Source organism: Arachis stenosperma, chromosome 1 (assembly GCF_014773155.1).
Source record: "Arachis stenosperma cultivar V10309 chromosome 1, arast.V10309.gnm1.PFL2, whole genome shotgun sequence".
Classification (NCBI taxonomy): domain Eukaryota; kingdom Viridiplantae; phylum Streptophyta; class Magnoliopsida; order Fabales; family Fabaceae; genus Arachis; species Arachis stenosperma.
In genome coordinates this window covers 38423114-38495202 of record NC_080377.1, presented here as the reverse complement: position 1 = coordinate 38495202, position 72089 = coordinate 38423114, and positions in this window count along the sequence as shown.

The window sequence follows — 72089 nt, the reverse complement described above, 5'->3', positions numbered from 1 at the left end:
ATGGACCAAACTGGCGTCCAAACACCCACCAAAGACCCTTTTCTGGCGTAAAATGCCAGAACTGGCACCAAATCTGGAGTTAAAAGCCCAAACTGGTACCAAAACTGGCGTTTAAACTCCAAGAAGAGCCTATGCACGTGAAAGCTTCAATGCTCAGCCCAAACATACACCAAGTGGGCCCAGAAGTGGATTTTTGCACTATCTACTCATTTTCTGTAAACCTAGTTTACTAGTTTAGTATGAATAGCACTTTTTACTATTGTATTCACATCTTTGGACCATTCTTTGATCCTTAGATCAGGTCTTTGAACCCTATTTCGATTGTATTATTCCATTTGGGAGGCTGGCTATTCGACCATGCCTATACCTTGTTCTTCTGTATTTTTCAACGGTGGAGTTTCTACACCTCACAGATTAAGGTGAGGAGCTCTGCTGTTCCTCGAGTATTAATGTAAGTACTATTATTTTTCCTTCAATTCACGCCTACTTCTCCTCCAAGATATACTTTTGTACTTAATTTAGTTAAGTCAGAATAAAGGGGTGACCCGTGACAATCACCCAATCTTCGTTACTTGCTTAGCCAAGATCCGCATGCCTGACAACCACAAAGCGGTCTACATGATGTTCAACGTAGTCATTGGATGACAGTTGGAGTATACTTTCTTTGGTCTCTGACCCACAGATCTGAATCAGCTCTCCTGATAATAGAGCATTCGAATCTGTGACGTTAGAACCTTCGTGGTATAAGCTAGAATCAATTGCCAGCATTCTTGAGATCCGGAAAGTCTAAACCTTGTCTGTTGTATTTCGAGTAGGATCTGGGATAAGATGACTGTGACGAGCTTTAAACTCGTGACTGTTAGGCACAGTGACAGTGTGCAAAAGAATAAATGTATTCTATTCCGACATGATCGAGAACCGACAGCTGATTAGCCATGCAGTAAATTATAGAGGACATGTTTTCACTGAGAGGACGGATGGTAGCCATTGACAACGGTGATCCACCAACATACAGCTTGCCATGGAAGGGAGTACACATGATTGGATGAGGACAATAGAAAAGCAGAGGTTCAGAGGCAACAAAGCATCTCCAAACGCTTATCTGAAATTCCCACCAAGGAACTACATAAGTAACTGTATTTTATTTTCCGTTTTATTTATCTTTTAATTATCAACACCTCATAACCATTTGAATTCACTTGACTGAGATTTACAAGATGAACATAGCTTGCTTCAAGCCGACAATCTCCGTGGGATCGACCCTTACTCACGTAAGGTATTACTTAGATGACCCAGTGCACTTGCTGGTCAACTGCGTGGAGTTGTGAGAAAAGTGCAAAATCACAATTCCGCATACCAGCCATTGAACTCGGAGGGGCCTGAGCTCACGACGAACTCCGTCCCCAGCCAGAAGGCAAAACTGAGGAGGTACAATTCGGAGACACCCCAGACAAAACAACAAGTATAGGAGCAAACCTGAAAGGAAACCTAAAAGAGTTGCTAGTAACGCTGTTAAGGGAGAATTCTGACCTTTTTGCCTGGAAAGCCACTGATATGCCTGGCATAGATCTCGGCTTAATGTACCACAAACATGCAGTGTACCCCGAATCTTAACTAATACAACAAAAATGCAGAAAACTCGGTCCGGAGAGATCACACGTCGTGGAGGAACAGGTGCTGGCCTTGCTAGAGGCAGGGTTCATAAGGGATGTTAAGTACCCATTGTGGCTGGCCAATGTCGTATTGGTAAAAAATCCAAATGAAAAGTGGCGGATGTGTGTAAACTACACCAACCTCAATAAAGCCTGTCCAAAAGACCCATATCCCCTACCGAATATTGACACCCTGGTCGACACATAATCGGGATATAAGTACCTCTCCTTCATGGACGCTTACTCAGAGTACAACCAGATCCCAATGCATCAACCCGACCAAGAGAAAACCTCATTCCTAACCCCGAAAGCAAACTACTGCTACATAGTAATGCCATTCGGACTCAAGAACGCGAGGGCCACATATCAAAGGTTAATGAATAAAGTATTTGCTGACCACATCGGGAAGTTGATGGAAGTCTATGTAGATGACATGCTAGTAAAAACCCAAAGAGAAGAAACACTACTGCCCAACCTCGCCGAAGTATTCGGTACCATAAGAAAACACGAGATAAGGCTAAACCCCATAAAATGTACCTTTGCAGTAGAAGTTCGCAAATTCCTAGGGTTCATGCTTACCCAGAGAGGCATTAAGGCAAACCCAGACAAATGCCAAGCCATACTCAACATGAAAAGCTCGACTTGCGTGAAAGAGGTAAAGCAGCTGAATGGAAGACTAGCAGCCCTGTCCAGGTTTCTAGCCGGATCAGCACTAAGATCTCTCCCTTTTTATGCAACATTAAAGAAGGGAAAGAAGTTCGAATGGATCCCAGTGAGAACAAACCTTCCAAGACTTCAAAACATTCCTGCGATAACCACCCATCCTGACCCGGCCTCAACAAGGAGAAGAACTGATACCAAGGTTGCGAGAACCGGACTGGTCAATAAACCGGTGAGGTCACTAGTTCAATGGTTCACTGGTTCGACCGGGGTTCAACCGGTTTAATTAAATATTAAATAAAATTATTAAAAAACCTAAAAATAATTTTAAATATATAAAATCAAGGCTTAGCCTTGAAGTATACTACAGTATCACTAGTGATTGACACAATAGTAAATACTAAATACTGCTAGCTTTTCTTTTTGGCATTACAAGGGTGTGGCTACTTTTCTCTGCCAAAGATGTTTACAGAAAGCATTCAAGTCTTATACAGATACAAAGATACTCAGCAATAAAAGTTTCATGGATAATGTTCTTCTCAAGATCATTGAACAATTTAGCCACTACTTTATTATCACCTTACCAATTAATTTCGGAGTATTATTGTTCCAAAGCTTCAAATGTTTTCGGAGCAGGTAAAGATCATGATGCTTCATCTTGAATGGTTGAGTCCTGTTGTGGAAGGAGTGTTCTCTTTGACAAAGATAGATGACATTGCAATTGCTCAAGGTTCTAAGGCTCGGCCAATTTTTAAAGTAACTGCTCATTGGAGGAAAATTTTATTCAAGCAAACTTCGTATACTTTGTGATTGTTCCATCTATAACAATCAGAAAATCAAAAACAAGAAGCAATAAGAACAAAGTGGCAAGAAATAGAAGCAAACAATGGATGAATCATGAATTACCCCTATACTCGTCACTGAATCAAACAGAAGCAACAAAACCCTATTTCTAAACAGATTCATGAAGCAGCAAAATTGAAGCAGCAAAAAGTAAAAATATTCTCAAATCCACAACTATTGGCTATTGATTACAAACACACATAGTAACAAGAAACAACTCTATAAATATTAATAAGCACACATAAACACACAGAGAAAAGAAGGATGACAAATTCCCCAGCTGCCTTCAACGCCCCAGCCTCAATTTGCTTGCAATGATCATCATTCAATCCCAAGTCACCAATAAATGCAACATAATAGAAAGCCAAAAACAGATTGAAGATTCATCAAACAGAAACCAAAATCATATAATCCAGATAAATATGAAGCAGCAACTCAAAATCATGTAATCCAGATAAACATCAAGCAGCAACCAAAATCATGTAATCCAGCATGAACAAATAGGAATAGAAACATGAACAGAAAAATCAAATTATCAACATGTTCTGAACTTCTGATGAACACAGCTAACAAAACATGAACAGATGAACACAGACTTAACAAATCATGAACAGAAAAATCAAAAAATTATAAAATCAAGCACAGAGTAGGCGACGATTAAATAGGAGCCGAGGTGGAAGGCAGAGTATTACCGGCGACGACGGTGGAGGTGGAGAGCTCGGCGACGACGGTGGAGGAGAGGAGCTCCGCGACGGCGATGGAGGAGAGGAGCTCCGCGACGGCGAAGAGGGGCTGTGGGACGGCGAAGAGGGGCTGTGGGATACGGTGGCGATGGCGGTGGGATGCGGTGGCGATGGTGGTGGCTATTAGGGTTCCTGAGAGGGTGAGAGGGTGAGAGTTGAGACTGAGATACTGAGATAGTGAGATGAGGATTAGGACCGAATTAGCCATTAGGGTTCGTGGCTTCTGCGTAGCCATTTTTTTTTCTTCAAAACGACGCCGTTTTGAAGTTTAATATGCAAACCAATAAACCGTAAAAAAACTGGCCGGTTCTCCCGGTTCACCGGTTAACCGCCGGTTCTACCGGTTTTTTCACCGGTTTTCTGCCAGACGGTTTCTGACCTTACCCGGACCGGTTAGGTGACCGGTTCCCAATTTTTCCAGTTGAACTGGCCGGTCCGATTTGGTTTTCAGAACCATTTCTGATACTGTACCTCACTGTAGGAAGTCAGGCGATAGCATCAGCACTAGTCAGAGAAGATGACAATGGACAACAACCCATCTACTTCATCATCAAGGCTTTGCAAGGGGCTGAACTGAACTAACAAAGGATAGAAAAGTTCGCCTATGCCCTCATACTCACTTCCTGACGACTGTGACCATATTTCCAAGCCCACACCATTAGGGTATGGACTAATCAACCCATGAAAGTCATCTTGCAAAAAATAGACTTAGCTGGAAGAATTCTACAATGGGCAATCGAGCCGTCCGAATTCGACCTCAAGTACGAAGCTCGCACTGCCATCAAATCCCAGTACTTAGCCGACTTCGTTGCAGAGTACACAGACACCCCAGGGAGCCCCATAGAATGGAACCTCTACGTTGACAGCTCATCAAATAAAGCCAGAAGTGGAGCAGGCGTTATCCTAGAAAGCGGCCGAGGGACCCAACTCAAACTCTCCTTAAAATTCGAGTTCCCCGCCTCAAATAATCAAGCAGAGTATGAAGCCCTACTGGCTAGCTTGAAGTTGGCTAGGGAGGTCAGAGCACAAAAGCTTACTATCTTTAGTGATTCACAAGTAATCACCTCGCACATAGAAGGAAGCTACCAGGAAAAGGATCCCACTATGAAAAAATACCTAGACAAGACCAAAGAACAACTCGGAAACTTCAAAGAATATGAGATCCGATATATACCTCGGGAATAAAATGCCCGAGCCGACACACTTTCAAAGCTAGCCAGCACCAAACCAGGGGGCAACAACAGAAGCCTCATCCGAGAAACCCTATAGCACCCATCGACCTCAAGGGAAGAGAATGTCTTAAGCATAGCAGACAGGACCAAGGGTGGATGACCCCTATAATCAACTACCTCAAGTCCGAAACGCTCCCCACATAAAAAAGGGACACAAAGAGGCCCGTACGGGAAGCACAATACTATACTCTCGTACACGACGTTCTATACAGGAGAGGAGCTTCAACATCCCTCCAAAAATACGTCCCGACTTCCGCCACAAAAGAAGTCTTGGAAGAAGTCCACAGCAAAATGTGCGGTAACCACCTCGGAGCAAGGGCATTGTCCAAAAAGATACTCCGAGCCGGTTTCTACTGGCCAATTCTAAAGAAGGAAGCGGCTGAGTTTGTCAAAACATGCCCTCCATGCCAGAAGCACGCTAACTTCCACGTCACCCTACCTGAAGAACTCATTTGCGTCACCTCACCTTGGCCGTTCGCAAAGCGGGGGCTCGACCTCCTCGGACCATTCTCCCAAGGATCAGGGCAAGTCAATTTTCTCATTGTAGGAATAGATTACTTCATAAAGTGGATCAAGGCAGCCACTTGCCGACGCCACTGCCCAGAGAAGTCGAGAGTTCCTGTACAGAAACACCGTCACAAGGTTGGGGGTTCCATACTTCATCACCACGGACAATGGGACTCAGTTCATCGACATGGGCTTCAAGAACCTGGTGACTGATCTAAAAATCAAGTACCAGTTCACTTCGGTGGAATACCCACAAGCCAACGGATAGGCAGAGGCCACCAATAAAGTTATATTGGCCGGGTTAAAGCGTCGATTACAGGACGCAAAAGGAGCCTGGGTTGAAGAGCTCTCCCAAGTCCTATGGGCATATCGAACGACCCGACACTCCACCACGGGGGAATCACCCTTCCGACTCACTTACGGAATGGAGGCAATGATTCCCGTAGAAGTAGATGAAAGATCCTCTAAGGTGATCTTCTACAACGAGGACGCCAACTCCCGAGCACCAAATGAAGAACTCGACCTGCTTCCAGAAGTCCGAGAAAGAACTCGGATCAGAGAGGAAGCCCTAAAGCGTCGAATGGCCTCAAGGTACAACCAGAAGGTAATCCAACAAAGTTTCGCTACCAACGACGTCATCCTAATCCAAAATGACATCGGATCAGGTCGGTCAGGAGAAGGAAAGCTAGCAACCAACTAGAAAGGAGCATACCAGATTACATAAGTACTAGGAAAAGGTTACTACAAGGTGGCCGACCTCTAAGGACGTGAGATCCCAAGGTCGTGGCACGCCTGTAACCTAAGAAGGTACTATAGCTAGAGAAAGGTCTTGAGCCAAGAGACTCCCTAAAAAGTTTACTACCAAGGCGCATTGATTTAAGCTCGAAAAAAATGCAAAAATCATCACCCGATCAAGAAAGGTCGGCAAGGTGAAGCGACGAGGTCCAAATTAATGTCAGAAGTTATAAAAGCAACTCGTACAAAGCGACCTAACGTGGTCGGATAAAAAATGAGGTTGCAAAAAATAACTTGAAAAGGCCCGACAGAGAAGTCGGACTAGCAAAAGGATCAGTAAAAAAGGGAACAAAGCCCTCCTAACCAGGCGAAGGTCAAAAAAGTTTAAAAAATCTAACATCAAAAATTGCTAAGCTAAAAGGTAGAAGTCCAAAAGCGACACTACTTAAAAAGCAAAAGGCAATCGCAAACAAGAGCTCAAAAGTCGTCCAAAGAACAACTAAAAGGTACAAAGATTCAGAATAGAACATACCTAAAAAGTGTATTGGAACTCGACTAAAGGGCCCAAAAGCGCCCACCGTAAGGTCGAATCCGCCCAAAGCAAAAGCAACGCGGAAAAATTGTCACCACAACTAGAAGTGCATACCAAAAGGCAAAAGGTAGAAGTTTGTGAATGAATACTACCTCAAGGTCGTTAAGAAGGACTTGGCCAGAAAAAGACCAACACCTAACTCGGACAAGTGTCTAGGCTGAAAATCCATAAGGGAGTGCCACCCCAGGAAGAAAACTAGAAATGGGGTGAAACAGCAAACCAAAGGATGGGAGCACTTCTCAGAAGCCAGCCAACACACTACCAGCACAATCAAAACAAAAGTTTCAAAAGATTAAAGCATTAAAAACTCAAAGGTTACCTAACGGAAACCCAAGAGTGAAAGTGTTTTGATTAAAAACTAAAAGTTCCTGGGGAGCAACTATAAGTGTCAGACAGTTATCCAAAAAGCTACAAATATAAAGAGTTCAAAGGTCCACAAGTCAGACCACACCAACATACAATTAAAGAAGCAATAAAAGAGAAGTCACAAGGGATCCAGCTTCTCCCCCATCGCCACATCCTGAGAAGCTGGAGAATGACTGAAATCGGAACAGCTCTGACGACACCATCCATACCATTTAAGATCTTTACGTCGGGGTTTGCCTCAGGTCGGGATGTCTCAGCAGATGGCGTTGTAGAAGCCTTAGTCATCGAGTCAAAAATAGGAACCTCATCATTATCAGGGGCAGACACGATCTTGCCATCCTCCACAATGTTGTCCATGCTAAATTGGGTGAAGTCAGCATCAGGAGCTAGAACTCGGACCTGAGCTTTCAAATTCTCATACAGAGCGGTCATGCCATTCACTATGTGACCTTGCAGCTCGGCATAATGATCATAAGAAGACTGGAGTTTCTCCTTAACCTCCAGAAGCTCACCATAAGTCCGGGTGTAGCTCTCCTTAGCCTTCTTCGCCATATCTCTAGCCAAGTTGGCAGCCGCCTCCGTAGTAGTAGCTCGGGCCTTTTTCTTCTCCACAGAGAGCTCCAGACCAACATTCTTTACCTCCAGCTCTAGCCTCAACCCCTCTACCGTATCATAATCAGCCTTAGCTCTCTCAAAAAAGGCACTGGTAGCGTTAATAGGGGACTTCTTGAACTCCCTCGATAGCGCGACACTGAGATTAACCATTCGAACACTGTTGCTAGAAATAAAGTCCAGATGCTTAAGGATGGACACATCGTCAGTCAGAACAAACCCATACGGAGCGATATGCTCCGTAGCAAAGGCTACCCCATCAAAATTCTTATCATCAAGGTTGTAAGCATGAGCAATTTTTTGCCTCTTGGGTGAGGGCCCAGTTGAAGAAGGGGAAGAGATAACACTGGAAGTCACCAGAGGCGGATCAGTAGAGACCATCTGAACTTGATTGGTCGGGATGATCTTCCACGGACCTTGAGGATAGAGTCCGGCTTCTTCTGCGGGACCTGGGAAGAACCTCCCCCGACGTCTTCCTTTGGATGTTTTGGGCAGCCACCATTTTCTTAGTCTAGCGGAGGACCTTCATTGAATCAGAGCTGGCAACCATCTCTGAAAAAAGGGATCACAAAAACAGTTATATAATGGACAATGACAAACAAACGACAGTAAAAAATTCTCTGTAGGAAGTCGGGCGCTACCTAGCTCGGAACGGAAAATAGCAGGATCCCTTAAAAACTTCTTTGTATCCAAATAAGGAGGCTCCCCCTAGTGCTCCTCCAAAACACCCACAAAGGCCCTCTCTACCTCATCTAAACTCTCCCACGAATGCTTAAGAACTACATGCTCCTCTTGCCACCAAAGGGGAAAGGTGGGTTCCTTATTCTCATCAAGAAAAAAGGGATGAACATCATCCACAGCCTGAACCTTAAAGTAGAAATTCTTAAACTCATGAAAGGGGTCATCAAAAGTAGAAAACACCTTTTTACCCAGGGTAGCACGAAAGAAGATCCAAGAAGCCTTCTTCTTGGCCGCCCCCGGCTTGGTCAGTACGAATAGATAAAGAAAAAGACTGAGGGAAGGTCGAACACCCAACTCCTGGCACAGTAGCTGAAAAATTTTCATAAAAGCCTAATAGTTGGGATGAAGTTGAGAAGGGGCAAGGTTGCAGTTCCAAAGGAGGTCAGTCTCAAACTCAGTAAAGGGAAGAGTAATACCTAACTTGGTAAAAAAGCAATCATATGCATAAAAGAAAGGACGCTCCACCCGACTTAAGGGAGGGAAACTGACCCTCTCCTTAGGGTCGAGCAACACCAGCTCGTAGTTCTTCTCATCCTCTGTATTCCCACAGACCCTATGATACCTCCTAAACTTCTTACAGTACTCTCAATCTGCTACAGTAACACATCCTAACACTATAGAATCTAACCAGTCAGCCATACCAGGAGGAACATTGTGGATATTTCAACAATATTTCTTCGAGAAGACATAGAAACTACACCTACAGCAAGAAAATGAAAGGGGCGTCACTACCAAGCAACTCGGCCAAAAATAAGGAGAAGCAAAACAGCCAGCAAACAAGCAACATAACAAGCAAAGGGCACCCCAATGTTCACAAAAGCAAATATCTCCACTGAAACCTAGAGGCACCCTTTGGAGGCAATGCAGACACAGAGAAGAAGAAACGCAAGGAATCAAAGAAAATCAAAGCCCTAACCCTTTCAACAAACAAGAAAAGCACAAAAGATCAAAACTAAAAAGCCCCAACCTTTTTAAAACAACAAAAAAGAAAGAAATATCAAAACTTTAAATGAAAAACAGAAGCATGCTGCAGAAACAAAACACCAAGCAAAAGGATCGCAACCATGAAAAAGAATGCGCAGTGCACAAAACAAAGTACCAACCTGCAATGAGAAGAAGCAGTGGCGACGAATGCACAGCAAAATCACAGACGGTTCGCACCAACAAGCGCCTCAAAGCCTCAGGGAAAGAAAAAAAAGGCTTGGGTAAATTAAAGTGAAAAGAAGGATTTTTCTTTCAGAAAGCAAGAGAAAACAGATGGAAGCAAGAAACTGAAGAATGCAAAACCCATTTTGGTTTCAAACAAGATACAAAGAGGGAAACAAAACGGCAAAGGAATAAAGGCCCAATTAAAAGGCTTTTAAAGAGCTTACATAAATCCGAGAAACTAACGCACTCGAGAATGACACAGCATTTAAAGAGCAAAAGAAAAAATGCTTCACGTTTCGAAACAACATTACGGATGCAAAAAGCTCACCTAAAGGGAACAACAACACCTCGGGTACGGTCAACAAGAATATGCTTTAACTCGACCTCCGCTGGAAAAGGTCGAACCTTGGGAACAAGCACAACCTCGGGGAAATATTGGAGCTTAAGCAAGGGCACTGTTCATACACTGGTCCGAGCTATAGGGTCGGGTTGGCTGAAGACAAAGGGACCGACCTCAAGAAAGGTTGGCCCGCTACCGACCTCTTCACAAAGAGCTCGGACAATCGCCATAGAGGCCTAATGAGGCCCAAAGTGAAAGAACCACCGCCTATTAGAAGGCGGTTGGCCAAAGATATGATCTCACCCACAAAAGATAAGATACGATAACAAACTTATCTCAAAGGAAGATCGTCAAACACCACTATAAATACACTGGAGCACCCAGGTATAACTTATACTCGAATTCTACAAAAAAAACTGCCTAAAGCCCGTACTGACTTAAGCACTGGAGTCTCTTGCAGGTACCACCATCCCCTAGTGATCGAGGACCAGAAACACCTCAAGCTCCAACAAGTTGGACGCGGCAATCTTGACCAAACCAAAAGATCTCATCCGAGATTGACCTTCCTGTTTCAGGTAACCCTCAAAATACTATTCTTTTTCAAATAAATTTTTTTAAGGATGGTGACAGATACAATGGATATCTTAGAACCAAGGCAAACAAGAAGATAAAACTAGAAAAGAACAAAACACTAAGTGTGATCATGAACTTAGAAAAGAAAACAGACAATAAGTTAGAGTACAGAAAATAGAAATAACATAAATAGGGACATAACGGGACTCAACAACCTCAGTGATGGCGGCTGATACTCCCTCTGAAGAATCCGATGGAGTGTTTGCTTTCCTCTATGTCACACCCTTGTCTCTATTACTCCTCTCTCATGATTCTCTGATCTTCCCTTATCTCATAGAGGGTACTGGCGTGGTTTTGACGTTCCAGCCTTAACTGTTCCACATTTGAACTCAGCTACCCTAGAGATGTGTTTAGTTGATCCCAATAGTCTCGGAGAGGAAAGTACATCCCTTGAGGTATCTCAGGGATTTCTGGTGGAGGCGGCTACACAGGCTCTTACTGTGGTCCATGTGTCGGTTCTCTCACATGCTCCATCATTCTTTTCATTATGGACTTGTGCGCCTCAATGGGGGTGTCTTCTTCTATGACAATTTCAACTGAATTGCATAGGTGACATATGAGGTGAGGGAATGCTAACCTTGCTTGGATGGAGGGCTTGTCTGCTACCTTGTACAATTTTTGAGGTATCATCTCATGTACTTCCACCTCATTTCCAAGCATAATGCAATGAATCATTATTGCTCGGTCTATGGTAACCTCAGATCGGTTACTTGTAGGGACAATGGAGCATTGGATAAACTCCAACCATCCTTTAGCTATGGGCTTGAGGTAAAGCCTTCCTAGCTGGTAAGGCTTGCCTTGCGCATCCCTCCTCCACTGTGTTCCTTCCATACAGATGTTCGCAAGCACTTGGTCCAAGCTTTGGTCGGTGTTGACCCTTCTAGTGTAAGAGTGTGGGTCTCCTAACATTTGTTGTAATTGGAGCGCCATTCTTACACTTTCTGGGCTAAAATCCAAGAGTTGCTCTCGGACAATGGTGGGCCAATTTTTGGGCTGTGGGTTCATGGTAGTATCATGCTTTTTGGTGACCCAAGCATTGGCGTAAAACTCTTGCACCATTAATATTCCAACTTTCGAGATGGGATTGGTTAGAACTTCCCAAACTCTTCTTCGGATTTCTTGTTGGATCTCTGGGTATTCATCCTTTTTGAGCCTAAAGGGGATCTCGAGAATCACCCTTTTGTGCTTCACCACATCATAGAAGTGGTCTTCATGAGCCTTGGTGAGGAATCTCTCCATTTTCCAAGGTTCAAAATTGGATGCGAGAGCCTTTTCCTTTCTCTTCCTTGAGGTGTCACCGGCCTTTGGTGCCATTCTTAGGAATGGTAAAAATCAAAAAGTAAAGCTTTTATAACACCAAACTTAAGAGTTTTGCTCGTCCTCGAGCAAAAAATAACAAAAAGGAAGAAGATAGTAGAAAAAAGAAGGAAAGGATAGAGATAGAGGGAGGGAGAGGCTTTGGCCAAGTGGGGAATGGGAAAGAAGAAGAGTGTGTAAAGTGTATAGGTGAGTAGGAAGAGAATGTTTAGGAGGTGTGTATATAAAGGGTTTTAAGAGGGGGTATTTATAGGGTAGGGATGGGGTTGGGTTCGGTTATGAAGGAGGGAATAATGGGTGGGAAAGTTTTGAATTTGAAGTGGGTAGGGTTGGTGGGGAGTTAAAGTGATGGAATTTATGATGGGTTTGGGGAAGAGTGTGCATAGGGAAGAGGGAAAGTAGGGTGTGGGTTTCAAGGATTAGAAAGGTGGAGAGAGAAGAAAGGTGGGGTAGGTGCAGATTCTGTGGGGCCTACTGGCCTGAGAGGCTAGAAATTTCGAATTCCCTACCCCCTTTAGGGCATTGAATACCCAGCTTTGCTATCTGGCTGGCGTTCAACGCCAGCTTCTGCTCCTTGATGGGCATTGGATGACCAGGAGACTCCTTCTATGGCGTTCAACGCCATCTCCCTGCTCTTTGATGGGCGTTAGACGCCCAGGGTACTCCTTCCCTGGCGTTCAACGCCAGCACTGCTGCTCCCTATGTGGTGTTCAACACCAGCTTTTTCTTTCTGTGGGGAGTTGAATGCCTATCTGCCTCCTTGTCTGGCATTCAACGCCAGCAAGGGCACTCTCCAAGGTGTTCTGTTTTCAGCTCTGACTATTTTTGTTTCAATTCTGAGTACTGTACATGATCACAAATGTCAAAAACAAAAGAAAACTAAGAAAATAAGCTAATTAAAATGAAATAATTAAAAACAATAGTACTTTATTCATGGTTGTGTTACCTCCCAACAAACGCTTCTTTACCGTCAGTAGCTTAACGAATAGCTCCTTACGGAGATAGGTAGGGGCTCAGATCTTCACCCCTTACAGTGAATTTCCTTCCTGTACTCTCATGGATGAGCTCCACATGCTATAGAAATAGGATCCAATTCACTGTGTGTGGAATGACTGGACTCTTAGTGAAGACAACTCTCATGCCACGTGAGAGGTATTCAGTTGGAATCTTTTTGTTCCTCTAGCCTTTGGGCACCTTCTTCTTAGTGCCTTCCTTCTCTGTGCTTGATGATGGTTGCCCAACACCAAACTTAGAGTTGGTGTTTGGGGGCTCTGCAAAACTCTGCACTGAAGGAGAGGGTTAACATACGGAGTGCTGCACAGTGGTGCCTCCTCTATCAAAGGGAGAGTGAAGCTTATGAACTTTAAACACTAGATAGTCCTCATGCATCCTTAGGATTATCTCTCCTCTCTCTACATCAATTATGGCCTTTGTGGTGGCTAGAAAAGACCTTCTAAGGATGATGGATTTATCTCTGTCCTCCCTATTGATGACAAGTCATCTTATGATGGTTTTACAAGCATTTTTCATTTGTTTCATTAGGTTTTATGCACTTTCTTGCACAATAAGTAAGTGATTGGAGTGGATTTTCATGATTATTTTAAATCAATCAAACATCATTTATTTTACACAAAATTATAAGGTTTATGATAGAATTAATTGATTTTATAAATAATGCAAAGATCTTGTGATTTTGGTGAGACTTTGATTGGTTGTTTGCTTGCTTGTAGGTGAAGAAATAAGAAAGAAAGGAAAGAACCAAGAAAGCGTTGCATTACCAAGCGTGGCGTTCATTAAGGTAACGCTAGTGGGAAAAGCGCTCAACCAAAAGAAGCTCACACAAGGAGCCACGTTCACTAAAGTGAACGCCACGTTCACTACAGTGAACTTTTTCGGGCATTAATCAAGAAACCAAGGCGTAGCGCTCAACTAAGGGAGCCTGGCGTTCCGAGTATGAACGCTAGGCAAGGAAGGGTGCGCAACAATTGAAGCACCAAGGCACTCAACAAGAGCCACGTTCACTAAAGTGAACACCACGTTCACAAAAGTGAATGTTTTTGTGACTTTGGCCCATGGAAACAATTGGCGCAACACAAGGGCACCAAGGATAAACATTCAAACAAGTGAACGCCATGTTCACAAAAGTGAACGTTTTTATGATTTTGGCCAAGGAACCAAAGGCGCGCATCAAAGACACAAGGGGCAGCGTTGGGTGAGTAAACGTAGCGTTCACTAATGTAACGCTAATGAAGAAACGCCCACTAAGGAAGCACGTGAGGAAGCATGCTTGGAGTAGTGAACGTGGCGTTCACTTAAGTGAACTGAGCGCTCCACTGGAAGGCTCCAATGCACCCTGACTCACTCGAACCAAGCCACTCCTGACCCATTCATTCAAGTTCCATCTTGGATCCATTTCTTGACAAAATCAAAAGGCCCACTCAAAGTTTTAAAGATTGAAAATAGAAAGTATATAAATAGGATGAAATTTGAGTTGAAAAAGGGGGTTCACACACTTACCTTAGCCTACTTTTAGTTTTCAATTTAATTTTCCTTTTTAGAATTCTGGGAATTGAGATCAGATCTGAGTTCATTTTCTGTTTTAATTTTCTTTCTTCTAAAACTTCTACTTTCTGATTTTGGGTTTTTGAACTCTGATTGAAGAATTCTTTGAAGTTCTTCCTCTTGGAGTTCCATTTCTTTTCTGTTTCCTGAATTTATGAATTAAAGATCAAATCTCAATTGTTTCTTCCTGATTTTCACTTCTTCTGCAAATTTTTAGTTCTGCTTCATCTTCTACTTCTCTGCACTTTACAATTCCAGTTTTATTTTGAATCCCAATCCCCAAATCCTTTATTCTTCAAGCAATTTAAGATTCCCAGCAATTTAGATTCAAAAATTTAAGTTTCTTGCACTTTAAGTTTCAGTAATTTACTTTTCTTGCAATTTATGTTTCAGTTCATTTACTTTCTTGCACTCTAAGTTTCATGCAATTTACCCTTTCTACACTTTAAGATTCTGTCAATTTCCCCTCTCCCTTTCATTTACTTGCAATTTAGCTTCTGTTAATCAAAATTTACTCAAATCATCAAATATTTGCTTAACTAAATCAATCACCTAACTAAAATTGCTCAATCCATCAATCTCTGTGGGATCGACCTCACTCTTGTGAGTTATTACTACTTGATGCGACCCGGTACACTTGCCGGTGAGTTTGTGTGAAATCGTTTTTCCCTCATCACCCATTGTCTAGGATTACAAAATCAGCAGGGATGTAAAGGTCCCCAACCCTTACTAGGACATTTTCCACCATGCGATATGTCCTTTTTGGGACTTGTCTGCCATTTCTAAAGAGATCCTTGCAGACTACTGACGTTAGGATTTTTGCTAGTAAAGAATTTTATAAAGTCGCGTTGTAAGTATAGCTTCTAAACCAACAAAAGTCCTTTCATACAAACATTTTGGTTGTCACAAGTAACAAACCCCTAAATAAATTGATAACCGAAGTATTTAAACCTCGGGTCGTCTTCTCAAGGAATTGCAGGGAGGTATGTTCTTATTATTGGTTATGAGTTTTGTAAATCGGGGGTTTTGGGAATGATGAGCAGATATGATAAATGACAAGTAAACTAAATAAATGACTGTAAAATAAACTCTTGGCAAGGTATGAGAGATTGGAAGTCCTAGTCTAGTTATCCTTATCAACAATGATGAAAATTGAATCTTAATTCCACTTAGTTAACCTTTTCTAGAGCAAGGGAAAGTCAAGTGACTAATTAGTTAGATCTTCGAATCCTAGTTAATTCCTAGGAACAGATTGGGACTATTGAAGTTCAATTCAATTAGCATAAATAACAATTATCAATTATGTTGAATCTGATAACTCTTGAGTTACTAATTTCTCAACCAAGAGCAAAAGGGAAAAAATCTAATTTATTTATATAAATAAAAGAAACAAATCATAGATCTGAAAGTACCTCAAATTATATTTAAATAAGGAAATCATAACATGGATGTCATTAAACAAATAAAATAGAAAATAAATAAATAAGAACATTGAACCTGAGATGAAGAAGAAATAAATCCTAATTTCTAAAAATCCTACCTAAATCCTAAGAGAGAGGAGAGAACCTCTCTCTCTAAAAACTACATCTAATCCTAAAATTATAAATTATCAAAGCTTCCTGAGTCTCTGCAAGTTTCCTGACTTTAATCTGTGTTTCTAGGGCAAAAACTGGGTTGAAATGCGGCCCAGAATCTCTGCCAGCAACTTTTGTAATTCTGCAGATCGCGCACGATACGCAATCGCGTCATCCATGCGGACGCGTCATTCGCATTTTTCCTTGCCACGCGTTCGCGTCGTCCACGCTTCCGCGTCACTTGTGCTTTTCCAATCCGCGCGGTCGCGTGATCCATGCGGCCGTGTCACTGCGGATTCCTTTCTTCCGCGCGATCGCGTCGCTGACGCGTATGCGTCACTTCTCGCTGGTCATCTCCTCAACTTCTTGTGTTCCTTCCATTTTGCAAGCTTCCTTCCCAATCTCTCACTCATTCATGCCCTATAAAGCCTAAAATACTTAACACACAGATCAAGGCATCAAATGGTAATAAAAGAGGATTAAGATTAGCTAAATTAAGACCAAAGAAGCATATTTTGAATCATGTAATAATTTTAGGAAGGAAATATAAATGCATGCTAATTATATGAATAAGTGGGTAAAAACCATGATAAAACCACACAATTAAACACATTGTAAACCATAAAATAGTGGTTTATCAACCTCTCCACACTTAAACATTAGCATGTCCTCATGCTAAACTCAAGGAGACCAAATAAATGAGTAGGGAAAGGCAAGACTCATGCAATGCAACCTATGAATGTGAATGCAACTACATGCTAAAATGATTCTACCTACTTGGTGAAAAAGTAAATAAATTTTTCAAGAATAAATATGAACTGGATTTCACTAATTCAAATCACAAAATACAATATAAATAACTTGCAAGAAGAAGATAGTTCATGAAAGCAGGGAACATAGAATTAAGCGCTGAACCCTTACTTGGTAGTGTATATCACTCTAACTCTCAAGTGTCTAAGGTCAATTCTCTCAATTCTCTACTAATCTTGCTTTCTCTAGCTTGCTCTTCATCTAATAATCAACAAAAATTTAATGCACCAATACACAAATCAAGAGGTCTTTTAAGGGTTGTAATGGGGTTAGGGTCAAGGTAGGATTGTATTTGGCCAAGTGGACTAAAATTTGAATCCTTAATTAACATAAACTTTCCACCTAACTTAAGACAATCCATTTAATTAAAATGCAAACTCTAACTTCCCATTAACTGTGCTTTTCACATGTTCATGCATCTTAAAATTGAGTTTAGTACATATGCATTGATACTAACACTTACTTTGGGGCATTTTGTCCCCTTTTTATTATTTGCTCTTTTCTTTTTCTTTTTCACTTCTTTTTTTTTTCTCAATGCATATGATTAAAGTATTGAATGCAATAATATGATTCAAACCAAATAATTTCAAACCCAACTTCCCCACACTTAAATCATGAGCACTTTTACTAGTCTAAGATAACCAAGGATTCAAATTAAGGACATTATTGTTTTTCGCTTAGAGTTAGTAATGAGCTAAAGTAAAGAACAAATGGGTATATTAGGCTTAAATTGGTTTGCAAAGGATAATGAAAGGGTAAGGCCATATGGGTATGTAAGCTTAGTGAAACAAAGGCCTCAATCATATCAGTGCATGCATACATCAAACAATGGAAATATAGAATTAAGCAAGACAGAGATCATAATTTTAGAGAGAAAAACACACACCAAAAATGAAATATTGGTTGATAAAATACAACCAATTAAATAGGCTCAAAATCTCACTGGTTTTGTGTGTTCGAGCTCTAAACTATGTCCCAAAATAATATTTCTTCAAACAATTTTTTCAAAAAGTTTTATTCAAATTAGTGAAATACTATAAAAATTTCTTGAAAAAGAAAATATTACTTTAACCAAGTGGTAAAATATGCACAAAAAAAATAAACATGCAATCAAACATGCAAATGCAACAATGAAAAACAAAAAATTGGTGTTGCGAAGGGACTAACTAACCCGTGGAGATCGGTATCGACCTCCCCACACTTAAAGATTGCACCGTCCTCGGTGCATGCTGAGATGTACAGGTGGGCGGGTGTTGTGGTTCCTCAGCTGTTGCTCATTGTAAAAGCTTTCTCTTTACCCGTTCTGGTGGCCAGCCTAAAAAAGGGAGAAGAGAAAGGGACATGAAGTCAAAGGGGTAGAGCAAAGAGGAGGGCGGTACGAGTGATAATCATGCCAAGTAAGGAAAATAGTGAATGGAAGACATGGTCGCGATTCCATATGATCAGTTCATCAATGGAAATATAGAAAGGCATGGGGAGTATTGGATGCAAGATGTTTATTAGCATGCCGACAAGGGCATGAGTAGCATAGATCAAGCATCAAAAGCTTTAATGTATTGTTAGTCGTGAGAAACTAACAATAATGTTTGTATTGACAATTATATTTAACTAATAAAATATAAAAAGGGTTTTGTGAAAAGCAAGCATTTATAGTAGTAGATTAAAAAGAAATCTTAAAAATAGTGCACAATGCCATACAGGCGTTTTCACAAACACATAGCATGCATGGTAAATAAGCTATTTGAAAGTATTAAATTGAACATGCAAGCAACCCTTTAAAAAGGAATATATAATTGTCAAATAATCCACAAAAATATAGAAAAAACAATGACCCAAATAAAATTCCAACACCAATGAAAATAATGCAATGAATGAAAGTATGCAATCAAGTAAAAGAAAATGAAAGATAAGAGGAATGAGAAGGGAAAGAAGGGAAGAAGAAGTAAGTAAGAAAGGAGGGAGGAAAAATTAGGATTGGGGAAGAAAAGATAAAATATTTTGGCATATTAGGTTAAGGTGTACGACGCTGGCGACGCGGTCGCGTCGGTGACGCGGCCGCGTGGTGCGCAATAAGGTCAGGCGACGCGGACGCGTGGGTCACGCGATCGCGTCACTGGATTTGTGCTAGTGGCGCGAGTGCAGCCTCGCATTCACACAACTCTCTGTTTGAATTGCATTTTGCCAAAAATCTGGGTGACGCGATCGCGTGGATGCCATTTTTGAAAGACGACGCGACTGCGTGGGGCACGCGTTCGCGTGGGAGGGCTTGGGCTTCTAGCACGAGTCCAGCCCAATTCCAGCACAACTTTTGGTCATGCACCTTTTTGACGTCGATTTTCATGGCACGCGGCCGCGTGGGTGACGCGGTCGCGTGGGAGGCCAAAGTTCCACGTGACACGGTCGCGTGAGCGACGCGGTCGCGTGAGCGACGCGGTCGCGTGGGGTCAAATTATGCTAAAGGCGCGCCTCCAACCATGCGCTTGCGTGACTCTCTGTTCAATTCTTTTCTTCCCAACACACTAGTGATGCGGACGCGTCAGCGACGCTGCCGCGTCGCGTGCATGTTTTCCTTTTTTTTAACTGAATGCACAATGCACAATGCAAAATGCAGTGAATGTCATGCAAAAATTCCAGGTTCAACAAAATTCAAATACAAATAAAATAGACTAGAATTAAAACTGAAAAAGGGACGATCATACCATGGTGGGTTGTCTCCCACCTAGCACTTTTAGTTATAGTCCTTAAGTTGGACATTGGATGAGCTTCTTGTTATGTTGGCTTGTGCTTGAATTCGTCCAAAAATTTCCACCAATGTTTGGAATTCCAACAGCCTCCGGGGTCCTAAACGAGGCATGTAAAGCCCTTAGGTGAGTTCAAACAGGCTTCAAGGCTCCCGGGGTATTGAATGTCAGAACAGACTCCAAGATCCCAAACTTTTCTTCTACACCCGTCTTTGTCTTGATCTACATCTTTCTAGCTGGGTGGTGAGTAGTCTGAATTCTCACTGCAGTGACCAAATAGCTTCCGAGATCCTTTCAATTGAGCTTGACACCAATCCTTGCACCTCAAATTGAAGTGCGAAACCTCATTGGATCTTGCATACCAGCGCTGAGTGCGAGTCATTTCCCTTTTACTCTTAAAGCCGCAAAGAGCTCTAAGTTGGCCATCTGTCTCAAGCAAATCATATTCAAGTGGAAAATTGAAGATAAAGGTCAAGGATTTTACCCACTTGAAGTTTGTGTTGAGTGGTAGTGGCCGTGGGATCAGTGTTTCCAGTGGTTCTGCAAGCTCTACTCCCTTGTGGTCTTCAGTGAATTCCTCCACTTCCTTGCAAACCTTCTCCATTCCAGCCATGTCCTGGTCAAAGTCTTCCATATCTTCCTCATCACTTGAGTCATAATTAGGAGGTTGAGAAAAGTCGACCTCTGCATCATCGTCATATTTACTTGGGGAAGATTCGTCTGTCTCAAAAAATTCACTTGCGGGTGCAAGTTCATCACTAGGAGCACTTGACTGGTGATCATCATCATCAAGGAAATATGTGTCTTGGGTAATTCCGTCTAGTTCTTCATAAGATATCTGCATTAGGGGCTGCGCAACATCCTCTTTAGCATCAATTGTAATATCCTTGACGGAGTTCTCCACAACTCTGGATTCAGGTGGCGGTTCGGCATCTCCTAAATCTTCAACCAACTCTTCTTCTTCTGTAATGACAGCGCCCTCTACTTGTTCCAGTACGAAGTTATGCTCTATGTTGTCCACTAGAGTTTCTAGTGTCTTCTTCGTGCTGTGTTCTTCATTAGATTCTCCACATGAAGCCATGGGAGTTTGTCGAGTGTCTGAACGTCTGGAAGATAATTGATTTATTACTTGCTCTAGTTGATGAAGGGTTGCACTGAACTGGTTTACTGATTCTTCGAAGCAAACCTGTGATTCTAGGCTCGATGAATGTGAACATGGTGTATAAGAGAGTGGTGGTTCTCGAGAGTGATTGGATTGGTGTTGAGTTGGATAAGGATCATATGGTGGTGAATGGTGAGAAGAAGCTTGTGAGTATGGTGGATTGGGGCTGTGTTGAAGGGATGGTCTCTGAGCATAGGGTGGGGCTTGTTGGTAGCTACAAGGCGGTCCACCAAATCTATCAGTTGGGCATGCATTGTAAAATGGTCTTTGTCCATGATATCTCGGAGGATGTTGTTGCCTAAAAGGGTGATCAGATCCTTGTAACTCCATCCATCTTTGATTGCTTAGACCTTGATGCATAGTCCTGTTATAGCTTCCATTCCTTGCAACCAAATTAGAACCAAACTCAAAGTGAGAGGGATGAGAATTCATAGTAGTTATCAGAAATAAGGGGGAAAAGAAGAAACAAATAAACAAGTAAATTTTTTTTTAAATTATTTACAATAACCAAAAATAAGGCACACATTTGCAATTCCCCGGCAACGGCGCCATTTTGACGTTAGGATTTTTGCTAGTAAAGAATTTTATAAAGTCGCGTTGTAAGTATAGCTTCTAAACCAACAAAAGTCCTTTCATACAAACGTTTTGGTTGTCACAAGTAACAAACCCCTAAATAAATTGATAACCGAAGTATTTAAACCTCGGGTCGTCTTCTCAAGGAATTGCAGGGAGGTATGTTCTTATTATTGGTTATGAGTTTTGTAAATCGGGGGTTTTGGGAATGAGGAGCAGATATGATAAATGACAAGTAAACTAAATAAATGACTGTAAAATAAACTCTTGGCAAGGTATGAGAGATTGGAAGTCCTAGTCTAGTTATCATTATCAACAATGATGAAAATTGAATCTTAATTCCACTTAGTTAACCTTTGCTAGAGCAAGGGAAAGTCAAGGGACTAATTAGTTAGATCTTCGAATCCTAGTTAATTCCTAAGAACAGATTGGGACTATTGAAGTTCAATTCAATTAGTGATGAGCGGATAATTTATACGCTTTTTGGCATTGTTTTTAGTATGTTTTTAGTATGTTTTAGTTAGTTTTTATTATATTTTTATTAGTTTTTAGTTAAAATTCACTTTTCTGGACTTTACTATGAGTTTGTGTGTTTTTCTGTGATTTCAGGTATTTTCTGGCTGAAATTGAGGGACCTGAGCAAAAATCTGATTCAGAGGCTGAAAAGGACTGCAGATGCTGTTAGATTCTGACCTCCCTGCACTCGAAGTGGATTTTCTGGAGCTACAGAAACCCAATTGGCGCGTTCTCAATTGTGTTGGAAAGTAGACATCCTGGGCTTTTCAGTAATGTATAATAGTTCATATTTTGCCCCATATTTGATGGCCCAAACAGGCGTTCCAAGTCAGCTCAAGAATTCTGGCGTTTAACGCCGGAACTGGCACAAGAATGGGAGTTAAACGCCCAAACTGGCACAAAAGCTGGCGTTTAACTCCAAGAAAAGTCTCTACACATGAAAGCTTCAATGCTCAGCCCAAGCACACACCAAGTGGGCCCGGAAGTAGATTTTTATGTCATTTACTCATCTTTGTAAACCCTAAGCTACTAGTTCTCTACAAATAGGACCTTTTGCTATTGTATTAGACAATCTTTTGATCATGTTTTTATGAATGAACCCTCTTTGGGAGGCTGGCCATTCGGCCATGCCTAGACCTTGTTCTTATGTATTTTCAACGGCGGAGTTTCTACACACCATAGATTAAGGTGTGGAGCTCTGTTGTACCTCGAGTATTAACGCAATTACTATTATTTTTCTATTCAATTCAGCTTATTCTTGTTCTAAGATATTCATTCACACCCAAGAACATGATGAATGTGATGATTATGTGACGCTCATCATCATTCTCACTTATGAATGCGTGCCTGACAACCACTTCCGTTCTACAAGCAAACAAGGCTTGAATGTTTATCTCTTGGATTCCTTAATCAGAATCTTCGTGGTATAAGCTAGAATTGATGGCGGCATTCAAGAGAATCCGGAAGGTCTAAACCTTGTCTGTGGTATTCTGAGTAGGATTCAAGGATTGAATGACTGTGACGAGCTTCAAACTCGCGATTGTGGGGCGTTAGTGACAGACGCAAAAGAATCACTGGAATCTATTCCGACATGATCGAGAACCGACAGCTGAATAGCCGTGCTATGACAGAGCGCGTTGAACATTTTCACTGAGAGGACGGGACTGTAGCCATTGACAACGGTGATGCCCAACATACAGCTTGCCATGGAAATGAGTAAGAAGGATTGGATGAAGACAGTAGGAAAGTAGAGAGACGGAAGGGACAAAGCATCTCCATACGCTTATCTGAAATTCTCACCAATGAACTACATAAGTATCTCTATCTTTATTTTATGTTTTATTCATCTTTTAGTCATTAATCCTCCATAACCATTTGAATCCGCCTGACTGAGATTTACAAGATGACCATAGCTTGCTTCATACCAACAATCTGAAAAAGCATTGCTAAGATAAACTTGGTGCATGAGATTGCAATCACACTTTTGTAATTCCGCACAACTAACCAGCAAGTGCACTGGGTCGTCCAAGTAATACCTTACGTGAGTAAGGGTCGATCCCACGAAGATTGTCGGCTTGAAGCAAGCTATGGTTATCTTGTAACTCTTAGTCAGGAGATCAATAATTCTCAGGTTTAATTGTGAAAAGTAGAAGAACATGAAATAAATACTTGTTTTGCAGTAATGGAGAACAGGTTGAGGTTTTGGAGATACTCTATCTTCTGAATCTCTGCTTTCCTACTGTCTTCTTCTTCATACACGCAAGGCTCCTTTCATGGCAAGCTGTATGTAGGGTTTCATCGTTGTCAATGGCTACCTCCCATCCTCTCAGTGAAAATGTTCAACGTGTTCTGTCACAGCACGGCTATTCATCTGTCAGTTCTCGATCATGTCGGAATAGAATCCAATGATTCTTTTGCGTCTGTCACTAACGCCCCACAATCGCGAGTTTGAAGCTCGTCATAGTCATTCAATCCCTGAATCCTACTCAGAATACCACAGACAAGGTTTAGACCTTCCGGATCCTCAAGAATGGCCGCCAATATATTCTAGCTTATACCACGAAGATTCTGGCTAAAGAATCCAAGAGATATCCACTGAATCTAAAGTAGAACAGAGGTGGTTGTCAGGCACACGTTCATAGGTGAGAATGATGATGAGTGTCACGGATCATCACATTCATCAAGTTGAGGAGCAAGTGATATCTTAGAATGGAAACAAGCGTGTTTGAATGAAAAACAGTAGTAATTGCATTAATCCATCAAGATTGTTGGAAAAGTATGGACTATACATTGTTGGAAAGCCCAGGATGTCTACTTTCCAACGCAATTGAGAGCGTGCCAATTGGGCTTCTGTAGATCCAGAAACTCCACTTCGAGTGCAGGGAGGTCAGAATCCAACAGCATCTGCAGTCCTTTTTCAGCCTCTGAATCAGATTTTTGCTCAGGTCCCTCAATTTCAGCCAGAAATTACCTAAAATCATAGAAAAACACACAAACTCATAGTAAAGCCCATCAAAGTGAATTTTAAATAAAAACTCATAAAAACATACTAAAAACTAACTAAAATGTACTAAAAACATACTAAAAACAGTGCCAAAAAGCGTATAAATTATCCGCTCATCACAACACCAAACTTAAATTGTTGCTTGTCCCCAAGCTACTGAAAATCAAATAGGATAAAAAAGAAGAAAACATACTATAGACTCCAAAATATCAATGAAACTTAGCTCCAATTAGATGAGCGGGACTAGTAACTTTTTGCCTCTGAACAGTTTTGGCATCTCACTTTATCCTTTGCAGTTTAGAATGATTGGCATCTATAGGAACTCATAATTCAGATAGTGTTATTGATTCTTCTAGTTAAGTATGCTGATTCTTGAACACAGCTACTTTATGAGTCTTGGCTGTGGCCCAAAGCACTCTGTCTTCCAGTATTACCACCGGATACATACATGCCACAGACACATAACTGGGTAAACCTTTTCAGATTGTGACTCAACTTTGCTAGAGTCCCCAATTAGAGGTGTCCAGGGTTCTTAAGCGCGCTCTTTTTGCCTTGGATCACTTTTTATTTTTACCCTTGCCTTTTTTGTTTAAAAGGGCTATTGGCTTTTTCTGCTTGCTTTTTTTTTTGAATTCACTGCTTTTTCTTGTTTCAAGAATCAATCTGATGATTTTTCAGATCCTCAATAACATTTCTCCTTTTCTATCATTCTTTCAAGAGCCAACAAGTTTAACATTCTTTAATCAACAAATTCAAAAGACATATGCACTGTTCAAGCATTCATTCAGAAAACAAAAAGTATTGTCACCACATCAAACTAATTCAACTAGTTTCAGAGATGAATTCGAAATCCTGTACTTCTTGTTCTTTTATGATTAAAGCATTTTTCATTTAAGAGAGGTGATGAATTCATAGGACATTCATAGCTTTAAGACATGAACCTTAAATTTTATTAATCATGAATTAAGAACAAGACTCAAAAATAAATATAAGATAAAACTAATAGTAATAGAAAACAAAAATTTAAATGACTCTAAAATAGACTCCTAATGATAGAGGTTATCACAGAGTTAGGACTCAACAACCTTGATTTTGAGAAGTGGATGCTCCCTCAACTTGTGGGGTATTTGACCCTTCAAGGGAGAGCTTCTGGCGCTTCAGCTCCTGTAGCTCACGCCCCTGCTTCTCTTGTTCCTTCAGCAATTTGTAGAGCATGCAGTTTTGATTCTGCTGTTCTTCCTTAATTTGTTCCATAGTTTCTTGCAGCTTGGCAACAGATGCTTCTAGGCTGGCCCAGTAGTCAATTTCAGGAAGTTTAGGGAGGAATTCCTGCGCCCTCCTTTTGATAGAGTTATCTTGCATTTGTCCTTCCATTGACTTCTTGGTGATTGGATGTTCAATTGGGATGAATTCATCTACTCCCATCCTCACCCCAGCATCTTTACATAGCAAAGAGATTAAGCTTGGATAAGCCAGTTTGGCTTCAGTGGAGTTCTTGTTTGCAATTGTGTAAATCTCACAAGCAATCAGATGATGAATCTCCACTTCTTTTCCCAACATAATGCAATGAATCATCACTGCTCTCTTGACCGTGACCTCAGAACGGTTGCTAGTGGGCAATATAGAACGCCCAATGAAGTCTAGCCAACCTGTTGCAATTGGTTTGAGATCTCCCCTTTTGAGTTGGTTTGGGACACCTTTTGAATTGGTTGTCCACTTGGTTCCAGGGAGGCATATGTCCTCTAGAACTTGATCCAACCCCTTATCTACTCTCACCATTCTCCTATTAAAGGATTCAGGATCATCTTGTAGTTGAGGCAATTTGAAGACCTCTCTTATTTTGTCCAGATGGAAGTAAATAATTCTCCCTCTGACCATGGTTCTGTAGGTATGAAAAGCAGTTCCAGTCATTCTCTGCTTATCTGTCAGCCACAGATTTGAGTAGAATTCCTGAACCATGTTTCTTCCAACCTTTGTCTCAGGGTTGGTTAGAACTTCCCATCCTCTGTTTCGAATTTGCTCTTGGATCTCCGAATATTCTTCTTCTTTCAGATCGAATCTAACTTCCGGGATCACTGACCTCAGACCCATTATTTTGTGGTAATGGTCTGCATGTTCTTTGGTTAAGAACTTCTCTTGATTCCAAAGATTCTTTGGATTATTCTCTTTCTTGCCTTTGGAATTGGTTTATTTTCCCTTAGGAGCCATGATCTTGATAAATCTTGGCTTAGTAATCACGGAAAAGCACACCAAACTTAAAGGTTTGCTTGCCCTCAAGCAAAAGAAAGGAAAGAGGAGAGAGAGGAGGAGAGCAAATTCGAATGGTGGGGAGAGGGGGATGGCCGAATGTGTATTTATAAGGGAGGGGGAGAGATTTCGAAAATTTTGAAGGAGATTTGAGGAGATATAGAAAGAATTTGAGAAGATATTTGATTTTTTTGAAGAAGATTTGGAAAGGATTTGAAAGAGATTTGAAGAATGATTTAGATAATTGTTTAATTTTTGAAATTTGAAGGTGAATGATGAAAGTTTGTAATGTCTTTATGCAGAAAATGATGGATCAAAATAAGAAAATTTGAAAAAATTTGAAGTGAAAAACAAAATCTCTGTCCCCTACCTTTCTGGCGTTAATCGCCCAGAATGGTATCCATTCTGGCGTTTAACGCCCAAATAGTGGCCATTATGGGCGTTTAACGCCCAGCCAGGTACCCTGGCTGGCGTTAAACGCCAGAAACCCCTTCATCACTGGGCGTTTTGCTAAACGCCCAAGATGCTGCAATCCTGGCGTTAAACGCCCAGAATGGTACCCATTCTGGCGTTTAACACCCAAAATGGTACCTTTACTGGCGTTAAACGCCCCGCCCAGATTACCCTTTACTGGCGTTTTCTTGCCAGCAAACTCCTTTTCTCTGCTTTTTGCACTGAATCCTTCTGTAACTCTGTGAATTCTTTCAATTTTGATGATCAACCTTGAAGAATGTATGTCAGTATTCTATTAAGTAAAATAAATCACCTGCTAATAGCTGGGTTGCCTCCCAGCAAGCGTTTCTTTATTGTCTTTAGCTGGACCTTTACTGTGCTTTATTCAAGCCTCAGTTTTGAGCATTCTTGCTCAAAATTGCTTTCAAGATAATGTTTGATCCTCTGTCCATTAACAATGAACTTTTTATCAGAATCAATATCTTGAAGCTCAACATATCCATATGGTGACACTCCTGTAATCACATACGGACCCTTCCACCGGGATTTAAGTTTTCCTTGGAATAGTCTGAGCCTAGAGTTGAAGAGCAGAACTTTTTGTCCTGGCTCAAAGACTCTGGATGACAACTTCTTGTCATGCCACTTTTTTGGCTTTTCCTTATAAATTTTTGCATTTTCAAAGGCACTGAGTTTGAACTCCTCTAGCTCATTTAGCTGGAGCAATCTTTTTTCACCAGCTAACTTAGCATCCATGTTTAGGAATCTGGTTGCCCAGTAGGCTTTATGTTCTAGTTCCACGGGCAGATGACAGGCCTTCCCATACACAAGTTGGTATGGAGAGGTTCCTATAGGAGTCTTGAATGCTGTTCTGTATGCCCACAGAGCATCATCCAAGCTCTTTGCCCAATCCTTTCTACGGGCAATAACAGTCCGTTCCAGGATTCTTTTTAGCTCTCTATTAGAGACTTCAGCTTGCCCATTTGTCTGTGGATGATACGGAGTTGCTACTTTGTGGCTAATTCCATATCGGACCATAGCAGAGTACAGCTGTTTATTGCAGAAATGAGTGCCCCCATCACTGATTAGTACTCTGGGAACACCAAACCTGCTGAAGATGTGTTTCTGGAGGAATTTCAGCACGGTCTTAGTATCATTATTGGGAGTGGCAATTGCTTCTACCCATTTAGATACATAGTCTACTGCCACCAGAATATAAATGTTTGAGTATGATGGTGGGAAGGGACCCATGAAGTCAATACCCCATACATCAAACAACTCAATCTCTAAGATCCCTTGTTGAGGCATGGCGTAACCATGAGGCAAGTTACCAGATCTTTGGCAACTGTCACAGTTACGCACAAACTCTCGGGCATCCCTATAGAGAGTAGGCCAGTAGAAGCCACATTGGAGGACCTTAGTGGCTGTTCGCTCACTTCCGAAATGTCCCCCATACTGCGATCCATGACAATGCCATAGGATCCTTTGTGCTTCCTCTCTAGGTACACATCTGCGGATCATTCCGTCTGCAAATCTCTTAAAGAGATATGGCTCATCCCATAGGTAGTACTTGGCATCTGAAATTAATTTTTTTCTTTGCACTCTGCTGTACTCCTGGGGTATGAACCTCACAGCTTTATAGTTTGCAATGTCTGCAAACCATGGAGCTTCCTGAATGGTAAAGAGTTGCTCATCAGGAAAGGTCTCAGAGATCTCAGTAGAGGGGAGGGACGCCCCAGCTACTGGTTCTATCCGGGACAGATGATCAGCTACCTGGTTTTCTGTCCCTTTCTTGTCTCTTATTTCTATATCAAACTCTTGCAGAAGCAACACCCACCTTATGAGCCTGGGTTTTGAATCCTTCTTTGTGAGTAAGTATTTGAGAGCAGCATGGTCAGTGTACACAATCACTTTTGACCCTACTAAGTAGGACCTAAACTTGTCAATTGCATAAACCACTGCAAGTAACTCTTTTTCTGTGGTTGTGTAATTCTTCTGTGCATCATTTAGAGCACGGCTAGCATAATAAATGATGTCCAGAAGCTTGTTGTGCCTCTGTCCCAACACTGCACCAATGGCATGGTCACTGGCATCACACATTAATTCAAATGGTAATGTCCAATCTGGTGCAGAGATGACTGGTGCTGTGACCAGTTTGGCTTTCAAGGTCTCAAACGCCTGCAGACACTTTGTGTCAAACACAAATGGCATGTCAGCAACTAGCAGGTTGCTTAGAGGTTTTGCAATTTTTGAAAAGTCCTTTATGAACCTTCTGTAAAATCCTACATGCCCTAGAAAGCTTCTGATTGCCTTAACATTGGTAGGTGGTGGTAATTTTTCAATTACTTCTATCTTTGCTTGATCCACCTCTATTCCTTTGCCTGAAATTTTGTGCCCAAGGGCAATTCCTTCAGTCACCATAAAGTGACATTTCTCCCAGTTTAAGACCAGGTTAGTCTCTTGGCACCTTTTCAGGACAAGTGCTAGATGATTAAGACAGGAGCTGAATGAGTCTCCATATACTGAGAAGTCATCCATGAAGACTTCCAGGAACTTCTCTACCATATCAGAGAAGATGGATAGCATGCATCTCTGAAAAGTTGTAGGTGCATTATACAGACCAAAAGGCATTCTTCTGTAGGCAAACACACCAGAAGGGCAAGTGAATGCTGTTTTCTCTTGGTCCTGAGGATCTACTGCAATTTGGTTGTAACCTGAATAGCCATCCAAAAAGCAGTAATAATCATGACCCGCTAGTCTTTCTAGCATTTAGCCTATGAATGGTAAAGGAAAATGATCCTTTCTGGTGGCTGTATTGAGCCTTCTATGAACCACTGTCATACCTCCCTTCTTGGGGACAACTTAGACAGGGCTCACCCAGAGGCTATCAGAAATAGGATAAATAATCCCAGCCTCTAGTAACTTAGTGACCTCTTTCTGCACCACCTCCTTCATGGCTGGATTTAGCCGCCTCTGTGGTTGAACCACTGGCTTGGCATTATCTTCCAATAGGATCTTGTGCATGCATCTTGCTGGGCTAATGCCCTTAAGATTACTTATGGACCACCCAAGAGATGTCTTATGTGTCCTTAGCACTTGAATTAGTGCTTCCTCTTCCTGTGAGTTTAAAGCAGAGCTTATGATCACTGGAAAAGTGTCACCTTCTCCCAGAAATGCATACTTCAAGGATGGTGGTAGTGGCTTGAGCTCGGGTCTAGGAGGTTTATCCTCTTCCTGAGGAATTTTCAGAGGTTCTTTTATTTCCTCTGGTTCCTCCAGGTTAGGCTGAACATCTTTAAAGATGTCCTTAAGCTCAGATTCGAGACTCTCAGTCATATTGATCTCTTCCACTAAAGAGTCAATAATATCAGCGCTCATGCAGTCATTTGATGTGTCTGGATGCTGCATAGCTTTGATAGCATTCAACTTGAACTCATCCTCATTGACTCTCAATTATGCCTGATGGATATTTAATGGAGCCATCAGCAAGTTGGAGACATATTCGGGTTGGTTTGACTTCTTCAGTCAACCCAAGCTTTCTGATAGTGGATGTAGGTATTAGGTTGATACTTGCTCCAAGGTCACATAGGGCTGTCTTGGTACAAGCACCTTCTAATGTGCATGGTATCATAAAGCTTCCTGGATCTTGAAGCTTCTCTGGTAAGCTTTTCAGAATGACTGCACTGCATTCTTCAGTGAGAAACACTTTTTCAGTTTCTCTCCAATCCTTCTTATGACTTAAGATCTCTTACATGAACTTAGCATAAGAAAGTATTTGCTCAAGTGCCTCTGAAAACGGAATCTTTATCTCAAGAGTCCTTAGATAGTCTGCAAAGCAGGCAAATTATTTATCCTATTCCGCTTGGCGGAGTTTCTGAGGATAAGGCATCTTGGCTCTATATTCTTCAACCTTAGTTGCTGCAGGTTTATTCCCTACAGATGTGGTTGGAGAAGCCTTCTTAGAGGGGTTACTATCAGCACTCTCAGGTGTCTGATTCCTCATTGGCGTTTGAATGCCAGGACTGGGTGCAGGATGGGCATTTAACGCCAGCTTTCCACCCTTTTCTGGCGTTTGAACACCAGAACTGGGCAAGGAATGGGCGTTTAACGCCAACTTTTCCCCTCTTTCTGGCGTTTGAACGCCAGGAGTATTCCTCTCTGGGCTCTTACTGTCCTCAGAGGGATTTTGGGCAGTGGTTTGGTTATCCTCTGTCAGTTGTTCCTTTCTTGGCTTTTTGCTACTTTGAGCAGTGTTATTTAATGTCTTCCCACTCCTTAGTTGAACTGCTTGGCATTCTTCTGTTATCTGTTTAGATAACTGCTGTTTTGTCTGATTCAACTGTGATTCTATATTCTTATTAGCAATTTTAGTTTCTTGGAGCATCTCCTTAAATTCTGCTAATTGTTTTGTCATCAGGAGTAATTGCTGATTAAGCTCAACAACATGTTCTTGAGGATTAGGATCAGTAGTTACTGCCATGGCTTCTTCTTTTGTAGAGTGCTCACTGCTAGAGTACAAATGTTGATTTCTAGCAACAGTATCTATGAGTTCTTGAGCCTCTTCAATCGTCTTTCTCATGTGTATAGATCCACCAGCTGAGTAGTCTAAAGACATCTGAGCTTTTTCTGTAAGCCCATAGTAGAAGATGTCTAACTGTACCCACTCTGAAAACATTTCAGAGGGGCATTTCTTATGTTTGTGTTTGGACAACTGACGGTTCATCTTGTTGCTTAGATTAGGTAATTTCATTTTATTTTGTTCTTTAGAGTTCTTAAGAATGAATTCTAGAGTTTCAGATGGTGTTTTCATCATCACCAAGCTGATTGATTCTCATCAATTTAGCTCTTGAATGTAATGTCCTGCTGAAGCTTTGCTAGCCATGTCTAATCTTTTTAGACTGCAGCTTTAGACTAACATTGCATGATTCCTGGAAATTCTCATTAAGAATTTTGAATCCTTTATTTTTCTTTTTCCACATAATTTTCGAAAAATAAAAAAAATTTAAAATCATGAAAAACCAAAAATATTTTATGTTTCTTGTTTGAGTCTAGTGTCTAATTTTAAGTTTGGTGTCAATTGAATGTCTTTATTCTACTAATTTTTGAAAATTACATGCATTATGTTCTTCATTGATCTTCAAGTTGTTCTTGATGATTTCCTTGCTCTGATCTTTAAATTCTCTTCTCTTGAGTGTTTTGTTGTTTCTCATATGCATTCTCAATTTGTTAGTGTCAATAGTATACAAACTTCTAAGTTTGGTGTCTTGCATGCATTGTTTATTTGATCTTAGTTTCATTTTGATTATTCCTCATCATTAAAAATTCAAAAAAAATTTTAATTTGTGTCTTTTCAAGTCAATAATACAGAGAATTGAAGATTCAGAACATACAGCAGAGAAATTACACAGAAAAAGCTGGGCGTTTAAACGCCAGCCAGGGTACCTGGCTGGGCGTTTAACGCCCAAAAGGGTAGCATTTTGGGCGTTAAACGCCAGAATGTATACCATTCTGGGCGTTTAACGCCAGGATGGCACAAGAGGGAAGATTTTGTTTTTAATTCAAATTTTTTTCAAGTTTTCATAATTTTTCAAAATCAAATCTTTTTCAAATCATATATTTTCAATCATATATTTTCAAAATCAATTTCTTTCCATTTTTTCAAAAAAAAAAATACTTGCTAACAATTAATGATTTGATTCGACATTTCAAGTATGTTGCCTTTTCTGTTGAGAAAGGTTTAATGTCTGAAACATATCTTTTAAATTTCTTGTTAGCCAAGTCATTAATTTTAAAAAATCAAATATTTTTAAATTATTTTTAATCACTCCTGGAAACGCCGCTATTTCCCGGTTCCCTTGTAGTGATATGTTGCTCCCAGGAGGCTGCTCTGCTCTTGTGGAGGGCAGAGCAGTGAAGCTTTGTGTGGGGATGCATGTTGTGTGCCAAGTGTGGGAGGGGCATCAGGATGCTGCCCTGCCCTTGTGGAGGGTAGGGCAATGTTGTCATGGTGCGGCCTTGCCTCTGCCCGTGCTGTGATGTGCGCAACAAGTCCCTGGCCGTGTCATACGCTCATGCTTGTGTGCGCCAAGGAGAGTTCCCAAGTTCAAACCCTTGTGAAAGCATTTGGGAGAGCAATTTTCCTTGATTTTTTATGAAGAGAAGCACGACATTGCCCTGCTCTCCAAGAAGGTAGAGCAGAATAATGAGCGCTACTTTGCTTTGGAGTGAGGCTCCAGCTTCGAACCTTGGTGGAAGCACTTTGGTTTATTTTTGCTTTTTTTGCCCTTAAAGATGCCTTTCACTCATGCCTCAATTGTACGCCAAATATAGATTGCCATATATCGTTGGAAAGCTCGGAATGTCAGCTTTCCAACGCAACTGGAAGCACATCAATTGGACATCTGTAGCTCAAGTTATAGCCCTTTGAAGTAGGCATGGTCATGCTGTGAGCGCCCAGATTTTAACTTAGCGAAAATTTGCTTCCAACCTCACTTTGCATCACGATATTGCCCTGCTCTTGGCAAGGGCAGAGCAGTGTGCGTGCTGGTTGCTTTCTTCTTTGATTTGGCCATGGGCCACGCTTTTAAAAGCATGGCCTAAGGCTCCAAAGTGTGCTCCAACTTCAAAGTGTTCCCCAAAGCTCTTTTTTTCTTCTTTTTAGCTTATTTTGTGCTTCTTTGCTTCTTTTTTTTCTTATTTCCTACAAGATTTATAAAATTAAAAGATCAAGAAAATATATCATTTAAGCACAAAAGCATTCAATATTTAAGCACAAATCATCAATTTCTTGTATGAAAAAGCATAGAAAAATAGGTATATGATGACATGTCATCACTATGCCAATGCATGGATCACCAAAAACCATGATCAAAGTGAGAACCCGGACCCAAAGAATTGGCTTACAATGGTTCGGGGGAAATGCTTAGATTTTAGTCCGGAAAATGTAAGGTTGGCATTTAGCTTGCCCATGATGCAAGGAGATGAACACCCTTACACTACAAGGGTCAACTTTGATCAAAGGTTGGACCAAGCCCTCATAGACATTTGGGAAGAGGGCGCTCAATGGAAGAGAGATTCAAGAGGGAAGCCGGTTCAACTGAGAAGGCATGACCTCAAGTCCGTGGCTAAGGGATGGTTGGAGTTTTTCCAACGCTCAATCATTCCCACTAGCAACCGGTCTGAAGTTACTATAGACCGGGCTATCATGATTCATAGCATCATGATTGGAGAGGAAGTAGAAGTTCATGAGGTTATATCCCAAGAACTTTATAAGGTGGCAGACAAGTCCTCTACCTTAGCAAGGTTAGCCTTCCCTCATCTCATTTGTCACCTCTGTAATTCAGTTGGAATTAACATAGAGGGAGACATCCTCATTGATGAGGACAAGTCCATCACTAAGAAGAGGATGGAGCAAACAAGATATCCCACTCATGGACATGAGGAAATTCCTCATCATGAAATCCCTGAGATGCCTCAAGGGATGCACTTTCCTCCACAAAACTATTGGGAGCAAATCAACACCTCCCTAGGAGAATTGAGTTTCAACATGAGACAACTAAGGGTGGAGTACCAAGAACATTCCATCCTCCTCCATGAAATTAGAGAAGATCAAAGAATCATGAGAGAGGAGCAACAAAGGCAAGGAAGAGACATTGAGGAGCTCAAGCACTCCATAAGATCTTCAAGAGGAAGAACAAGCCGCCATCACTAAGGTGGACCCGTTCTTTAATCTCCTTGTTCTTTATTTTTCTTTTTTTTTCGAAAATTATGCTTTATGTTTTATTTATGTTTGTGTCTTATGATCATTAGTGTCTTAGTGTCTATGCCTTAAAGTTATGAATGTCCTATGAATCCATCACCTTTCTTAAATGAAAAATGTTCTTAATTAAAAAAGAGAAGAATTGCATGAATTTTGAATTTTATAACAGATTAATTATTTTGATGTGGTGGCAATACTTTGACTTCTGAATGTATGCTTGAACAGTGCATATGTCTTTTGAATTTGTTGTTCATGAATGTTGGCTCTTGAAAGAATGATGAAAAAAGGAGACATGTTACTGAGGATCTGAAAAATCATAAAAATGATTCTTGAAGCAAGAAAAAGCAGTGAATACAAAAAAAAAGAGAGAGATTATGTGCGAAAAAAAAAAGGAGAGAAAGAGCAAGTAGAAAAAACAACAGCCCTTTAAACCAAAAGGCAAGGGTAAAAATAAAGTCGTGATACAAGGCAAAAAAGAGTGTGCTTAAGAACCCTGGACACCTCTAATTGGGGACTCTAGCAAAGCTGAGTCACAATCTGAAAAGGTTCACCCAGTTATGTGTCTGTGGCATGTATGTATCCGGTGGTAATACTGGAAGATAGAGTGCTTTGGGCCACGGCCAAGACTTATAAAGTAGCTGTGTTCAAGAATCATCATACTTAACTAGGAGAATCAATAACACTATCTGGATTCTGAGTTCCTATAGAAGCCAATCATTCTGAATTTCAAAGGATAGAGTGAGATGCCAAAACTGTTCAGAGGCAAAAAGCTAAAAGCCCCGCTCATCTAATTAATACTGATCTTCATAGATGTTTTTGGAATTCATTGCATATTCTCTTCTTTTTATCTTATTTGATTTTTAGTTGCTTGGGGACAAGCAACAATTTAAGTTTGGTGTTGTGATGAGCGGATAATTTATACGCTTTTTGGCATTGTTTTTAGTATGTTTTTAGTATGTTTTAGTTAGTTTTTATTATATTTTTATTAGTTTTTAGTTAAAATTCACTTTTCTGGACTTTACTATGAGTTTGTGTGTTTTTCTGTGATTTCAGGTATTTTCTGGTTGAAATTGAGGGACCTGAGCAAAAATCTGATTCAAAGGCTGAAAAGGACTGCAGATGCTGTTGGATTCTGACCTCCCTGCACTCGAAGTGGATTTTCTGGAGCTACAGAAGCCCAATTGGCACGCTCTCAATTGCGTTGGAAAGTAGACATCCTGGGCTTTCCAGCAATGTATAATAGTTCATACTTTGCCCGAGATTTGATGGCCCAAACAGGCGTTCCAACTTAGCTCAAGAATTCTGGCGTTAAATGCCGGAACTGGCACAAGAATGGGAGTTAAACGCCCAAACTGGCACAAAAGCTGGCGTTTAACTCCAAGAAAAGTCTCTACACATGAAAGCTTCAATGCTCAGCCCAAGCACACACCAAGTGGGCCCGAAGTGGATTTTTATGTCATTTACTCATCTTTGTAAACCCTAAGCTACTAGTTCTCTACAAATAGGACCTTTTGCTATTGTATTAAGAATCTTTTGATCATGTTTTTATGATTGAACCCTCTTTGGGAGGCTGGCCATTCGGCCATGCCTAGACCTTGTTCTTATGTATTTTCAACGGTGGAGTTTCTACACACCATAGATTAAGGTGTGGAGCTCTGCTGTACCTCGAGTATTAATGCAATTACTATTGTTCTTCTATTTAATTCAGCTTATTCTTGTTCTAAGATATTCATTCGTACCCAAGAACATGATGAATGTGATGATTATGTGACGCTCATCATCATTCTCACTTATGAACGTGTGCTTGACAACCACTTCCGTTCTACAAGCAAACAAGGCTTGAATGTTTATCTCTTGGAATCCTTAATCAGAATCTTCGTGGTATAAGCTAGAATTGATGGCGGCATTCTTGAGAATCCGGAAAGTCTAAACCTTGTCTGTGGTATTCCGAGTAGGATTCAAGGATTGAATGACTGTGACGAGCTTCAAACTCGCGATTGTGGGGCGTTAGTGACAGACGCAAAAGAATCACTGGATTCTATTCCGACATGATCGAGAACCGACAGATGAATAGCCGTGCTGTGACAGAGCGCGTTGATCATTTTCACTGAGAGGACGGGACTGTAGCCACTGACAACGGTGATGCCCAACATACAGCTTGCCATGGAAAGGAGTAAGAAGGAGTGGATGAAGACAGTAGGAAAACAGAGAGACGGAAGGGACAAAGCATCTCCATACGCTTATCTGAAGTTCTCACCAATGAATTACATAAGTATCTCTATCCTTATTTTATGTTTTATTTATCTTTTAATCATTAATCCTCCATAACCATTTGAATCCGCCTGACTGAGATTTACAAGATGACCATAGCTTGCTTCATACCAACAATCTCCGTGGGATCGACCCTTACTCGCGTAAGGTTTATTACTTGGACGACTGATGAGCGGATAATTTGTATGCTTTTTGGCATTGTTTTTAGTATGTTTTTAGTATCTTTTAGTTAGTTTTTAGTATATTTTTATTAGTTTTTAACTAAAATTCACTTTTCTGGACTTTACTATGAGTTTGTGTGTTTTTCTGTGATTTCAGGTATTTTCTGACTGAAATTGAGGGTCCTGAGCAAAAATCTGATCCAGAGACTGAAAGGACTGCAGATGCTGTTGGATTCTGACCTCCTGCACTCGAAGTGGATTTTCTGGAGCTACAGAAGCCCAATTGGCGCGCTCTCAACGGCATTGGAAAGTAGACATCCTGGGCTTTCCAGCAATATAATAGTCCATACTTTGTCCAAGATTTGATGGCCCAAACCCGCGTAGCAATCCGGCCTCAGAAATTCCAGCGTTAAACGCCGGAACTGGATTAAAAGTTGGAGTTAAACGCCCAAACTGGCATGAGAACTGGCGTTTAACTCCAGAAAATGTCTCTACACATAAAAACTTCAATGCTCAGCCCAAGCACACACCAAGTGGGCCCGGAAGTGGATTTTTCTGTCATTTACTCATTTCTGTAAACCTTAGGATACTAGTTTACTACTTATAGGACCTTTTGACATTGTAATCAGAACCTGATGACCTCATAACATTTTGTACACGTTTCTTCCACAGTATGAGCCTCTAAACCCCATGGTTGGGGGTGAGGAGCTCTGCTGTGTCTTGATGGATTAATGCAATTACTACTGTTTCTTATTCAATCATGCTTGCTTCCGTTCTAAGATAACATTGTTCTTAATCCGGATGAATGTGATGATCCGTGACAATCATCATCATTCTCAACTATGAACATATGCCTGACAACCACCTCTGTTCTATCTTAGATTGAGTAGTTATCTCTTGGGTTCTTTAATCGGAATCTTCGTGGTATAGGCAGGACCTGATGGCAGCATTCAAGAGAATCCGGAAGGTCTAAACCTTGTCTGTGGTATTCTGAGTAGGATTCAATGATTGAATGACTGTGATGTGCTTCAAACCTGTAACCTACTGGGCGTTAGTGACAGACGCAAAAGAGTGATTCTATTCCGGTAGGGGAGGGAACCAAACCGGTGATTGGCGGCACTGTGACAGAGTGCTTTGCATTAGCTTTCACTGCGCGGATGGGAGGTAGCTGCTGACAACAGTGAGACCCTACACGAGCTTGCCATGGAAGGAGACAGGCGTGTTTGATGAAGAAGACAGTAGGAAAGCAGAGATTCAGAAGATGGAGCATCTCCAAACCTCAACCCATTCTCCATTACTGCAGTACAAGTAACCATTACATGTTCTTTTGCTTTTTACAATCAATCCTGATAATTTCTGATATCCTGACTAAGATTTACAAAATAACCATAGCTTGCTTCAAGCCGACAATCTCCGTGGGATCGACCCTTGCTCACGCAAGGTATTACTTGGACGACCCAGTGCACTTGCTGGTTAGTTGTGCGGGATTGCAAAAGTGTTATTGCAATTTCGTGCACCAAGTTTTGGCGCCGTTGCCGGGGATTGTTCGAGTTTGGACAACTGACGGTTTATTTTGTTGCTTAGATTAGGACTGTTTTCTTTTGTTGGTTTAGAGTATTTAAGTTGAGTCTAGTTCTATTCTAAGTTTGGTGTCAATTGCATGCTTTTTGTTTTTCTTCTTTAATTTTCGAATTTTTTCTTGTTCTTAGTTCCTTTTTAATTCATAAAAGTTCTAAGTTTGGTGTCCTCTTTGTGTTTTTCCTTTAAAATTTTCGAAAAAAATTAGTGTTTGATTTTCTAAAATTTTAAGTTTGGTGTCTTTTGTGTTTTTCTCTTTCCTCTTTTTAAGAATCAAATCTTTTTCATAAAAAAATTTTCAATCATATCTTCTTAATTGCTGTTTTCAAAATCTTTTTCTTTACTAATTGATTCAGTTCCCAATTTGCTTTGAATTTATTCTTAATTTTCGAATTTATTTTATTTCCTTTTGTATTATTTTATTTTATTTTAATTTTTCGGTTATTTCTAAAAAAAAATAATAAAAAAATAAACAAAATTCATCTCTTTGCAATTACTCTCATTTCCCTTTGTCTATTATGGACTTAAGTGGAATTAATCAGTCCAGAAGGACTCTGGGGTCTTATGCTAACCCCATTACAGCTGCATATGGGAGTAGCATCTGTATACCTCCCATCAAAGCAAGCAGCTTTGAGCTAAACCCTCAACTCATTATCATAGTGCAGCAAAATTGCCAGTATTCCGGTCTTCCAGAGGAAGAACCTACTGAGTTTCTGGCACAGTTCTTACAAATTGCTGACACAATACATGATAAAGAGATAGATCAGGATGTCTACAGACTGTTACTGTTTCCATTTGCTGTAAAAGATCAAGCAAAAAGGTGGTTAAATAACCAACCTACAGCAAGCATAAAGACATGGAAACAGTTATCAGAAAAATTCCTGAATCATTTTTACCCTCCAAAAAGGATGACACAGCTAAGGCTGGACATCCAAGGCTTTAAACAAGAGGATAATGAATCCCTTTATGATGCCTGGGAGAGGTATAGAGGTATGCTAAGAAAATGTCCCTCTGAAATGTTTTCAGAGTGGGTACAGTTAGACATTTTCTACTATGGGCTTACAGAAAAAGCTCAGATGTCTTTAGACCACTCAGCTGGTGGATCTATACACATGAGGAAGACAATTGAAGAAGCTCAAGAGCTTATAGACACTGTTGCTAGAAACCAATACTTATATTCTAGCAATGAGTTCGTTCCAAAGGAGGAGGTCATGGCACTAGTCACTGACCCTAATCCTCAAGAACAGATGAATGAGCTTAATCAACAATTGCTCCTGATGACAGAACAGTTAGCAGAATTTAAAGAAATGCTCCATGATACTAAGGTTGCTAACAAGAGCATAGAACTGCAGTTGAAACAAGCAAAACAGCAAATATCTAAACAAATAACAGAAGAATGTCAAGCAGTTCAACTTAGGAGTGGGAAACACTGAATGCCACTGCTCAAAAGAGCAAGAAATCAATTAAGGAACAGTTGACAGAGGATGACCAAGCTACTGTTCAAAATCCCTCTGAGGACAGTAAGAGCCCAGAGAGGAAGATTATTGGCGTTCAAACGCCAGAAAGGGGAGGAAAGTTGGCGTTAAACGCCCATTCCTTGCCCAATACTGGCGTTCAAACGCCAGAACAGGGAGGAAAGCTGGCGTTAAACGCCCATTCCCTGCCCAGTTCTGGCGTTCAAACGCCAGAAAAGGGGGAGAAGTTGGCGTTTAACGCCCAAACTTTATCCACTCCTGGCGTTCAAACACCCAAGGAGAATCAGGCACCTGAGGGTTCTGGTAATTATCCCCCTAACAAGGCTTCTTCAACCACTTCTGTAAGGAATAAACCTGCAGCATCTAAGGTTGAAGAATATCAAGCCAAGATGCCTTATCCTCAGAAACTCCGCAAAGCGGAACAGGATAAGCAATTTGCCCGCTTTGCAGACTATTTAAGGACTCTTGAAATAAAGATTCCTTTTGCAGAGGCACTTGAGCAAATACCCTCTTATGCTAAGTTCATGAAAGAGATCTTAAGTCATAAGAAGGATTGGAGAGAAACTGAAAAAGTATTTCTCACTGAAGAATGCAGTGCAGTCATTCTAAAAGCTTACCAGAAAAGCTTCAAGATCCTGGAAGCTTTCTGATACCATGCACATTGGAAGGCACTTACACCAAGGTAGCCTTATGTGACCTTGGAGCAAGTATTAACTTAATACCTGCATCCACTATCAGAAAGCTTGGGTTGATTGGAGAAGTCAAACCAACCAGGATATGCCTCCAACTTGCTGATGGCTCCATTAAACACCCATCAGGCATAATAGAGGACATGATTGTCAAAGTTGGGCCATTTGCCTTCCCAACTGACTTTGTGGTGCTGGAAATGGAGGAGCATAAAAATGCAACTCTCATTCTAGGAAGACCTTTCCTAGCAACTGGACGAACTCATTGATGTACAAAAGGGGAAGTAACCTTGAGAGTCAATGAGGATGAGTTCAAGTTGAATGCTGTAAAAGCTATGCAGCATCCAGACACACCAGAGGACTGCATGGACGCTGACATTATTGACTCTCTGGTAGAAGAGATCAATAAGGCTGAAAGCCTAGAATCAGAGCTTGAGAACATCTTCAAAGATGCTCAAACTGATCAGGAAGAGTCAGAGGAGGCAAAGGAATTTTCGAAAATTCCTCAGGAGGAGAATAAGCCTCCTAAGCCTGAACTCAAACCACTACCATCATCCCTGAAATATGCATTTCTGGGAGAGAGTGACACTTTTCCAGTGATTATAAGCTCTGCCTTAAATTCACAGGAAGAGGAAGCACTGATTAAAGTGCTAAGGACCACAAGACAGCTCTTGGGTGGTCCATAAGTGATCTTAAGGGCATTAGCCCAGCTAGATGCATGCACAAGATCCTGTTGGAGGATAATGCCAAACCAGTGGTCCAACCACAGAGGAGGCTAAATCCTGCCATGAAGGAGGTGGTGCAGAAAGAGGTCACTAATTACTAGAGGCTGGGATTATTTATCCTATTTCTGATAGCCCCTGGGTGAGCCCTGTCCAAGTTGTTCCCAAAAGGGAGGAATGACAGTGGTTCATAATGAAAAAAATGAACTGGTCCCTACAAGGACAGTCACAGGGTGGCGTATGTGTATTGACTACAGAAGGCTCAATACAGCCACCAGAAAGGATCATTTTCCTTTACCATTCATAGACCAAATGCTAGAAAGACTAGCTGGTCATGACTATTACTGCTTTTTGGATGGCTATTCAGGCTATAACCAAATTGCAGTGGATCCCCAAGACCAAGAGAAACAGCATTCACCTGCCCTTCAGGCGTGTTTGCCTACAGGAGGATGCCTTTTGGTCTGTGCAATGCACCTGCACCTTTCAGAGGTGCATGCTCTCTATCTTCTCAGATATGGTAGAGAAATTTCTGGAAGTCTTCATGGATGACTTTTCAGTATATGGAGACTCATTTAGCTCCTGTCTTAACCACCTATCACTTGTCCTGAAAAGATGCCAAGAGACTAACCTGGTTTTAAACTGGGAGAAATGTCACTTTATGGTGACTGAAGGAATTGTCCTTGGGCACAAAATTTCAAGCAGGGGAATAGAGGTGGATAAGGCAAAGGTAGAGGTAATTGAAAAATTACCACCACCTGCCAATGTTAAGGCAATCAGAAGCTTTCTGGGGCATGCAGGATTCTACAGAAGGTTTATCAAGGATTTTTCGAAAATTGCTAAACCTCTGAGTAACCTGTTAGCTGCTGACACACCATTTGTGTTTGACACACAGTGTCTGCAGGCATTTGAGACCCTGAAAGCTAAGCTGGTCACAGCACCAGTCATCTCTGCACCAGATTGGGCATTACCATTTGAATTAATGTGTGATGCCAGTGATCATGCCATTGGTGCAGTGTTGGGACAGAGGCATAACAAACTTCTGCATGTCATTTATTATGCGAGCCGTGTTCTAAATGATGCACAGAAGAATTACACAACCACAGAAAAAGAATTACTTGCAGTGGTTTATGCCATTGACAAGTTTAGATCCTACCTAGTGGGATCCAAAGTGATTGTGTACACTGACCATGCTGCTCTTAAATACTTACTCACAAAGCAGGATTCAAAACCCAGGCTTATCAGATGGGTGTGCTTCTGCAAGAGTTTGATATAGAAATAAGAGACAGAAAAGGGACAGAGAACCAAGTGGCAGATCATCTGTCCAGAATAGAGCCAGTAGCTGGGGCGTCCCTCCCTTCTACTGAGATCTCTGAGACCTTCCCAGATGAGCAACTCTTTGCCATTCAGGAAGCTCCATGGTTTGCAGACATTGCAAATTATAAAGCTGTGAGGTTCATACCCAAGGAGTACAGTTATGTGCAAAGAAAGAAACTAATTTCAGATGCCAAGTACTACCTTTGGGATGAACCATATCTCTTTAAGAGATGTGCTGACGGAGTGATCCGCAGGTGTATACCCAGAGAGGAAGCACGAAGGATCCTATGGCACTGCCATGGATCACAGTATGGAGGACACTTTGGAAGTGAGCGAACAGCCACTAAAGTTCTCCAGTGCGACTTCTACTGGCCTACTCTCTATAAGATTCCCGAGAGTTTGTGCGTAACTGTGACAGTTGCCAAAGAGCTGGTAACCTGCCTCATGGATACGCCATGCCTCAACAAGGGATATTAGAGATAGAGCTGTTTGATGTATGGGGAATTGACTTCATGGGGCCATTCCCACCATCATACTCAAACACTTACATTCTGTGGCAGTGGACTATGTATCTAAGTGGGTAGAAGCAATTGCTACACCCACTAATGATACCAAAACCGTGCTGAAATTCCTCCAGAAAAACATTTTCAGCAGGTTTGGCGTCCCTAGAGTACTAATCAGTGATGGGGGTACTCATTTCTGCAATAAACAGCTATACTCTGCTATGGTTAGATATGGAATCAGCCATAAAGTGGCAACTCCGTATCATCCACAGACAAATGGGCAAGCTGAAGTCTCTAACAGAGAGCTAAAAAGAATCCTGGAACGGACTGTGATGTCCCGAAGAAAGGATTGGGCAAAGAGCTTGGATGATGCTCTGTGGGCATACAGAACAGCATTCAAGACTCCTATAGGGACCTCCCCATACCAATTGGTGTATGGAAAGGCCTGTCATTTGCCTGTGGAACTGGAACATAAAGCCTACTGGGCAACCAGATTCCTAAACATGGATGCACAGTTAGCTGGTGAAAAAAGATTGCTCCAGCTAAATGAGCTAGAAGAGTTCAGACTCAATGCCTTTGAAAATGCTAAGATCTATAAGGAAAAGGCAAAGAAGTGGCATGACAAGAGATTGTCAACCAGAGTCTTTGAGCCAGGACAAAAAGTTCTCCTCTTCAACTCTAGGCTCAGACTGTTTCCAGGAAAACTCAAATCCCGTTGGAGGGGTCCATATGTGATTACAAAAGTGTCACCATATGGGTATGTTGAGCTTCAGGATATGATTCTGACAGTAAGTTCATTGTTAATGGACAGAGGATCAAACACTATCTTGAAGGAAATTTTGAGCAGGAATGCTCAGAACTGAGACTTGAGTGATTCTCAGTGAAAGTCCAGCTAAAGACAGTAAAGAAGCGCTTGCTGGGAGGCAACCCAGTCATTAGGAAGTTGTATGATTAGTTCTTACAGAGGCAAGTATCAAAAATGAAGGAATTCACAGAGTTACAGAAGGATTCAGCTCAAAAAGCAGAGAAAATGAGCTTACTGGCGAAAAAACGCCAGTAAGGGGCATTTTGGGCGTTAAACGCCAGAATGGGCACCATTCTGGGCGTTAACGCCAGCAATGGTACCATTCTGGGCGTTAAACGCCAGAATGGGCACCATTTGGGCGTTAACGCCAGGTGTGCAGCATCACTGGGCGTTCAGAAAAAACGCCCAGTGAGGAAGGTTTTCTGGCGTTTAACGCCAGCCAGGGTACCTGCTGGGCGTTAAACGCCCAAAGGGGCAACAAATGGGCGTTAAACGCCAGAATGGGTGCCATTCTGGGCGTTTAACGCCAGCTTGGTGGGGGGACCACATTTTTGTTTTCAACTCAGATTTTTTCAAACTTTCCTTTTCTCACCCATACTTTTCTACAAAATCACACTTCAATCATTCATTATTCACTTTCAAATCTTCAAAAATCAAAACAATTTTTCAAATCTATTTCAAAATAATCCCAAATCTTCTTCAAAAACTCACCCTTTTCTCAAAAATCTTTCATATCTTTTCAAATTTCCTTTCAATCTCTCTTTGTTTTCGAAATTCTCCTCCCCCCACTCTATAAATGAACGTTCCTCACCCCTCCTTCCTCACACCATTCGAATTTTCTCTCCCTCTCTCTCTCTTCTCTTATTTCTTTTCTTTTTTGCTTGAGGACAAGCAAAACCTCTAAGTTTGGTGTGCTTTTCCGTGATCATTAAGCCAAGATTCATCAATATCATGGCTCCCAAGGGAAAACAAACCAACTCAAGAGGAAGGAAAGAGACCATCCAAAGAATCTTTGGAATGAAGAGAAGTTCTTAACCAAAGAACATGAGGACCATTATCACAAAATAATGGGACTGAGGTCAGTGATCCCGGAAGTTAAATTTGATCTGAAAGAAGATGAATATCCGGAGATCCAAGAGCAAATTCGAAACAGAGGTTGGGAAGTTCTGACCAATCCTGAGACAAAGGTTGGAAGGAACATGTTCAGGAATTCTACTCAAATCTGTGGCTCAGATAAGCAAAGATGACTGGAACCGCTTTTCCTACCCACAGAACCATGGTCAGAGGGAAAGTTATGTACTTCCATCTGGACAAAATAAGAGAAATCTTCAAGTTACCTCAACTACAAGATGATCCTGATTCCTTCAATAGGAGGATGGTGAGAGTAGATAAGGGGTTGATCAAGTTCTAGAGGACATATGCCTCCCTGGAACTAAGTGGATAACCAATTCTAAGGGTTTCCCAAACCAACTCAAGAGGGGAGACCTCAAGCCAATTGCAAGAGGTTGGCTAGACTTTATTGGGCGTTCCATATTGCCCACTAGCACCGTTCTGAGGTCACCATCAAGAGAGCAGTGATGATTCACTGTATTATGCTTGGAAAGCAGTGGAGGTGCATCATGTGATTGCTTGTGAGATCTACACAATTGCAAATAAGAATTCCACTGAAGCCAAATTGGCCTACCCAAGCTTAATCTCCTTGCTCTGCAAAGAGGCTGGGGTAAAAATGGGAGTAGATGAGTTCATACCCATTGAACATCCAATCACCAAGAAGTCAATGGAAGGACAAGTGCAAGACAACTCTATCAAGAGGAGGACGCGTGAGTTCCTCCCTGAATTCCCTGAAATTGGCTACTGGGCCAGCCTAGAAGCATCCATCAACAAGCTGCAAGAGACTATGGAGCAACTGAAGGAAGAACAGCAGAATCAGAACTGCATGATCTGCAAATTGCTGAAGGAACAAGAGAAGCAGGGGCGTGATATCAAGGAACTGAAGCGCCAAAAGCTCTCCTCTCAAGCTGGGGGAGCATCCACTTCTCAAATCAAGGTTGTTGAGTCCTAACTCTGTGAAAACCTCTATCATTAGGAGCCTCTGTTTTTTTTTTCGTTTTATTATTATCCTTTTTCCTTTATTTTTAGTCTCATCTTACATCTATATTGGAGTCTTGTTCTTAATTAATAAATTAATAAAGTTTATGCCTTAAAGCTATGAATGTCCTATGAATCCATCACCTCTCTTAAAAGAAAAATGCTTTAATCACAAAAGAACAAGAAGTACAGGATTCCGAAATTTATCTCTGAAACTAGTTGAATTAGTTTGATGTGGTGGCAATACTTTTTGTTTTCTGAATGAATGCTTGAACAGTGCATATGTCTTGTGAATTTGTTGTTTTAAGAATGTTAAAATTGTTGGCTCTTAAAAGAATGAGGAGAAAGAGAACTGTTATTGAGGATCTGAAAAATCATCAAATTGATTCTTGAAGCAAGAAAAGCAGTGAAAAAAAAATATATATTTTCGAAAAAAAAAGAGAAAGAAGAAAAAAAAAAAAAAGAAAAGAAAAAAAAAAAAAAAAAAAGAAGGAAATAAAGTTGTGATCCAAGGCAACAAGAGTGTGCTTAAGAACCCTGGACACCTCTAATTGGGGACTTTAGCAAAGCTGAGTCACAATCTAAGAAGGTTCACCCAATTATGTGTCTGTGGCATGTATGTATCCGGTGGTAATACTGGAAGACAGAGTGCTTTGGGCCACAGCCAAGACTCATACATTAGCTATGTTCAAGAATCAATATACTTAACTAGAGAATCAATAACACTATCTGAGTTTCTGAGTTCTTATAGATGCCAATCATTCTGAACTTCAAAGGATAGAGTGAGATGCCAAAACTGTTCGGAGGCAAAAAGCACTAGTTCCGCTCATCTAATTGGAGCTATGTTTCTTTGATATTTTGGAGTCTATAGTATATTCTCTTCTTTTTATCCTATTTTGATTCTCAGTTGCTTGGGGACAAGCACAATTTAAGTTTGGTGTTGTGATGAGCGATAATTTGTATGCTTTTTGGCATTGTTTTTAGTATGTTTTTAGTATCTTTTAGTTAGTTTTTAGTATATTTTTATTAGTTTTTAACTAAAATTCACTTTTCTGGACTTTACTATGAGTTTGTGTGTTTTTCTGTGATTTCAGGTATTTTCTGACTGAAATTGAGGGTCCTGAGCAAAATCTGATCCAGAGACTGAAAAGGACTGCAGATGCTGTTGGATTCTGACCTCCCTGCACTCGAAGTGGATTTTCTGGAGCTACAGAAGCCCAATTGGCGCGCTCTCAACGGCATTGGAAAGTAGACATCCTGGCTTTCCAGCAATATATAATAGTCCATACTTTGTCCAAGATTTGATGGCCCAAACCCGCGTAGCAATCCGGCCTCAGAAATTCCAGCGTTAAACGCCGGAACTGGATTAAAAGTTGGAGTTAAACGCCCAAACTGGCATGAGAACTGGCGTTAACTCCAGAAAATGTCTCTACACATAAAAGCTTCAATGCTCAGCCCAAGCACACACCAAGTGGGCCCGGAAGTGGATTTTTCTGTCATTTACTCATTTCTGTAAACCTTAGGATACTAGTTTACTACTTATAGGACCTTTTGACATTGTAATCAGAACCTGATGACCTCATAACATTTTGTACACGTTTCTTCCACAGTATGAGCCTCTAAACCCCATGGTTGGGGGTGAGGAGCTCTGCTGTGTCTTGATGGATTAATGCAATTACTACTGTTTCTTATTCAATCATGCTTGCTTCCGTTCTAAGATAACACTTGTTCTTAATCCGGATGAATGTGATGATCCGTGACAATCATCATCATTCTCAACTATGAACATATGCCTGACAACCACCTCTGTTCTATCTTAGATTGAGTAGTTATCTCTTGGGTTCTTTAATCGGAATCTTCGTGGTATAGGCAGGACCTGATGGCAGCATTCAAGAGAATCCGGAAGGTCTAAACCTTGTCTGTGGTATTCTGAGTAGGATTCAATGATTGAATGACTGTGATGTGCTTCAAACCTGTAACCTACTGGGCGTTAGTGACAGACGCAAAAGAGTGATTCTATTCCGGTAGGGGAGGGAACCAAACCGGTGATTGGCGGCACTGTGACAGAGTGCTTTGCATTAGCTTTCACTGCGCGATGGGAGGTAGCTGCTGACAACAGTGAGACCCTACACGAGCTTGCCATGGAAGGAGACAGCGTGTTTGATGAAGAAGACAGTAGGAAAGCAGAGATTCAGAAGATGGAGCATCTCCAAACCTCAACCCATTCTCCATTACTGCAGTACAAGTAACCATTACATGTTTTTTTGCTTTTTACAATCAATCCTGATAATTTCTGATATCCTGACTAAGATTTACAAAATAACCATAGCTTGCTTCAAGCCGACAATCTCCGTGGGATCGACCCTTGCTCACGCAAGGTATTACTTGGACGACCCAGTGCACTTGCTGGTTAGTTGTGCGGGATTGCAAAAGTGTTATTGCAATTTCGTGCACCAACGACCCAGTGCACTTGCTGGTTAGTTGTGCGAAGTTGTGATAAAGAGTTGAGATTGCAATTTAGCGTACCATGTTGATGGCGCCATTGATGATCACAATTTTGCGCACCAAGTTTTTGGCGCCATTGCCGGGGATTGTTTGAGTTTGGACAACTGACGGTTCATCTTGTTACTTAGATTAGGTATTTTTCTTCAAAATTTTTTAGAATGAATTCTAGAGTTTCAAGGTGATGTTTTCATCATCACCAAAGCTGATTGATTCTCATCAATTTAGCTTTTGAATGCAATGTCCTGCTGAAGCTTGGCTAACCATGTCTAATCTTTTTAGACTAAAGCTTTAGAATAACATTGCATGATTCCTGGAATTCTTATTAAAAATTTTGAAAATATAATTTTCGAAAAAATCCAAAAAAAAATTTATAAAATCTTAAAATCAAAAATATTTTTATGTTTCTTGTTTGAGTCTAGTGTCTAATTTTAAGTTTGGTGTCAATTGCATGTCTTTATTCTTCTAATTTTCGAAAATTACATGCATTATGTTCTTCATTGATCTTCAAGTTGTTCTTGATGATTTCCTTGCTCTGATATTTAAATTCTCTTGTCTTGAGTGTTTTGTTGTTTCTCATATGCATTCTCAATTTGTTAGTGTCAATAGTATACAAACTTCTAAGTTTGGTGTCTTACATGCATTGTTTATTTGATCTTAGTGGCATTTTGATTATTCCTCATCATTAAAAATTCAAAAAAAAATTTTCTATTTGTGTCTTTTCAAGTCAATAAGACAGAGAATTGAAGATTCAGAACATACAGCAAAGGAATTACACAGAAAAAGTTGGGCGTTCAAAACGCCCAGTGAGAAAGGAAAACTGGTGTTTAAACGCCAGCTAGGGTACCTGGCTGGGCATATAACGCCCAAAATGGTAGAGTTTTGAGCGTTAAACGCCAGAATGGATACCATTCTGGGCGTTTAACGCCAGGATGGCACAAGAGGGAAGATTTTGTTTTTAATTCAGATTTTTTTTAAGTTTTCATAATTTTTCAAAATCATATCTTTTTCAAATCATATCTTTTCAATCATATATTTTCAAAATCAATTTCTTTCCATTTTCAAAAATACTTGCTAACAATTAATGATTTGATTCAAACATTTCAAGTATGTTGCCTTTTCTGTTGAGAAAGGTTTAAGGTCTGAATCATATCTTTTAAATTTCTTGTTAGCCAAGTCATTAATTTCAAAAATCAAATCTTTTTAAATTGTTTTTCAATCATATCTTTTCTATCATATCTCTTTAAAACCATAACTTTTCAATCATATCTTTTTAATCACATCTTTTTCAAAATAGTCTTCGATCATATCTTTTTGATTTCTAATTTCAAAATCTTTTTCAAAATCACTTTATTTCTTTCCCAACTTTAATTTTCGAAAATCATTCTTCAATTTTTCAAAATTTCTTCAAAATCTTTTAATTTATTTTCGAAAATTCTTCCCCTCTTCTCACATCCTTCTGTTTAAGGACTAACACTCCTCCACTATCAACAATTCGAACTCTATCTCTCTTGATAAGTTCGAATTCTTCTTATTCTACCTCCTCCTTCTATTCTTCTTTTCCTCTGACATCTCAAGGAATCTCTATATTGTGACATAGAGGATTCCATATTTTCTTGTTCTCTTCTCTTTCATATGAGCAGGAGCAAAGACAAAAGCATTCTTGTTGAGGCTGACCCTGAACCTGAAAAGACCTTTAAGCGAAAGCTAAGAGAAGCTAAAGCACTACTCTCTGTAGAGGACCTAACAGAAATCTTCAAACAAGAAGAAGACATGATAGCCGAAAACAACAACAATGCCAACAATGCAAGGAAGGTGCTGGGTGACTTTATTGCACCTACTCCCGACTTCTATAGGAGAAGCATCTCTATCCCTGTCATTGGAGCAAACAACTTTGAGCTTAAGCCTCAATTAGTTTCTCTAATGCAACAGAATTGCAAGTTCCATGGACTTCTATTGGAAGATCCTCATCAGTTTTTAGCTGAATTCTTGCAAATCTGTGACATTGTCAAGACCAATGGGGTTGACCCTGAGGTCTACAGACTTATGCTATTCCCTTTTGCTGTAAGAGACAGAGCTATGATATGGTTGGACTCACAACCTAAAGAAAGCCTGAACTCTTGGGAAAAGCTAGTCAATGCCTTCTTGGCAAAATTCTTTCCACCTCAAAAATTGAGTAAGCTTAGAGTGGAAGTCCAAACCTTCAGACAGAAGGAAGGTGAATCCCTCTATGAAGCTTGGAAAAGATACAAACAATTGATCAGAAAGTGTCCCTCTGACATGCTTTCTGAATGGAGCATCATAGGTATCTTCTATGATGGTCTGTCTGAACTGTCCAAGATGTCATTGGACAGCTCTGCTGGAGGATCTCTTCATCCGAAGAAGACACCTACAGAAGCTCAAGAACTCATTGAAATGGTTGTAAATAACCAATTCATGTACACTTCTGAAAGGAATCCTGTGAACAATGGGACGAATCAGAAGAAAGGAGTTTTTGAGATTGATACTCTGAATGCCATATTGGCTCAGAACAAAATATTGACTCAGCAAGTCAATATGATTTCTCAAAGTCTGTCTGGAATGCAAGCTGCACCAGGCAGTACTAAGGACGCTTCATCTGAAGAAGAAGCTTATGATCCTGAGAACCCTTCAATGGAAGAGGTGAATTACATGGGAGAACCCTATGGAAACACCTATAATCCTTCATGGAGAAATCATCCAAATCTCTCATGGAAGGATCAACAGAGACCTCAACAAGGTTTTAACAACAATAATGATGGAAGAAACAGGTTTGGCAATGGCAAGCCTTTTCCATCATCTTCTCAGCAACAGACAGAGAATTCTAAGCAGAGCCACTCTGACTTAGCAACCATGGTCTCTGATCTAATCAAAATCACTCAAAGTTTCATGACTGAAACAAGGTCCTCCATTAGAAACTTGGAGGCACAAGTGGGTCAACTGAGTAAGAAAGTTACTGAACTCCCTCCTAGTACTCTTCCAAGCAATACAGAAGAGAATCCAAAAGGAGAGTACAAGGCCATCAACATGGCCGAATTTGGAGAGGAGCAAGAGGCAGTGATCGCTACTGAGGAAGACCTCAATGGACGTCCACTGGTCTCCAATGAGTTCCCTAATGAGGAACCATGGGAATCTGAGGCTCACACTGAGACCATAGAGATTCCATTGGATTTACTTCTGTCATTCATGAGCTCTGATGAGTATTCTTCCTCTGAAGAGGACGAAGATGTCACTGAAGAGCAAGTTGCAAAGTACCATGGAGCAATCATGAAGCTAAATGATAAGTTATTTGGTAATGAGACTTGGGAGGATGAACCCCCTTTGCTCACCAAAGAACTGGATGACTTGACTAGGCAGAGATTACCTCAAAAGAGACAGGACCCTGGGAAGTTCTCAATACCTTGTACCATAGGCACCATGACCTTTGAGAAGGCTCTGTGTGACCTAGGGTTAAGCATAAACCTCATGCCTCTCTTTGTAATGGAGAAGCTAGGGATCTTTGAGGTGCAAGTTGCAAGAATCTCACTAGAGATGGCAGACAATTCAAGAAAACAAGCTTATGGACTTGTAGAGGATGTTTTGGTAAAGGTTGAAGACCATTACATCCTTGCTGATTTCATAGTCCTAGAGACTGGGAAGTGCATGGATGAATCCATCATCCTTGGCAGACCCTTCCTAGCCACAGCAAAGGCTGTGATTGATGTTGACAGAGGAGAATTGATCATTCAAGCGAATGAATAATCCTTTGTGTTTAAGACTCAAGGATACCCCTCTGTAACCATGGAGAGGAAGCATGAAGAGCTTCCCTCAAAACAGAGTCAAACAGAGCCCCCATAGTCAAACTCTAAGTTTGGTGTTGGGAGGCCACAACCAAATTCTAAGTTTGGTGTTGAACCCCCACATTCAAACTCTAAGTTTGGTGTTGGGAGGTTCCAACATGGCTCTGAGTATCTGTGAGGCTCCATGAGAGCCCACTGTCAAGCTACTGACATTAAAGAAGTGCTTGTTGGGAGGCAACCCAATGTTATATTTATCTATTTCCCTTTGTTATTTTATGTCTTTTATAGGTTGATGATCATGGAAAGTCACAAAATCAATTGAAAAAGCAAAAACAGAATGAAAAACAAAAAGAAAAAATAGCACACCCTGGAGGAAAATTTGCTGGCATTTAAATGCTAGTGAAGATAGCAAAATGGGCGTTTAATGCCCAATCTTGCACCATTCTGGGCGTTTAACGCCAGAAAGGGGCACCAGACTGGTGTTTAACGCCAGGAATGGGCACCAAGCTGGCGTTAAACACCAGGAATGGGCAACAACCCGGTGTTTAACGCCAGGATTGGCAGAAGGAGCATTTTTGCTCACCACTTGGTGCAGGGATGAATTATCCTTGACACCTCAGGATCTGTGGACCCCACAAGATCCCCACCTACCCCACCACTCTCTCTCTTCTTCACCCATTCACCAATCACCTCAACACCTCTTCCCCAAAAACCCCTCACCTATCAAATCCCACCATTCTCTTCACCACTCACATCCATCCTTCATAAAACCCCACCTACCTTATCATTCAAATTCAAACCACTTTCCCTCCCAAACACACCCATAATGGCCGAACCTTACCCCTCTCTCCACCCCTATATAAACCCATCTTCACTCCTTCATTTTCACACAACCTACACACTACTTCTCCCCCTTGGCCAAAAAATAAAGCCACCTCCATCTCCTATATTTCTTCTTCTTCTATTCTCTTCTTTCTTCTTTTGCTCGAGGACGAGCAAACCTTCTAAGTTTGGTGTGGTAAAAGCATTGCTTTTTGTTTTTTCATAACCATTTATGGCATCTAAGGCCGGAGAAACCTCTAGAAAGAAGAAAGGGAAGGCAAAAGCTTTCACCTCCGAGTCATGGGAGTTGGAGAAATTCATCTCAAGGGTGCATCAAGACCACTTCCATGAAGTTGTGGCCATGAAGAAGGTGATCCCCGAGGTCCCTTTCAAACTCAAAAAGAGTGAATATCCGGAGATCCGACATGAGATCCGAAGAAGAGGTTGGGAAGTTCTTACTAACCCATTCAACAAGTCAGAATCTTAATGGTTCAAGAGTTCTATGCCAATGCATGGATCACCAAGAACCATGATCAAAGTGTAAACCCAGACCCAAAGAATTGCCTTACAATGGTTTGGGGGAAATGCTTAGATTTTAGTCCGGAAAATGTAAGGTTGGCATTCAACTTGCCCATGATGTAAGGAGATGAACACCCTTACACTAGAAGGGTCAACTTTGATCAAAGGTTGGACCAAGTTCTCATAGACATTTGTGAAGAGGGCGCTCAATGGAAGAGAGATTCAAGAGGGAAGCCAGTTCAACTGAGAAGGCATGACCTCAAGCCCGTGGCTAGGGGATGGTTGGAGTTTATCCAACGCTCAATCATTCCCACTAGCAACCGGTCTGAAGTTACTATAGACCGGGCTATCATGATACATAGCATCATGATTGGAGAGGAAGTAGAAGTTCATGAGGTTATATCCAAGAACTTTATAAGGTGGCGGACAAGTCCTCTACCTTGGCAAGGTTAGCCTTCCCTCATCTCATTTGTCACCTCTGTAATTCAGTTGGAATTAACATAGAGGGAGACATCCTCATTGATGAGGACAAGCCCATCACTAAGAAGAGGATGGAGCAAACAAGAGATCCCACTCATGGACATGAGAAAATTCCTCATCATGAAATCCCTGAGATGCCTCAAGGGATGCACTTTCCTCCACAAAACTATTGGGAGCAAATCAACACCTCCCTAGGAGAATTGAGTTCCAACATGGGACAACTAAGGGTGGAGCACCAAGAACATTCCATCCTCCTCCATGAAATTAGAGAAGATCAAAGAATCATGAGAGAGGAGCAACAAAGGCAAGGAAGAGACATTGAGGAGCTCAAGCACTCCATAAGATTTTCAAGATGAAGAACAAGCCGCCATCACTAAGGTGGACCCGTTCTTTAATCTCCTTGTTCTTTATTTTTCTATTTTTTTCAAAAATTATGCTTTATTTTTTATTTATGTTTGTGTCTTATGATCATTAGTGTCTTAGTGTCTATGCCTTAAAGTTATGAATGTCCTATGAATCCATCACCTTTCTTAAATGAAAAATGTTCTTAATTAAAAAAAAGAGAAGAATTGCATGAATTTTGAATTTTATAACAGATTAATTATTTTGATGTGGTGGCAATACTTTGACTTCTGAATGTATGCTTGAACAGTGCATATGTCTTTTGAATTTGTCGTTCATGAATGTTGGCTCTTGAAAGAATGATGAAAAAATGAGACATGTTACTGAGGATCTGAAAAATCATAAAAATGATTCTTGAAGCAAGAAAAAGTAGTGAATACAAAAAAAAGAGAGATTATGTGCGAAAAAAAAAGAGAGAAAAAGCAAGCAGAAAAAGCCAACAGCCCTTTAAACCAAAAGGCAAGGGTAAAAATAAAGTCGTGATCCAAGGAAAAAAAAAAGAGTGTGCTTAAGAACCCTGGACACCTCTAATTGGGGACTCTAGCAAAGCTGAGTCACAATCTAAAAAGGTTCACCCAGTTATGTGTCTGTGGCATGTATGTATCCGGTAGTAATACTGGAAGACAGAGTGCTTTGGGCCACGGCCAAGACTCATAAAGTAGCTGTGTTCAAGAATCATCATACTTAACTAGGAGAATCAATAATACTATCTGGATTCTGAGTTCCTATAGAAGCCAATCATTCTAAATTTCAAAGGATAGAGTGAGATGCCAAAAATGTTCAGAGGCAAAAAGCTAAAAGCCCCGCTCATCTAATTAATACTGATATTCATAGATGTTTTTGGAATTCATTGCATATTCTCTTCTTTTTATCTTATTTGATCTTTAGTTGCTTGGGGACAAGCAACAATTTAAGTTTGGTGTTGTGATGAGCGGATAATTTATACGCTTTTTGGCATTGTTTTTAGTATGTTTTTAGTATGTTTTAGTTCGTTTTTATTATATTTTTTTATTTTTTAGTTAAAATTCACTTTTCTGGACTTTACTATGAGTTTGTGTGTTTTTCTGTGATTTCAGGTATTTTCTGGCTGAAATTGAGGGACCTGAGCAAAAATCTGATTCAGAGGCTAAAAAGGACTACAGATGCTGTTGGATTCTGACCTCCCTGCACTCGAAGTGGATTTTTTGGAGCTACAGAATCCTAATTGGTGCGCTCTCAATTGCGTTGGAAAGTAGACATCCTGGGCTTTCCAGCAATGTATAATAGTCCATACTTTGCCTGAGATTTGATGGCCCAAACAGGCGTTCCAAGTCAGCTCAAGAATTCTGGCGTTTAACGCCGGAACTGGCACAAGAATGGGAGTTAAACGCCCAAACTGGCACAAAAGCTGGTGTTTAACTCCAAGAAAAGTCTCTACACATGAAAGCTTCAATGCTCAGCCCAAGCACACACCAAGTGGGCCTGGAAGTGGATTTTTATGTCATTTACTCATCTTTGTAAACCCTAAGCTACTAGTTCTCTAAAAATAGGACCTTTTGCTTTTGTATTAGACAATCTTTTGATCATGTTTTTATGATTGAACCCTCTTTGGGAGGCTGGCCATTCGGCCATGCCTAGACCTTGTTCTTATATATTTTCAACGGTGGAGTTTCTACACACCATAGATTAAGGTGTGGAGCTCTGCTGTGGCTCGAGTATTAACGCAATTACTATTGTTCTTCTATTCAACTCAGCTTATTCTTGTTCTAAGATATTCATTCGCACCCAAGAACATGATGAATGTGACAATTATGTGACACTCATCATCATTCTCACTTATGAACGTGTGCCTGACAACCACTTCCGTTCTACAAGCAAACAAGGCTTGAATGTTTATCTCTTAGATTTCTTAATCAGAATCTTTGTGGTATAAGCTAGAATTGATGGCGGCATTCAAGAGAATCCGGAAGGTCTAAACCTTGTTTGTGGTATTCTGAGTAGGATTCAAGGATTGAATGACTGTGACAAGCTTCAAACTCGCGATTGTGGGGCGTTAGTGACAGACGCAAAAGAATCACTGGATTCTATTCCGACATGATCGACAGCTGAAAAGCCATGCTGTGACAGAGCGCGTTGAACATTTTCACTGAGAGGACGGGACTGTAGCCATTAACAACGGTGATGCCCAACATACAGCTTGCCATGGAAAGGGGTAAGAAGGATTGGATGAAGACAGTAGGAAAGCAGAGAGACGGAAGGGACAAAGCATCTCCATACGCTTATCTGAAATTCTCACCAATGAACTACATAAGTATCTCTATCTTTATTTTATGTTTTATTCATCTTTTAGTCATTAATCCTCCATAACTATTTGAATCCGCCTGACTGAGATTTACAACATGACCATAGCTTGCTTCATACCAACAATCTCCGTGGGATCGACCCTTACTCAAGTAAGGTTTATTACTTGGACGTCCCAGTGCACTTGCTGGTTAGTTGTGCGAAGTTGTGATAAAGAGTTGAGATTGCAATTGAGCGTACCATGTTGATGGCGCCATTGATGATTACAATTTTGTGCACCAATTAGCATAAATAACAATTATCAATTATGTTGAATCTGATAACTCCTGAGTTACTAATTTCTCAACCAAGACCAAAAGGGGAAAAATCTAAATTATTTATATAAATAAAAGAAACAAATCATAGATCTGAAAGTACCTCAAATTATATTTAAATAAGAAAATCATAACATGGATGTCATTAAACAAATAAAAGAGAAAATAAATAAATAAGAACATTGAACCTGAGATGAAGAAGAAATAAATTCTAATTTCTAAAAATCCTACCTAAATCCTAAGAGAGAGGAGAGAATCTCTCTCTCTAAAAACTACATCTAATCCAAAAATTATAAATTATCAAAGCTTCCTGAGTCTTTGCAAGTTCCCTGACTTTAATCTGTGTTTCTGGGCCTAAAACTGGGTTGAAATGCGGCCCAGAATCTCTGCCAGCGACTTTTGTAATTCTGCAGATCGCGCACGTCACGCGATCGCGTCATCCATGCGGACGCGTCATTCACGTTTTTCCCTGCCACGCGTTCGCATCGTCCACGCTTCCGCGTCACTTGTGCTTTTCCAATCCGCGCAGTCGCGTGATCCATGCGGCCGCGTCACTGCGGATTCCTTTCTTCCGCGCGGTCACGTCGCTGACGCGTACACATCACTTCTCACTGGTCATCTCCTCAACTTCTTGTGTTCCTTCCATTTTTGCAAGCTTCCTTCCCAATCTCTCACTCATTCATGCCCTATAAAGCCTGAAATACTTAACACACAGATCAAGGCATCAAATGGTAATAAGAGAGGACTAAGATTAGCTAAATTAAGACTAAAGAAGTATGTTTTCAATCATGTAATAATTTTAGGAAGGAAATATAAATGCATGCTAATTATATGAATAAGTGGGTAAAGACAATGATAAAACCACACAATTAAACACATTGTAAAACATAAAATAGTGGTTTATCAACTGCACCTCTAGAATTCCCAGCTTCTTCATCACAGAGAGAGGCATGAGATTGATGCTTGATCCGAGGTCACATAGTGCCTTCTCAAAAGTGATGGTCCCTATAGTGCAGGGAACCAGGAAGCTTTCGGGATCCGGGAGCTTCTGAGGTAGCTTCTTCTGAGCCAAGGTGCTGCACTCCTTGGTCAGCATTGGAGATTTATTCTACAATGCCTCTGTATCAGAGGAACTGGTCTTCAGCTTCCTGAGGATTGCCAGGAGCCGAGCAATTCGCTCTTCCTTGGATTCCTCATCCTCGTCCGAAGAGGCGTATTCTTCAGATTTCTCTCTCAGCAAAGGGTCGTGCAAGGTGATATTTTCAGGCTCCTCATGAGCTCTGATTTCTTTAGGCTCCTCTACCTCAGGCTCCTCTTTGAGTTCGGTCAGAACCTCCATAGTAAGTGCTTTTCACCCTTTCATTGGATTTACGTCTGTGTTGCTTGGAAGAGTGTTCGAGGGAATCTCTGGGATTCTTTTGCTCAGCTAATCAATTTATACCTCCAAGTTCCTAATGGAGGACCTAGTTTCTGTTATGAAACTATGAGTGGTCTTAGAGAGATTGGAGACTATAGTGGCCAAGTCAGAGAGACTCTGCATAGGAGTCTCCAATTGCTACTGAGAGGGCTCGAATGGTTTGTTATTGAACCTATTCTGGTTCATCCCATTTTGATTGTTGCTGAAGCCTTATTGAGGCTTCTGCTGATCTCTCCACCCAAAATTAAGGTGGTTCCTCCATCCCTGATTGAAAGTATTCGAGTAAGGACTATTATTAGAGTTTCTGGAGGGGTTTCCCATGTAGTTAACCTCCTCCATTGTGGTCCAGGTATTGTCAGCAACGTTTAGTTTATATGCTGTCTCTAGACAATAGGACTCTAAACTTTGCATCCCACTCAAGTGCTGAGAGATCATATTGATCTGCTGGGATATGAGTTTGTTCTGTGCCAAGATAGCGTCTAAGGTATCCATCTCTAGGACACTTCTTTTCTAAGTCGCCCCATTGTTCACAAGATTCCTCTCAGAAGCGTACATGTATTGGTTATTGGAAACCATATCAATAAGCTCTTGTGCCTCTTCAAGCGTCTTCTTCAAGTGGAGGGATCCACTTACAGAATGGTCCAGTGCCATCTTCGACATCTCAGATAGACTATCATAGAAAATATCTAACATGGTCCAATCTGAGATCATGTTAGGAGGACATCTCCTGATTAGTTGCTTGTATCTTTTCCAAGCTTCATAGAGGGATTCTCCCTCTTTCTGTCTGAAGGTTTGTACTTCTACCCTAAGCTTGCTCAACTTTTGAGGTGGAAAAAATTTGGTCAAGAATCTCTTGACCACCTTCTCCCATGAATTTAGGCTTTCTTTAGCTTGAGAATCCAACCATAGCCTTGCTGTGTCTCTTACAGCAAAAGAAAATAGCATGAGCTTGTAAACCTCTGGATCCACTCCATTAGTCTTTACAGTGTCACATATCTGCAGGGAGTCAGATATGAATTTGTTTGGATCTTCCTATGGAAGTGCATGAAACTGTCAGTTCTGTTGAACCATAGTGACCAGTTGAGGCTTCAACTCAAAGTTGTTTGCACTAATGACAGGAATGGAGATGTTGTGCCCGTAGAAGTCAGAGTTGGATGCAGTGTAGGATCCTAGGACCTTTCTTGTGTCACCCCCATTGTCTAGGTTAGCTGCCATTATTGTATCTTCAGCTTCTTGTTCTAGAGCTCTTGTGAGGTTCCTTATGACTCTGTTAACTTGTTGCAGACACCTTCTTAGAGTTCTTTTAGGTTCAGGATCAGGATCAAAGAGGGATTCTTTATCCATATTCCTGCTCATAAAATAGAAAAAACCAACAGAAAAACAAGAAAGGAATCTTCTATGTCAGAGTATAGAGGATTCCTTGTGAGAGAGTAAAATAGAGAGAAAAGAAATTAGAGGTGTCTTTTAATTTTGAAAAATTTTCGAAAATAAAGAAAGAAAGAAGAAGAAGATTTTCGAAATAGATGAGAGTGAAAGAGGTTAGTGATTTTCAAAAAAGAAGAAAGAGAATGGAGAATTAAAAAGACAACAAACTTTTTAAAATTGAAATAGAATAAAACAAGTAACTAACAAACTAACAAGATTTGAAAATAAAATAAGAGATTTGATTTAAAAAAAACTTTTGAAATTTAGAAGGAGAAAGTCAAAGGAAGATCTTGAAATTTAATTTTTGAAGAGAATAAGTCAAACAAGATAAGATAAGATTTGAAAAAGATTTTTAAAGATTTGAAATTCAATTTTGAAAGAAGGAAAAACTAACTAGATACTAACTTTTTAAAATTTGAATTTGAAATTTGAATTTAAAGTTTTGAATTTTGAGATTTGAATTTAAATTTTGAATTTTAAAATTTTGAATTTTGAAATTTGAATTTGAATTAAGATAAAATAAGATTTTGAAATTTGAATTTTAAATTAGATAAGATAAAATTTTGAAATTCAAAGAAAAATAAAAAGATAAGATAAAGATTTGAGAAGATAACAAGACAACAAAAAAAAGATGACTAACGGGACACCAAACTTAAAATTTGAAATTAAATTAAAATAAGATAACAAGAAAATTTGAAATTTGAATTTCAAAAATTAAAAAGACAAATACTAACTGGACACCAAACTTAAAAATTTTGAAATCAAAAGACACTAATTTTCGAAATTTGAAGGGAAAAACACAAAAAAAGATACCAAACTTAAAGATTTTGAAATCAAATAGAAAAAAACACAAAGAACAAATTTGAATACAAGGAAGAACAACAAGAACAATTTTTCAACAAATCAAGAAAAGAAAAACCAAATAGACATCAAACTTAAAGATTGACACAAAACTCAAACAAAAGAAAAAGCTTTGAAAATTTTTTGAAAAAGAAACCAGACAGTTCGAAAATTCTAACAAAAAACACAATAAACACAAACAAAAGAAAGACAGTAAAAAGTACCTGATCTAAGGAACAAGACAACTGTTAGTTTGTCAATCTCAAACCATCCCCAGCAACGGCAAGAAAAATTTGGTGCGCGAAATTTAACTTCGCACAACTTAACCAGCAAGTGCACCGGATCATCCAAGCAATATCTCAAGTGAGTGAGGGTTGATCCCACGAGAATTGTTGGATTGAGCAATCTGTGGTTATTCTACAAATCTTGGTCAGGCAAATAGAAAGATAGTTGTTGTTTGTTGTAGGCGCATAGACAAGCAATACCAGTAACAGGTAGAGACAGTAATTAGCTATTAGTTAAGGCTTCGAAGATGCTTCTTCTGCTGAATTAACATGTCGTACTCACTACTCCAATGATAAATGATTCCTTCAATGGCAAGGCTGTAAGTTACTAAGCCATTGGCCATGGTCATTAATCTCCTTAGATCCAAACCAAACATCTGAACGAACTAGATCAATCTGGGAGAGGGTGAGGCGCACGCAATTCAATCTCTTGACGATTCTACTCAAAACACCACAGACAATGTCGGATCTTTCAGATCAGAGACTGACGCTCTTATGATTCTAGCTCTTAAAGCCACAGGAACCTCAATTTCCCCTAACTAACGAGGTTTTATGTCACGTACCCCAGCTAGCCCAGATAATTCCCTTGGAACCCGTGATGCATCATCAAGCTGTAGCTTAATACTATCCGAGTCAGGACTCGTAAAGAACTCATGTAGAATCGATATTTATAAGGATAAAGAACGACAATGTATCATAGAATAGAATTACACATTTATTAGACTAGAAAAGCAATTGTATTAATCCATAGGAATCAGCAGAACTCGTAACCTTAACCTAGGAGGTTTAGTTGCTCATACTGTACCGAAAATAATGTGTCAAATGTTCTGAGGGCCGAAGATCTTAAACATGGGTGATCTTCACCTCTATATATTAGTCTAATAATTAAGAAGTACAAAAATAGGATAAACTAGATTAGAGGTGCGAAAATCCACTCATGGGCCCACTTTGGTTGAGTGCTTGGGCGGAGCTTGGTGTCCAACTTGTGGAATGGCCATTGAACGCCCATTAGAATGATGTCCATGCTGCCTTGTGCTCCCTTGGGGGAGTTTAATGCCAAGTTTTGGCATTCAATGCTGGCTTGGGTCCTCTTGGGGCATTGAACGCCAGAAAGGGGGTGATTTGGGCGTTCAACGCCCAATATGGGTAGTCCCTTCCAAAGAAAAGTATAAACCATTATATATTTCTAGAAAGCCCTGAAAGTTAGCTTTCCAACACCATTGAGAATGCATCATTTGGATCTCTGTAGCTCCAGAAACGCTCATTTGAATGCACGGAGGTTAGAATCTGACAGCATCTGCTATGCTTTCCTTGCCTCTGAATCGGACTTTGCCAAAACTCATCAATTTCAGCCTGAATTTACCTAAAATCATAAGAAAACAAAAAACTCAAAGTATAATCCAAAAATGTGAATTTTGCATTAAAACCTATTAAAACATAACAAAACTTAACAAAACATACTATAAACACTTAGAAAATGATGCCAAAAAATGTATAAAATATCCGCTCATCAACTGCATCTCTTGGATCCCCAGCTTCTTCATCACAGAGAGAGGCATCAGATTTATGCTTGATCCAAGGTCACATAGTAACTTCTCAAATGTGATGGTCCCTATAATGCAGGCAATCAGGAAGCCTCCGGGATCTGGCGATTTCTAAGGTAGCTTCTTTTGCACTAAAACACTGCACTCCTTGGTCAGCACCACTATTTCATCCTCCCCAGGGGCTTCTTCTCAGAGAATATGCTTTTCAAGTAGGCCATATAGGGAGGTTTCCTCTCCAACACCTCCACAAAAGGAATATTGATTTGTAACTTCTTGAAGACTGCCAAGAATTGAGCAATTTGCTCATCCTCAATCTCCTTTTGCACGTTCTGAGAGTGCTGTATTTCAGGAGCCTTCATCACCACTAGGGTATGTACTAATGCATTCTCAGTCTCCTCTTGATCCTTTTTCTCCTTCAATTCCTCAGAAACATCTTCTTTTTTAGGCACGACCTCCTTGTCCATAGTGAGGACCTTGCACTCTTCCCTTGGATTTACTTCTGTGTTGCTTGGAAGAGTGTTGGTAGGTCTCTTAGGTATTTTGCTGCTCAACTGACTCACTTGTATTTTCAAGTTCTGAATTGAAGATCGAGTTTCTTGCATGAAGCTATGAGTGGTCTTGGATAGATTAGAGACTATTGTGGCCAGGTCAGAAAGGCTGTGTTTGGATGTCTCCATCTGCTGCTGAGAGGGTTAGAACTACTTTTTGTTGAACCTATTCTGATTGGTTCCACCCTGATTCTTGTTGAAGCCCTGTTGAGGCCTTTGTTGCTCCTTCCACCCAAAGTTAAGGTGATTCCTCCATCCCTAATTAAAATTATTTGCATAAGGATCATTATGGGATTTCTAGAGAAATTTTTCATGTAATTCAATTCCTTCATGGTGGGCTGAGTAACATTACACACGTCCCCTTGAGTGTGGCTCCTAGTCATACCATAGGATGCATCTTGTGTGTTGACAGCTGAAACTTGCATCCCAGTCAAGTGCTGAGTGATCATGCTTATCTGTTGGGACATGAGCTTATTTTGAGTTAAGATGGCGTCTAGTGTGTCCACTTCCATGACTCCTCTCTTCTGAGTAGTCCTATTGTTTACAGGGATCCTCTCAGAAGTGTACATATACTGGTTGTTGGCAACCATCTCAATAAGCTCGTTTGCCTCTTCAAGCGTCTTCTTCATGTATAGTGAACCGCCTGCAGAGTGATCTAGTGACATCTTGGCCATCTCAGAAAAGTCATCATAAAAGATCTCTAGCCTAGTCCAATATGAAATTATGTCGGAATGACATCTCTTGATCAACTGCTTGTATCTCTCCCAGGCTTCATAGAGGGACTCTCCCTCTTTCTGTCTGAAGGTCTGGACTTCCACTCTAAGCTTACTCAACTTCTGGGGTGGAAAGAACTTGGTCATAAATTCATTGACCACCTTGTCCCATGTATCCAGGCTTTCCTTGGGTTAAGAATCCAGCCACAGCTTTGCTCTATCCCTTACAGCAAAAGGGAAGAGCATGAGCTTGTAAATCTCAGGGTTCACTCTATTTATCTTAACAGTATCACAGATCTGCAGGAATTCAGATATGAACTTGTTGGGGTCCTCCTATGGGAGTCCATGAAACTGACAATTCTGTTGCACTAGAGTGACCTATTGAGACTTGAGCTCGAAATTATTGGCACCAATGGCAGGTACAGATATACTGTGCCCATAGAAGTCAGCAGTGGGTGCAGTGTATGAGCCAAGCATCTTCCTTTCTTGCTCTTCAGCGTTCGGATTCCCTGCATTAGCTGCCATAGTGGTCTCTTCAGCTTCCTTCTCAAAAGTTTTCGTGAGATTCTCTCCGGCTTTGTAAGCTTTGGCTTGTTGCGAACGCTGCCTTAAGGTCCTTTCAGGCTCAGAATCAAAATCAAGAAAGGGTTCCTTGTCCCTGTTCCTGCTCATAAACAACAAGAAATAAAGAAAAAGTGGAAGCCTCCATGTCAAAGTATAGAGAACTCCCAGTGAGATATTCTAAAATAAAATAAAATAAAATAAAATAAGCAATTAACCAAAAAAATTTGAAAATAAAGATGGAAGATTTAACCTAAAAAATTTTTAAAATTGGAAAAAAAGGGTTTAAAATTTTTCGAAATTCAAAAAGAAAGAGAAGACACTAAAGAAACATCAAGCTTAAGATTTGAAATTAAATGAAAATAAAATAACTAAACCAAAATTTGAAAAGCAAGGGAAAGATAAATAAGATAAAAATCGAAAATAAAAAAAATAAACAAGATAGGAATCGAAAATAAAAAAGGAAAATAATTAAATAAAAACTAGTAAAATACCTAATCTAAGCATCCAGACAACTGGTAGTTGTCAATCACGAACAATCCCCGACAACGGCGCCAAAAACTGGTGCGCGAAATTAGGACTCACACAACTTAACCAGCAAGTGCACCGGGTCATCCAAGTAATACCTCAGGTGAGTGAGGTTGATCCCACGAGGATTATCGGACTGAGTAAGTAATAGCTATCCTGTTGGACTTAGTCAGGCAAACAGTAAAAGGAGTTGTTGTTGAAAACGCATAAAACAAGATAATGAAGAAAGCAATGAGAAATTGGTGTAAAATCAATATAAGAAAATAGTTAAGGTCTCGGAGATGTTTATCTTTCCGGATTAAAACTTCTTACTAACTATTTTAACAATGAATGATTCATTCTATGGGAAACTGTAAGTGATTAAACCCTAATCCCTTAGTGATTTAATCTCCTCTGATCCTCATCAAATGCCATTTTTGTGGTCATTCAATTCAAATTGGAGGGTGAAGTTCAGAAAGCTAGTTTATACCACAAAGGCCCTAATCACCCCAAATGCTAGTTGAATAGATGTTGCTTATCCCCAACAGGTTGTGGATTAGCCATCTAGGAGGTGTGTTTTCAAGTTGTAGTTCAAGCGATCTCTCCCGAGAATCACAAGAACCCATGTAGAAAAAGGGTCCTACTCCCGTTCCACCTAGTTTCATTAGATTAAGAACGAAAATACACCTTAGAATTGAATCAAACATATACTAAAATAGAAGAGTAATAATCTTAATCCATAGAAATAAACAGAGCTCCTAACCTTAACCAGGAGGTTTAGTTGCTCATAACTTTACAAAGAAAACATGGTTCTTAAAAGTTGTAGAGGGGAGAAGATCCTAAACCTAATTGATCTTCTCCTTTAAATACTAACCTAATAATAAATGCTAAACCTAAAATATATTATTTTAAAAATAAAGATTACAAAGATAAGATAAATAAAACTAATAAGTGCTAAATCCACTTGGAGGCCCAATTGAGTGTAAAACGGACTGCATCTAGCGTTCAACTTCAGAATTTGGGCGTTGAACGCCAGAGAGGGAAGCGCGCTTCTAACCTTATGCCCGCCTGCTGGCGTTGAACACCAGGTGGGCGTTCAGCGCCCAGGGGGAGCTGCCAGCATGTTCCTTTCTAGCCCCAGGCTTCTCCAAACTGCTTCGAATTTCACCTAAGACCATAAAAACACAAGAAAAACTCAAAGTAGCATCCAAAGGTGATTTTTGCACAAAAACCAAGTAAAAGTAAATAAAATCTAACTAAAATAATATAAAAACAACTAGAAAACGGGTATAAAATGCTCAGGCATCAGCCTCTACTCCTCGTTGTGTGATCATGAAGCCCATAAATTTTCTGGCCTCCATTCTGAATGCACATTTTATTGGATCAAGTTGCATTCGGTGTTTCCTTAGAGTGCCTAATATGAGTTTGAGGTCGCTAATGAGCTCGTCACCTGTTTTCATCTTGGCTAGCATGTTGTCAATAGTTTGAAGGACATGACTGTGTAGCAGTGCGTGCCTTCGGGAGTCATGAATGCCATTTTCTCCTCATCCTGCTTGTGCATTGGTATTTAGTTGTACCTTGAGTGGGCATCTATGAAGCTGAGGTACTGGTGTCTCGAGGCGGCATCCACTAGTCCGTCAATCTTTGGCAGGGGAAAGGCGTTCTTTGGATAAGCTTTGTTCAAATCTATGTAATCGATGCACATTCGCCAATTGCCATTCGCCTTCTTAACCACCACGACGTTGGTTAACCAGGTCGCGTAAGGTAGTTCCTAGATGAAGCCAGCTTTGAGCAAGATTTTGACTTGTTTTCTGACTTCGGTTGCTCAATCAACGAACATTTTCCTTCTTCTTTGGGCTACTGGCTTGACTTTGGGATCTACGGCTAGCCAATGAGACATCAGAGCAGGATCTATTCCCAGCATGTCAACCGGATTGAATGCGAAAAGGTCCCTATTTTCCTCCATGATTTCCATGAGTTTGCTTTTTAAGTTGAAGGGTAGATTCCTGTTGATGAAGGTGAATTCGTCCTTGGTTTAACCTATTTGTAACATTTTCATATTTCCCTCTAGTTTGAATAAGTGACATAAAATTTGGATTAGAAAAATTTTGGAAATCATTCTTTCTTATAAGTTTCAATTGTTTAGGACTAGCTTGGATAAGTGACATATAATTCAACCTAAGGACTATTCTTGAATCTTATTTGAAACTAAATCAGATTTATGCTTCATCTATTTTCTTAAATAATTAAATAAGAAATTAGCTATTAATTAGGTTAAAGAGAAATTGAATTGTCAAGGAATTGGAATTTGATCATTTATGATTTGCCGTGATTGATCTCTGCATGCCTTAAATAAATGAACACAAAGATTATTTTCCTAGAGAGTGAATATCTCTGAAACCATAAGATTCTCATCATTATTATTTTCACTCACTGTTTGCTATTTTATTTGCCTCTGTTCACGTTTAATTCCCTCATATTTCTATTTTATGATTTTTCTAATTAGAATAATCAATTAATCATTGTTGCTTAGTCCTTTAATCCTTATGGGAACGATAACCCACTCACTGTGGTATTACTTGATACGATTAAGTGCACTTGCCGAGTTGTGATTTTGAAAAATTTTGTATTAACGGCGTCTAGTAGTGAAATAGGGAGGAGGTGACCTACAACGACACTCTAATGCTTAAGTCAAAATGGATTTAAGAGGCAGAATTTTAAGGTTTCGTGTGTCGCATACCAAGGGGAGTCTGAAACTCCCCTTATATAAGTGTTTTTCTCTCCTCCGATCTTCTAAATTGGGAAAGATATGATTTGTATTCGAATTTAAATGCTGGTGAGAGATTTGTGGCTATCTAGAAGTTTCCGGATTCTTGGACTGAGAGGGGCAAATTGAGCTTGAGGGTCGAATCGTCGCTAGGCCGCTAAGGTCGGAACCCGAGTCCGTAACAAATTCTTTTCTTTAAAGCCTTTTCTACTATGTGTGATAATATTCTAGACTAATTAAGGACCTATGAGGTTTTTAGTGGGAAGAAAGTAAATCTTAATAAGATGGCAACATTTTTTAGTAATAATCCTCCCCAGATACAAGATTACAGCTAGTGAAATGGTTGAACATTACTCAGGTGGGTGCACAAAATAAATACCTAGGGCTGCCTTCTATTGTTCATGAATCAAAGAAAGTCATGTTCGGTGAGATAAAAGATAAAGTCCATAAGCGTATGGAGGGAGGGAAGAGGAAGTTACTCTCAATATGAGGAAGACATGTTCAGATCAAAGTTGTGGGTGAAGTCATCCCTATCTATACTTTGTCCTGTTTCAAGTTGCTGGATTCTCTAATTTAGAATATCCACAACACTACAAGTTCTAGTGGGGTCAAAAAAAGGAAAGAAAGAAAGATGTCCTGGGTGAGTTGGGAGAAGATGTCAAGACCAAAAAAGAGGGTGATTTGAGATTTAAGGATCTCAAAGCCCAGAATCTGGCTCTTCTAGGTAAGTAATGTTGGCGGCTTCTCACACAACTAAACTCTCTATTGGCTAAAATGCTTAAAGGTAAATATTATATATACTATGATGTTATGTGAGCTGAGATAGGGACATTACCTTCATGGGGGGAAGGTCGCAAAGTCATAGAGAAATGCATTGTTTGGAAAGTCGGTACCAGGAATAGCATCCGGGTCTACACTGATCCATGCCTCCCCCCTTCCCAACCTTACTCGTCTCCTTCTCTTTTAGGTTTCCCTAATCCTACTCACATAGTAACTTGGGTTAGAAAATTGCTAGGCAGTAATAGATAATAGAATCAACAACTGGTAACATCAATTTTTTCAAATTATATAAGCCAACATATTTTGTCAATTAGATTAGAGGAAGATGAAGATAAAATCCGATGGATCTTTCACAGATCAAAGAAGTATGAAGTATCTATTGGGTATCGAGTAGCTTACCAATTTTTTCAACCTCCTATAGAGCTCTGCCTAGACCTCCATGTCCACCGCAGGTTCTGGCCTGAACTTTGGAAACTAAAGCTTCCTTCAAAAGTACTCATTTTTCTTTGGCGTGCTGCTCATGAAAGTCTCCCTGTGGTGGCCAATTTGAACTGAAGACTCCCAAATCGAGCAACCACCTATCCAAAATGCAATAATAGCTTAGAAACAATCATTTATTGTTTGTTCACTTGCTCAAAGGTGCAAGAAATTTGGCAAAGAAGCATATTTCAGAGTTTTCCCATGAATGAAGAAGGGGATAAGTTTTATCTAAGTTTGTTGATGAAAAACGCTCAACTCCAATAGTTGGGTATGATTGTATGAACCCAAATTTATAAGAACTTGGCATATCCTGTTGGTGCATCTGAAAGGATAAGTGCAAGTTCATTTTTAGACAGAAGAGTTATTCTCCTCAGGAAAATAGTGCAGCACGCAATATGCTTCAAAATCTTCATTCTGGCACATTGTCCCCTCAAGTTCAATTCTAATTCTAGGGATTTAATTTTCTATTTTCCTTTTTTCTATAACTTGTGTAGTGAGTACTAGTAATTTACCAATTTTTTTATTTTGTCCCATTCGAACACGTATATTTGTTTGTTTTCACAATGAAATAAATATAACGTTACTTTTGAAAAAAAAGTAATTTCCTTTTAGGGAATTTAATTATATACAACAACAACAACAACAACAACAACAACAACAACAACAACAAAGCCTTGTTCTACTAGGTGGGGTCGACTACATGAACCAAACGACGCCATTGAGCTCTGTCATGTATCATGTCAGTAGAAAGACCATTTACATGTAGATCTTGTTTGACCACCTCATGGATGGTCTTTTTAGGTCTTCCTCACCCTTTCACCCCTTGTCTATCTCCCATCTCATCCACCCCTCCTGACTGGGTGCTCTGTCGGTCTTCTTCTCACATGTCTGAATCACCTGAGACGCGATTCTACCATCTTTTCCATAATAGAAGCTACTCCAACTCTCTCTCTCTTATATCTTCATTCCTTATTCTATCCAATCGCGTATGACCACTCATCCATCTCAACACCTTCATCTCTGCCACACTTAGCTTATGTTCGTGTTCCCCTTTGGTTGCCCAACACTCTGTACCATAAAGCATAGTTGTTCTGATAGCAGTGCGATAGAACTTACTTTTAAGTTTTAAACGCACTTTTTTGTCACATATAAAACCAGATGCACTCCGCCATTTTGACCAACTTGCTTGGATCCTATGATTTACATCATGTTCAATCTCTCAATTATCTTGTATGATGCACCTAAGATACTTAAAAATCTTAACTTTTTGTAGGGTGTTATCTCCAATCTTCACCTCTATATTAGGATTTTTCCTTCGTAAGCCAAACTTACATTCTATATATTCCATCTTGCTACAGCTTATGCATAGACCATACACTTCTATAGTTTCTCTCCATAACTCAAACTTCTTATTTAGGTTTTTTCTTGACTCTCCCATAAGGACGATATCATCGGCAAAAAACATGCACCATAGTACAGGCTCTTGGATATGCTCTGTGAGTACTTCTAAGACTAATGTGAAAAGGTATGGACTTAAGGATGATCCCTGGTGTAATCCTATACCAATAGAAAATTTCTCTGTCACACCACCTTGAGTCTTCACACTAGTTGTAGCCCCATCATACATGTCTTTAATTGCACGAATATATGCGATCCTTACTCTCTTCTTTTCTAAAACCTTCTGATGAGCGGATAATTTATACGCTTTTTGGCATTGTTTTTATATAGTTTTTAGTAAGTTTAAGCTACTTTTAGGGATGTTTTCATTAGTTTTTATGTTAAATTCACATTTCTGGACTTTACTATGAGTTTGTGTGTTTTTCTGTGATTTCAGGTAAATTCTGACTGAAATTGAGGGATTTGAGCAAAACTCTGAAAAAGGCTGACAAAAGGACTGCTGATGCTGTTGGAATCTGACCTCCCTGCACTCGAAATGGATTTTCTGGAGCTACAGAACTCTAAATGGCACGCTCTCAACGGCGTTGGAAAGTAGACATCCAGGGCTTTCCAGCAATATATAATAGTCCATACTTTATTCGAAGAATGACGACGCAAACTGGCGTTGAACGCCAAGTACACGCTCCTTTCTGGAGTTAAACGCCAGAAAAACGTCATAATCCGGAGTTGAACGCCCAAAGCACATCACAACTCGAAATTCAACTCCAAGAGAAGCCTCAGCTCGTGGATAGATCAAGCTCAGCCCAAGCATACACCAAGTGGGCCCCGAAAGTGGATTTATGCATCAATTACTTACTCATGTAAACCCTAGTAGCTAGTCTAGTATATATAGGACCTCTTACTATTGTATTAGACATCCTGGATTGTATTTTGATCTAGTGATCACGTTTAGGGGGCTGGCCATTCGGCCATGCCTGAACCTCTTGCTTATGTATTTTCAACGGTGGAGTTTCTGCACACCATAGATTAAGGGTGTGGAGCTCTGCTGTACCTCAAAGATTAATGAAGTTCTATTTTCTTTTATTCA